This window comes from Barbatula barbatula (assembly GCF_947034865.1).
Source record: "Barbatula barbatula genome assembly, chromosome: 25".
Classification (NCBI taxonomy): Eukaryota; Metazoa; Chordata; class Actinopteri; order Cypriniformes; family Nemacheilidae; genus Barbatula; species Barbatula barbatula.
The window spans coordinates 7,319,662-7,391,750 of record NC_136788.1 but is presented as its reverse complement, the minus strand read 5'-3'; the positions used below and the strand labels follow the sequence as shown (position 1 = coordinate 7,391,750).

Below are 72,089 nucleotides of genomic sequence, written 5' to 3'. Positions count from 1 at the left end.
TAAAGTTGGATACAATTTATTTAGCAATAAATACAGTGTTGTGTGAGTTTGCTTCGTGAATGTTTTGTTTATCATAAAGAAACTCACAATCCAAACAGTAATTCCTTCTCAAAGATTCATCTAGAATCAGAGATTCGTAATAATTCTCTAACATTTGATCACTTTTATATGTTTTTCAACAACTAACAGTTTTTCCCCCAAATTTTCATATTATAAGTACAAATCAGGTTCCTTAATGTTCCTTGATTTGTTTATTGATATTGTCATTGATATAGTTGATTTTTTAAGTTGTTAAACTGACAGGACACAGATGGTCTCTATAGTGATAGGTGGCTGAACAGGTGTTTTACATCATAGCTTTTTTACATCATCTATACCCATTGATCATTTTGAATGCTGCATAGAACAATCAGCATTCAGAACTGGCACGATTCATCCATAACACTGCTAACAACATTATGAGCATTTCCACATCATTATTGGTAATTAATTTTAATATACATTTTTATCAAATATCAATTATTTAATGCAGTCCAATTTTTCAATTCTAGAGCTCGCTGGTACATAATGACACCAAAATTGGCATCGGAACTGAAGACATTTCAAAAGGTAACATCTTCATGCCAAAATTATGCAATATGCTCAGAGCTTAATAAAATGTTTTTATTTCAAACTTAAGTCAGCTGTGAAAAATTGAGTCTCTTCATTGGCTTGCACATAAACCCCTTATCGTTTTGTTTAGAACTGAATTGCTTTCAAATCCCCACCTGAGCATCAAATGTTCCCTCCAGCCGTAAACAGTTTGATGTTTAAGAGAATTAAAGTCAAACGCAAGATGTCTGAGGGGTCATGGATGTTAAAAAAAGATTACCAGCAATCTTAGCATGTACAACTGGTCGGGGACAGAGGGGTTGCATCTCAAGTTGGCTTGGTGGAAATGCTAAGGGGTGATTGCGTACCCTCAGGGCTGTGCGGTGAAATAGTGTCTGTCACAGGGAGGGGCAGACGACAGCAAAAGATAAAACAATCTGACATAAAGCATAGTATTTGTCATTTACGATGCAGATGAAATCTGACTGAACCTGTGGTTTCTCTGGAACTGGATTATTGTATGCATTAGAGGGATAATTCACCCAGAAAGGAACATTCTTTCATTATTTAGTCACCCTCATGTCAAAACCTGTATTACTTTTTTACTTCTGCAAGAAACTAAAGATATTCTAAAGAATGTTGGTTACCAAACAACATTGACCCCCCCCCCCCAATTGACAGTGTATGAACTCCACCGACACTTTTCTCAAAATGGGTTTTAAAACAATTGTATGCTTTTCTTCTCAAGTTAAATTGATTCGATGATTCATGTATATTTTAAATGCCAAGGTGGATGTACAATAAAAGCAAAATGCACCTCAAAGAAAACAATTGGACATGAATGATAATTATTTCCATGTATCAAGCAAAAATGTCAGAATCAATGGTTGCTCGTGAACCACCTGATGCTCTGACTCATCATGCACCGCCTGTTTCTCCACACCACGAACTGAGCGTTTTTGTTCTAAATGTCGTCGCCGAACTAGATGGCATCGTTGGGTTACTCATCGCACTCTGTTTGTACGTTTCTCTCCCTTTTCTGTAAGTTACCGAGAAACCCACACCGGCACGAGGACAACAATTATCACAATTACGTATTGATTGGGCGGTAGCCTCCTCCCGTAGGGACCCGAGGCATAATTGTTAGACTTCAGACAGAGTAATTGCGGCACGATCACAGCTGGCCGATTATTCTTCGTCCCCCACAATTCTTTATTCTTTCCTGCTTTCACCCATTTTCTTCATTGAATGTTACCTTTCATCTCGACACGGGTCATTAGATGCACAAATTGAGAGCAACAGCAAATAAATATTGCATTAAATGGAATCAACTATATTGCTTAATGACCATGACAATGAATGTTTTTAATGTAATGCTGAAACAATAGCGTACGAATGTGACACGTTTGGGGTTGTATATCAGCTCGGTGAGACCCAGATGCGACATACTGTAGTGTGGTGGATTTGTCTTGTTCCATGAGGAAGCAGAAATGTACAAATGTGAAAAATATCAATTTGATGGTTGCTGTTGGTATTCATTCGTTCTTCTATACACTACGGAGATGTCTATTGCAAACTGATCAGTCATATAGCATCATTCATTTTGCCTTTATTGATTTATGGCAATGTTTAACCTAAAACCGGTGTTTTTAGAGATGACAAAATATAGGAATATTTTGGAATGAAGAGAAATTCATATCTAGTTTTTGTACCGATAGGTCCGATATCAATATTAGGGGGTTTAAAAACCCATGTCAAGTTTTTGTTTGTTTGGTTTTGGTTTTAAAGCATGTGTTTCCATAGTCAGGTAAGTGAATTGTCACATCCATAACAGAATTGTCACATCTATAAAAATCCACAGTGCTCTTAAATGAGCACATTAAATTAAAATATATCATTTGTTGTCTGTGAAAAGCAATCTCTTCTCCATTTGTTGGATATTTTTGATTCTGGATTGCACATTTTAATTCACAGAAATCCTAAAAAAAAACGTGCATCCATGGTCACATCCATAATGCATTTTTCTCTATTACTACGTTTGGATGAACCCAAAAGGTGTTTTATGTTTAATAGGATTTTTATTGTTAATCTGTTCATCTGAGGATGTTTAAATGAAAGCACACACAAAATAACATGTTAAAGAATGTTATTGTGCATGCAAAATTTGGCTATTGTATTTAAAAAATATTAAGAGATGAATATAGAGAGGCTTTTACACTTTACCCGAAAGTCTCACAATGAGAAAAAAGTGAAGATGTAAATTCCAAGCTCCCAGTAACTCACTATACAACATGCATGGGCAATATAACAGGTGTGTGACATTGTTGCATATTTCAACATGTTTGGTGAGTGCATATTTATATAAATATTAATTTGTAAAATACTTTCCATTTTATCCCACATCTGATGAAATAAGCCGTACCTGTACCTTGTGTTCCGCTTATCGCTTTTGCCTGTTGTAGTGTGCATGTTATTACGCTCTGGCGTAATTGCGCTTTAGTGTGTACAGCTGGCGAGCAAAATGGCAAATCATTTAAAGTGCACCTCCGTCACTTATTGCACGTGTCATTTCTCAAAGATGGTTTGAGCCGTGAATGTGCTTGTGTCGTGACCGTCTCGTGACCTTGAATGATCTGTTGAGTTCATTGTGTAATGAATCACTCCACATGTTGTTGCAAACATGTAAGACATTCTAATCATTTGTGGAACACTTAAGGAAAAGGTTTTCTGATTCCAGTTTTTTACAAGGAACTAGTCTGAATGTTTAGGTCACAAAATGGGGCTGATCTGGTTTTGAGATTCTTGTTTCGCAAATCAATAAAGGTCAGTAAAGTCTCAAAAGTTGCCAGCTCACTAAAGCTGCAGATTGTCAATAAATGACAACTTTAATTTAAGGAAAAAAGCAAGTGTCATGCAGGGAAGACATTAGTTTGTGTCTTTGGAAAATAAAAAAGACACATGCTAATACTTTTTTAAGTGGCATATAAAGCTGTTAACCACATCGAAGTAGAAACTCAATCCTTCTAAAAACGTGGTATATAGTAATCTGTAGTGTGTAATTCTCCGAAACCTTTCCATTTAAACCTCAATTACAGTTGTACATGTTTCTATTTTTGTTAGTCAATTGCTGCCCGTCTGTTCACAGACAGTTTTGAAGATTATATTTGAGAAGACTTGAGAGGGGGGTATAAAAACGTTTTAAAATAAATGTACCATCCCTCATTAAAGTGATACTTCACCCAAAAATTTAATCTGTGTCATTCCGTGTGCATTTCTTTGTTCGGTTAAACACAAAGAAATATATTTGCATGAATGTTAGAAACTGAGGCACTATTGACCATTATAGGAAATATTTAAATGGTAGTCAGAGGTGTCTCGCAACTGTTCACTTTGAGGTGTCTCGTAAATGCACGAAGACACCAGACGGATAAGCAGTGACAAATACAGAAAACACTGCAGGCAAAAAGAAAATCCCTTTGAATTAAACTTTAAAAGATAAACTGAACAACATACTGCCCTTCTGTCTATAAGGAAAACAGGTAATTTATTAAGCAAAATGCATCTGCTATTTTTAATACTTTGTACTATGACAATGACGGTGGGTTGTTCTTGAAAACAGAAAATTGTGTCTAAATGTTTTCTAATGGTTTGACATCACTCCATGAAATCATTGAACCTTTTTGGAGAATAAAAAAAACGTTGTTGTCATCGCTCAATCAAAGCTGTGACTTGTCTTAACCCATTCAGTGTGTAAACCTTGTTTTGCTTTTGGTAGTAGTCATGTTGTAACCGAAGCTCTCACCTTAGGGCATATTTTGGGACAGCAGCTCTATCCCCCCTATTAGTCCAAAACCTTCTCCGAGTTTGAGCGAATTATTGAATTTACCTTTCGTAATGGCACCATGTGTAGCCCCAGCCGCAGGCTATGACAAAGCTGGATGTGATAATTACGAAAGCTCTTACCCCACAGACGCACCTCCTAATTAAACTCTGACATTTTCCTGCCAGCGTTTTCCTTTCCCTTATCTCCTTCCTTTTGCTCCTGGTACTCAAAATCGTCCTTTATGACTACCAAAAGCGTTTCGTAATACCCTTTCTACATTTCCGCGAGCCGTATTAATGTTTGATCGTTCACAGACACAAGACAGAATCAATTTTACGGTTGAGTTTCACCCCCGAGTCATGAATTGACAGGCATTAGCTGAAACTACACATTTTTACCCTTCAAACAATGTTTGTTTTTCCAGCTGAAGATTAAGGCACTGTGAAAACCTAATTTTGTAGTATATGCACAAAATAGATCGTCAGTCGCATCCCTTCACAACAAACAACCGAGCAAAAACAAACGATAATGCACATGTGTGCTAGAATATGGACGTGAGTTATAGTTCAATTTAATTCTGCATGATTCAATCGAGTCTCACACCAGAATGAATGATCTAATAGTTGAACTGAGCTTTCCAGGTTGATAGGTCACTGCATATATGCTCACACTGAAAAAAATCTGTATTTTCAAATATTTTTTAAATCTGACGAAAAAGTCACATTACAGAATTACTATAATGAGAAATACTACAGAATTTGATGAAAACTATGTTGAAAAAATATAAAAAAAAAAAAAAGTTTTTACCGTAGGTCAGTTTAGCCCACCATCTTATACAGTATAGTCACGATATCAAGTTAAGCATCAAAGCTGCAATGCAAACTTTTTGCCTCTATATCACCATCTCTGTTTAAAGGAATTGTTCACTTTAAACATACATTTTCATGATAGTTTACACACCCCTGTTGTCATCCAAGATGTTTATGTGTTTTTTTCTTTAGTCGAAAAAGAAATTAAGGTTTTTGATGAAAACATTCCAGGATTATTCTCCATTTATTGTACTTCAATGGAAGGTCAAAATTAAAGTTTCAGTGCAGCTTCAAAGGGCTTTAAACAATATCAGACGATGAATATGGGTCATATCTAGCGAAAAAAAATATATATACATGCTTAATAAACACAAATCCTCGCCTTGCTCTGTTCTGCAAAGCGCGATCACGACTTTGCATACGTAATTACTTTGAAACGGTCACGCTTTTCTGGTTCCTTTTTAACCCCAAAATGTATGAACTGCAGCTTTTAGCATCAAAACAGTCTCTTCAGCATGTATCAATAACAAGTAACACATCAGAAATGTTGATCAGACTTCAGCTCATACATATACTTAAAGGACACTAGGTCTTCAAGGTAACATGGGCTCTGCCCTATTTTGCATTAGAACATTTTTGAGTGACTGAGAAATTGTGAGAAATGACAAGGCAAGAAAGATCAATTCTTTGGCAGAGTGGTGTTTACATGTGCTGATAAAAGGCTTTTCTGTCATGGAATGTGTGAAACAAAGCAACACAAATAAGACGTTATGTCTGAAATTGCTTAGCGGAGCAGATGCGAGTAAATTGCCTTTGAAACTCTGCGTGACCAGGGAGCTGACGGCATCATAAGGCCGGATCGATGCCATTTCGGTAAATATAGGAGGCCGCGGCTGTGACGCGGGAGCGATGTGCGCTGTCGTGCTCATTGGCGACGTCCACTTCCTCTTGATAATGAGCACAGCTGTGGCACAAGTCAAGGACAGCCCCTTAAACTCACACAAGTGTCTCGGCCGCTCATCAAGTCTACCGGACAAGCCATTATGGCAGAGTTAGGGTAAAGAGGACCTAATGGAGACCAGGGGATGCGCGGACAGACGGTCTGTGTGTGTCAATAAAATGGCCGCTCATGTTGGACCACTTCAGTCTGACTCAATTCCACCATTAGATGTAAAAAAAGTGAATATACAGGGCGGGGGATGATTGTCAGACTGCTTTTATTTTCACATCCGTCAATTTCAGTTGAGAAAACATCAATTGAGCAGGCAGTCACTGCCCCCCTTCCATTTGTTTATGCACAGAGAATTGGAGGATAGTGGGTGTGTTTGGACACACGTGTGCCCGGCGCTATCTAAGTCTCATCTCTGACCAATAAAGATGAGGGTCACGCAGACATCAGTGCTGCAGGGCGTTTGCAGCCTTTATCGTATCAAGGAGTCAATGGAGCCAAATGTATTTATGTGATCTGAGAGCCGCACTGCGAACCTCCTGACCTGACACTAGTAACCTGCCATTTTATAGAACATCCTGCATGTTACACAATGTAAATCGTACACATATGCGAATTAACATACAGACTAGTTTTGTTTCACGTGTACAGTTTAATAAATGGAACTCTGGGTCAAATTTGGGGGATTTCAGCCTGAATTTGGCATACCCAATTTTAAATGCACACCATATCCAGATACAGTGGTGTAAATACAAAATTTTGGTGTCATATTCCAGTGAACCCCTCTGAATTTCATTAAACACTGCTGCAAGGGATAAACATTATTATATGTGTTGTCAGTCCTATGAAAAAGACACTAAAATAAAGATGCTTTTTTTTCTAAACGTGTTTTTTCTAAATGTTTTTGAAAGTGTATTCCTCGGAACCTGAAGGGCCCAGGAACCTGCAGACACCGTAATTCCGCCCTATCCTAAACAGACACCATAACCATATACAGTGGTATAAAAAAATATATATTTTTGTGTAATTTCACAGTAAACCTCTCAAAATCGCATGTAACACAGCTAAAAAGAAGTGCATGTAACACAGCTAAAAAGAAGTGCATGTAACACAGCTGAAAGTGCATGTAACAGAGGAAACTTGATGTTGCGTTCCATGAGTTGCTCATGGTGTTTTGGTGCGCATTGCCATATCTCAGCTTCTGATTCGCATTTTTGGACAAATGAGGGTTCTACATAGAGGTCAAAGTCTGAGCTCCCGTTTTATATATATCTTTTTGGATAGGATTTTTTTTCTTTTACTTTCCAAGCTTTTATGTCACGTTGCTGACGCAGCACGTTGATAGGAGACATTGGAAGCGGATATTTAACTTTAAAAAAAATGAAAAGGAGGAATGGACTTATTTTGTAGAAAACAACTACTCAAAAAAGATTATGCAGCATTTGTGTAATGGTGGGATGCAGTTATTAGCTTAGATATTCGATGTATGTGTTGTTTGTTTACAAATATACATTTTAATCATCATAATTCATTCGACTTGCTCTATATTCTGTAGAGTAAGAGCTTTCATTTGATATATAACTTGAACATGCTGGATATATTTGAAAAATGAAAAATGTTCATTATAATAAACATTCATTATTTTAAAGGGGCTATGTCTTGGGGACATGAGGAATTTCAGCCTTAATAAGTTATTTTATGTACGATAAATGCCAAAATGGTGCACTTCTCCAGAACTTAGAGAACTAAGCTTTCAAATAATACCACATATTACAGTTATAGAAATACATAAAAAAAAAACATTAAAGAAATATCTTTGTAATGTCCCCTGTTCTATTGTACTATTGTACTATTGCTCATTGAATGTCATATCGCTTATTGCTCCACGAACTCTTTGTAAGTCGCTTTGGATAAAAGCGTCTGCTAAATGACTAAATTTAAATGTAAGTGTCATTTTAGTCAGTTTAAAAGCAAGGTTAATGAATTCGTTAGATGGAGATAGACAATTTGTTAGTGTTAAGCTGAATAATAGTTGCTTCTTTGGTTTAGGAAGACTATATCATCAGATATTATGCTGATGCCGTAGATGTCTGTTCAATTTTAAATGCAGAAATTGATAACAAGAGTGTTTTTCAACCTCAGTCCTGGCCACCCCTCCTAGAATGTTTTCATTTTTCAACCAGAACCAGATTCTACTCATACTCCGAAGCGGTGCCCGAATACGATTTGAGAACCAGAAAGAACTGTTGTATTATTGATTATGGTTTGGTTTCTGTTTAATATGCTCAAAATATTGTTGCATATGCAAAAAAATGGTATTTGCTTTCAGCTGATATAGCATGAGGCTCAGTAAAAAAATAATTCAGTGAATTTTTTTTTTAAAGTATGTGAATGTTTACCATCAAATTACAACCGATAACAATAGCTCTGTCGTAATGTTTACGTACCGCACTGCAATTGTTTTTCTCTCTTGCATTTATTTGATTTGCACCAGTCAAAGGCTAAATAGTAAAAGCTGATACCGGCTGCTCAACCTCCTGCTGGGGGACAAATTAAGATGCTAAGGGCTGTTATTAAGCATCGGCACACGTTTCGGGCAAAAAACTAAAATGTGTCTTTTCACACAAATTATGCGTTTTGCTAATGTCTGATCAAGCAGATGTTTGCCACATGGCGTGCTCGGCCACGTGTGGTGCAGGGGGCACAGGAAAGACACACAGAGTGATGTGGGCTCCGCCACCGTCTGCCTTACTAAAGGGCCCATTGCCTGTTGCAGGTGTCTTCTATTGTATGACTGCCAAACACCACGCAAATCATGCCATCTTGCTTGGAAATTACAGCCTTCCGAGCTTGTTTCTGTGGGAATGGATCCTCTGTCAGTGATGAGCTGCAAGGAGGACATGTACCACTGAAGGTTTTATGGATGGTCATGTCAAAAAGAGATAGAAATGTGGCATTATCATTTGAATCATCTGCGTTTTAATGCAATAGTGCTTGATCTACTATGCTCTTTTATTGTGACGTTGAGGAGGTAATAATGACAACGGTGATGGCTCATGTGTGCCATTCTGTGTATCATTGTAGGAAATGCAGTTTATCACTTCAGACACACAACATGTAAATGAAATGATGAGTAAGTACTGCTATAGTAAACTGGTAAAAAACAATGTAATAGTACTGAACTACAAATATTACTATTATACGTTACTATTTCTATAAAATTTAATTTCAATTTTTATCAATCACATTTTAAGTTTGCTTTGTATTCTATCACAGTTCCTTTGAAAATAGAAAGAAAATGGGGGGAAATGAAATCAGTATCTAGAAAATGTTTTGTTTGTTGTAAACTAAAACAACCAAATTACCAAAAATTTAGTTTTAACATAAAAATAATGTGTAATGAAGCACCAGGAGGCTGTGGATCCATTTGCAGTGTTTATTAGGAGAATGGTCAAACAGGCAGCGATCAAAAACAGCCTAAGGTATGTTAGGGAATATCCAACATCACCGACCGACCCACCGACCCACCGACCCACCGACCCACCGACCCACCGACCGACCGACCCACCGACCGACCCACCGACCGACCCACCGACCGACCGACCGACCCACCCACCGACCCACCCACCGACCGACCGACCCACCCACCCACCCACCCACCGACCGACCCACCCACCCACCGACCGACCCACCCACCCACCGACCGACCCACCGACCGACCGACCGACCGACCGACCGACCCACCGACCGACCGACCGACCGACCGACCGACCGACCGACCGACCGACCGACCGACCGACCGACCGACCGACCGACCGACCGACCGACCGACCGACCGACCGACCGACCGACCGACCGACCGACCGACCGACCGACCGACCGACCGACCGACCGGGTATATGGTATATATAGGGTGTGAATAATAGGGTGAGACACAGATGAATGTAATCAGTGATGATGAGTCCGGGCAGTGAGTTATGGGAAATGTAGTTTGTGAGTGAGTGATGATAGTCTGATGTGGAGTGCCCTCTGGTGGTCCTCAATGGCACTCCAGCTGGTGACTGTTACAAAATGTCACTGTGTGTCTGATACCAGCAGGCAGAGATGCTACATTCTACCCCAAGGATACAGAGCGTGTCACTTCCTGTCCACGGCTGGGCGGGGCCTCTGTCTGACAAGCAAAAGAGAGAAAGAACACAGCAGCTTAGTCTAACTGCAACTCATAATCATCATCATTCTGAAGTGTAATACTGAGTTGCTTTGGAATACGGAAGATCTTATAACTTGTCTAATTTCGCTTTTTTATTTTTTGTTATTATGAGATTTTCTCAAAGCAAAATAAACTACAAGTGTGTGTTTTAGCTATTTTTTTATGTAAGCTACAACCTTTTTGAACAGTATAACTGTGTTTATTCCAAGTAGATGAATGCAGGACTGTTTTGAAATAAACATCCACATTTGTCAGAAATAGAAAGCCATACTGTCAGATAAAAAATCTCCTGAAAAATTATTAAAATTGACATTTCAGGCAGTGGTTTAGTCAACAATAATCGACAACAGTTATATCTCAGCTGGAAACATTTACCAGATATATAGATTATCATTGCCATTTATAGACCCCTCTGTCAACTGATCCACAAGCACTTCAAGTTTCATTTTTATTTACTTTATTTTGAAATCTTACATATATAATTAAAAGATATTTCTTTAACATAATGATTCGGTTATGTTCTGCAAATATGCAAACGTTTGGTGTTAAAAACAACTGAACCAGGAGTTTTTTAACCCGGCGATGGATAAGCATTGTTTTTGTCTTCTGAGGTCGTCTTTAAAAGAAAACAATCTTCAATCAATCGAAAGACTTAATTCAATAATTATCCAGAAACAAGGGATTAGTAAAATAATCACACAGCTGTGTTTAGATAGCCAGATGTTTATTATTTTCGATTATTGCTTAATTTATTTATTGTTTGATGTACACATTTGTGCCATTGTTTCAGGGTGAAAAACCCCAGCATCAACTTACTCAGACCTACGTTGAGGAAAGTCACAATGTATTCTATAACCTGCTGTTGTCTGCATGTGTATGTATATCAGACTTTCACCTACCAAGTCAGGCGACACAGAATGGTGTCCTGCACCATCATGCCACACTTGGCCCCTATAACACTGATCGCATCATACATTCTCTGAATGCTATTCATGATATGCTTGTTCAGGGTCTGCAGAATGAATACCAGGCAAGATATGTCATCATCTGGGATAATGTCAGCTTTCATCGTGCCATATTTCTGTTGTCTACCTGCCTCCATATTCACCATTTCTGAACCCTATTGATTCATTTTTCTCTACATGTCGCCGGATAGTGTTTGATCGTCGTCCCAGTGTCAACATGACACTTCTCCAGACAATGGAGGAGGCATGTGGAAACATTGACGCTGCCTCTATCCAACGTTGGATACACCATACAAGGAGGTTCTTTCCACGGTGTCTGGCAAGAGAGAACATAGCATGTGACGTGGATGAAGTATTGTGGCCGGACCCAGCTCGGAGGAGAGATGGAGCCTAGATACACCCAACCATCGCAACACACACACCATTCCTTTGGAACAATCACTTTTTTCAAACATGCAGTGTATTTTTGTATCATTTTTTTACTTCCGTACTGTGAACAGTTACACTGTATTCACAACCACAAATGCTTTACAGAAAAAAACATGAAAAAATGCAGTAAATCAAAAGTTTGGTTTTAATCTTGCTTTTGCCGTAAATTTTCAACATCTTTCTGCCGCTTACTTTCAGAGGAGCTCATGAAAGATGAGATTTAGGTTTCGAATAACTGTGTGTATATGATATATCAAAAAATATAACATTATGGTAAAGGCCTTTGCGACAGAAGACAAATGTTTGCTTTTGAAATGTGTTTTTGATATTTTTAACGTAGTGCTTCGTGTGTGCAAATCTTGGATTTGTGAGTAAAGTTTTCAAAACAAAGAGTGTTACTGTACACGGAAAGAGGCGCGGGCATGACCGCTAGAGTGCGCAACACGACCATTCACAACCGTGACGTTTACATCGGAAGTTATAACACAAAATAAATGGTTAGATGTGAAACCAAGTGGCTGGAAAAAAAGTTGTTTTGTTTTGTTGTGACAACAACGTTATTATGATTTCCAAGAGAGAGGCGTCAGAAATTTGCTTTAAGATTTTTTGTAAAATCTTCTGAATCTGTTGCTGATATAAGTCTCGCGATGCATACATAAAACGTAGTCGTAAATGACGGACATTTACATTAAAACGAAATGCGTATTTTGCTTTAAGAAATATATTCATGCATATCTCTTTTTACATCATAAAACACATGCATTTATACAATCGTTTTGTGAGAAACACTGCGCATGTTACAGCACACATTAGAATCTAAAGTTTAGACAGCCCTTCACCGAGTAGCTTCTCTCTGCAAACCCAGAGGCTGCACTTTCAGGACCGCATTTCTGGGGACGCATTTAGGACCATTGGCTTTATCACAACGGAAGCGACGAGTGAATCGAGTGCATCTGCTTCTTCACGACAAAGAGTATCAAGTGTGAATCATATTTTCTGTCGTTTAGTTGATAAGATCTCACTCGAATGTTCATTATTTCTTTCACTTCTCTTTCTCTCAATGCTTTTATCTCTCTTAAGTGTCAATGAAAACGTCCTCAATGAAGTTGTTGGTGCATGTGGTCCATTTTAACATTTCTGTTGCGTGTGTTCAACTTTTAATTTGTTATTTTATAAAGTATACACGTTCAATCTTAAATCTACCCCGAGGCATTGTTGTGTCACTCTGTACTTGAGATGTGATTATTGTGACTGAAAAGGCTATACCACGATTCCTTGTTTCACTTAATGTGTTATTATATTTAGCTAGTTAGTCACAATAATTACTCAACAATAAGCCATCAAAGTAGTTAGTGTTGGGTAGAAATACTCTCTTGTGCGCTTTGTTCGGTCCATATGGATCCTTGGTACTGCGGTTCTCCGAACTCCGATTCGGTAGGTGGCGCTGTCACGTAAAACTGGGGTCCCAGAAGTGCATGTCCTGGAATTGCGGTATTGCAGTCGCTCGGTCTGAACCGCACCGCGGCTGCACGTCAATCATCAAACGTACCCGAGCGTGCTCGTCAGTCAGCGCGAGGTTGAGCTGAAGTCCTGTTTGTCAATAAGCATGAACACAGACATTGTTTACTAACAGCCCGTGCCGTTTGGACAGGTGAGCTCTATTTATCTTGTTTTATCTTGTTTATTGTTGTTTTGTTTATTAGTGTCGTGTTTGGCCGCTCGTTGATGTTACAGTGGCGCGCGTGCTTTAAAGCGTCTCGGAAGATAACGTGATCTTTCTCAAAACACAAAGTCGCAGTTTAAGTGAAATAGCTCGCTTTAAAAGATCAGGATTTGATTTCACATTCAACCGGATAGAAGTTTAGACTTAAAGGTTGATATCAAACACACGTGATTTGACTTTGTGAAGTTGTTAAACGCGATGGCACTAAAACAGACGGTTTCTTTAAATAGGCTACTTGTACTTGAACATCAGATTTTGTGTAAGATTGATATTTATGTTAATTTCATTGTTAAGATTTATATTGGAAGAATATATATAACGATAGTATGTTCCAAAGTGTTTGCTATTGTAAACCGCGCGTGTGTGTGTGTGTGTGTGTGTGTGTGTGTGTGTGTGTGTGTGTGTGTGTGTGTGTGTGTGTGTGTGTGTGTGTGTGTCTAAACTTTAGTATAGTAGAATACTACAGTATGCTAGACCCTGACACATTGATGGAGACCATTACACTGTTACGTTAGTTTCCATATAAACCAATACAACATTAGCATATCTGCTGGTTTCTGATCACATAAATGCTCGTGTCACTTCTGCTAGACTGAAGCTTTAAATGTGATATCTGACTGTTCGTTCTCATGAGACGGCATTTTGCGTTGAAACCTTGAACTTGAGAAGGAGCTGTACAGGATGCAGTGTGGTGACCCATCTACTTCCTCACCTTGTTTCAGAGACCGGGGTGTGGCCCACAATGCTTTCCACTTCAGCTGCTTGTGTTTTTGTGTTATATCAAACACCACCGCGCCTCTCAAAGGCTCATATCTGATGTGTCGGTGGATCAGATTGAAGTTTTGAGAATCGAGGAAAATGCATTTAACTGGGGAAGTGGACCAGTGGAATGCATGTGCTTTGTGAAACCCTTCAGATGAACCACCAGCTGCTACACACGTGTGCTCTCAGTCGAAGCAGACACATTGATAGGCTTATTGTTGGACTGGTCTGTACGACCAAAAGCCATGTCCTGGAGGTTATTTGTACATTATTTGTTTTGAATGCCCTTTTTGGTTTGATTATGAGCTGTGTGATACAAAATAGATCTTTGAAGGAACTTAAAAGCATAGAAAGATTGTAAGCATACAGAAAAATGAGTATCTTTTGCAATATTCGGTAGCCATTCAACCGGGCCTTCACTCAATGAGTTTTGCTCTTGTGTTGTATGTGCATTTTTTCCAAGCCTCCTTAAATTCTTTCTTAAGCTGAGCTTCATTTTACATTTCAACTACAGTTACACAGCTGTGCAGCACGATTGCAAAGTTTTAAATAAATCTTGAATAATATATTTAAACTAAATATAAATATGATATGGATAGAGGATTGGATGTGTCTGATATTTGCACTCAGTATGTGTAATACTCTGTTTAATCGTCCACGAAGACACTGTCATGTTGTTGCTTGTCATCTAATAATATGTTTATGTAGTAGTTGTTTCTAGAGCAGTGTGGTTGTGGTGTTCGTCTCTTTTTTACGTTTTGCCTTATCTATTTTGAATGATTCAAGTTAACACCTATATAATCCGATATTTGCAACCGTTTAATGTTGAGGCAATGTTTTACCCCAAAAATGTATGTCGATGTATATTAATGAACCACCAAAAGTGACTTGAAGCATTATTTTATCGCTCTTTTCTATTCAGCATGTGTTATGGACAAAAACACAGCATTAATTGTGTTACAATAAAACCTATATTGACATCAGAAGCATAAACTTTATTTCTTTCCATCCAAGATCATTCTCATCTCAAAAACGTAACGGGTCTGTTCAGTCCGGTTTTTAAACTCACTAGAACCAACATTATTTATTTTCGATGGCGCTCTAGTAAACAGCTCATCAGCAAATAATAACAATGACGACTGTTGATTCTAAATTTCTGTTTTTAAAAGTCAAAGTAGTATCATAGGATTTCAATAACGCAAGTACAACAAGATCCTCTTTTTTTGGGTCAGTTGTTCCTTCCATATTCCTAAAACATCCTTGCAAGTTTGATGGAAAACATTCTGGAAAGCTGCCAGCGTTCATTTAAGTGCAGATGATGATAACGTTGTTAAAAGGTTGTGACATTAAAAGCCTTTAAAACCTGTAAAAACACCTCCGTCCTCTCCGTTAGTATCTCAAAAGTGCATTTGAGATTTCCCCTGGGAAATGTCCAGAAGAACATTGGGTTCATAGGAAATGGGCTGTGCCAAATTAAGACACTATTACTATTCTTGTTGATTTGCTCGAATTAGGCAAGAAACAATGACCAGGTTACCCGCTGTTTTTACCGCCTAGTTGACATATAGTTGAATCACAATAATTTACATCTTTTTTTGTGTAGATTCTTTTGGAAAGGCTTTTCGTAGGGCTCCGATGATGTATCCTGCATTTCTTATGCGTAGCTTATCAATGAAGTACGTTTAAATCCCGCCACAACGGAATTATGATTGTATCATAATTGTATTGCCCAGATGGCGTTAAAGACGTCAATGATGCCTTGTAGTAGTAGTTAATTCATCCCTTGGGAAATTTGGTTTACACAGATGCCGCACATCACATTAACAAACTCACACACATATACATTCAATAACCATACATTAAGTGATCAGCAAATATCCCATGCCTACCACTGATTTAACATAGAAATTGTTGGTTTGAATGAATTTGTAAACCATCTGGTTCTTCCTCCAATTGCTCTGTATCTCCGACCCGATGAGAGAACAACAAACTTCCCCTGATGAGATGCACAATTGATAATAGCATAGGCTTTTTATAATTACCCTTTCTTTAAAAATGTCTTGAAGCGATATCAATTGAACTCCAATCACCTTGGATGCAGTCTTAATCAGCTTAGTCGTTGTGTTTCTAACCGACAAGCTAATGGAACCAAACCATACAATGACACAATAAGAAATAACAGATTCCATAACACTTCAATAAAACTCCAATAAAACAGTGTTATTAACACTGGGCATTCCTTAAAATAATACATTTTCCCCAGGAAAAACAAACATTGTTGGACCATTTTTCAAATGGCATCGGTATTAGCATCAAAATTTTATTTCTTATGAATCACGGTTCCCATGTATTTTTACTCATCCACCAGCTCAATATCTCTTCCATGGATATCAGTAGGAGAGATTGCATTGAATTGAAAGATTTTACAAAGTCTATAATCGTGTCTGTGGTAGGGATGCACAATGAATGATCGGCCATGGTCATTTTTAATGTTATCGGCCGATAATACAAAATATGCCGATATGTTATAGATAAATAAATAATTTCCTCTGGTTAAACTTCTTCAGCTGCATGCTGCACACAGTTAACATACTTTAAGGTACTGTCTTTCTGTCATGATCATTCACTTGGTGCTATTAGCAAAACGTTGTTGTTGTAGGTACAGTATGTAGATACAGTATTTATGAATGTGTAAATTATAGGAACAAAAGCATATTGTTTGAATGTAAAGTACATTCTTGGTTCATGCTTGTTACATGATTTTCAGGGGGGGGAAAAGAACTAGCGGTTACCTTTTTTTCTGCAGTGAATGTTTTCATATATAAGCAGTTGTCCACTTTTTGCCTTTTGTTTCAGTTATAGGAATTGTTATATTCAAATCTAGATACTGTATTTCTGCCAATATATCGCTATCGGCCAAAATGTAGTCTTTGGTTTTAGCTATGTCTAAGTTTAGATTACACTTTGCACACCAGGAGACAAAATCTCCCAAAAAAGGTCCATGAGATGTCTCTTCATTGATTAGTAGGCCCACAATATCCGTAAAGTTGGAAAACTTCAGTAAATACCTATCATCGAATGTACTCTTACAATCATTGGTATTTAAAATAAAAAGCAGGGTGGAATAACACACCCCTGAGGAGAACCCATAGAAGAACATAACTTGGAGGATAACAAGCTGTTAACTCTTACACACTAGGTCCTATTCCATAGAAAATCAACTATCCATCTAGCCAAATAAAAATCCAAGTTCAACAATTGAATTAGTTCTGCCAGCACATGTGGCCTAATTGTATTAAAAGCAGATGAGAAATCAATAAAAGCCAGTCGTGCCCTTGCTTTAGGAGTCTCCACATGTTGCGCTACTAGATGCACAAGAGTAGTTATGCCTCTACCCCTCCCTGCTCTATACGCTAACTTGAAGAGATCTAGTTTGTTTTCTACTACCTGCTTAAGATACAATTTTCTCATGTTTCCAAGTGGGACTGTCTTCAATTTAAGAGACATATTAAAAATATGTGTAAATGTACCACTTAATTGTAGACTATAGGCTTCCAACACCTTGCCACTGGTGTTATCTGGTCCCGGGCTTTTCTTTTCTTTTGACCTTTTAAAAACCTAGCCACTGTTGGAGCATCAATATTAAGTACATGTGAAGAATCATATTCGCCATTATCAGCATCCACATTAAATCTCAGCTAAAATTAGCTAGGCACATGCTAGAAGCCTGTTAAAGTTACAATAGTATTGTTACTTTCCTGTAGACCTGTCATTAGTCTCATGCCATCCCACACCGCCATTTGATCAGAACTTAAAAATTTAGATTCAATTTTGTCCTTGTAATTATACTTTGCCTTTGCAATGCCTGCTCTTACTTCCTTCTTAATAATAGAGTAAGCAACTTTATCAAAACTTCCCTTTTTTCCTTTTCAGTTCCACATTAAACCAAGGCTTATTGTTGGAATGGCAAATAATCACTTTGGTATCAATCACATTGTCAACACAGAATGTAATATAACTGCACACCACACCAGTCAAGTCATTAATACTGATACTTAAAGAACAGACCAGTCTGTACACTCAAAGCATCCTTGAAGAGACAAAATACCATCCTCATTCCACACTTGTACCTTCCGTGTCTCTGTGCTGTGCAGCACAGTCTTATATGTTGGGACCAGGTGAACCACACAGAAGAACCTAGTGGAGGCTCAGGAATGGATGGATCTTTTTTCCCAAATTCATTTTTTTCCGTTTTAATTCTCCTACACAGGATTGTAAATTCACAAGTTGCTGTTTATATGGGTCTATACTACATCTAATGGTTATACCTAGTATTACATTTTCTACTTATTTCTCCCAGCAGCAACAATCTGCCTCTATGTATTCAATTTTAAATACCAGAAGTGAAATTAGTACTAAAAATGTATTGTATATAGTTTTAGATGATTACTTTTGTTATTATACTTCTTATAATCCCCAATTATTACTGACTTGCCTATAACATGTTTAAAACGCTGCGATCTCGAATGTTAGTCGTTTCATCAACCATAACACACATCGATTCCGTCCGTGTTTTCTGCATCGCGGAAATCATAGGGCCCTACATAAGACAAGGGTCTTTTTTCCATGAGTGTGGCAAGCGATGTACTGATGTAAATGGTTAAGTGTTTTACTACAGTTACTGTGATTAAAATCACCCATAACAAAGCACGAAGCATCAGGTGAGATGGACTGAAGTCTTGGTACCACAGAGAACAACACCTTGTTTGCATTGTTAGTATTAGCTTTGGGGTGGATGAACACAACAGTCATGAACACTTGGGGAAATTCGCCGGGGAAGTAGTATGGTTTCGGAATTGTAAGACACACAATGATGCAAGTGTAATGATATAACTTCAAGCCAACTTGTGCAGCTTGTTGAGCAAATATGTGCTTTTCTAAACAATTGGAATAGTGAACTTGCACTCGAGAAACCCTAAACCGTATGAGTACAGAACGTCAAAGAGAATTTAGGGCTTTTTACTTGACCGTTAGCAATTTGGCAATGACCTTATAGCAACATAGCAGGCACTCAGAATCAGCCTTAGCAACTGTCCTAGTAACCATATGAACATCGCTCATATTTTCTTTCATATATGTGTTTCTAATATTATGTTTGTTTACTTGTATCAGATTCTTCTTTTATCTATCAGTTGTGTAACAACTTGAAGGTGAGCTTTCAGAGATTTCACAAACACGGTCAGAGTTCTCTTCGTGCAAAAGGAAGTACAAGCCCGGTGTGAAACTTAGAGACTTCTGTCATTTATTTTCTTCATATCAGCTTTTAATCAGTAGCAAAAAGGCTATTGAATTAATGTATATAAGACACATGACGACTGATCATTTCAGTGCGCTGTACTCAAAACTGGATTTAAATGAAAGGAAACCTTTAGGTGATTTTATTGAACCCAAAGCTGAAGCGAATATTTGCTTTTCAATTTATACTCGAATACTCCTTCGCTGTGTGTATTGCCCGCTGTTCTGGTTATCAGCCATTGCCAGAGATAACAGTTGAACTGACCACAGATCAGTTTTTAAAGGTCTCTCTCCATCAGCACCTTTTCATATCCAAGCACCCTGCAAACAACAGCCTGTGGTGTATGGCACACCTGTATTCCTCTGACTCAACGTAACAGGGTATTTTCTGCCGGATTCATCGCTGTAGCATTGGCAGTACTTTTATTATGGTTTTGACGTTGTTGATGTATTTGTGCACAATATATCAGTATTGTCAAAATATTGCAGCTGTGCATTTCACAATGGTTTGCGATAATTGAATGATTTTAATGCTTTAACCTTAAACTGTATATAGTTATATTTTTTTCGATTCAGATAGCAGAGAGAAAAGGCACTTGAATGTGGTAGATCAACAATTGAATGCATGTAAACCATTATGTTGGTTGTATATTTTTTCATGTTTTTTATAGTTTCATTTGAATTCACAAAATAAAAGCATACTTTGAAGCTTTGTATCTACTTATGTAATGTGAAATAAATAGCTTCTCTGGTTGGTTTGCTGAAAATTGTACCACAGGTCTTGGGTAAAAGACGAATGGCTGTATTGCTCTTTAGTTTAGAACTGCGGTTGACCTATATGTTTAGTGTATCGTGAGAAAATTTGAAGCCAACCTTTATTTGTACAGTGATGAGGCATGTATATCACACTACATTGTCCTTGACAAAGCTGTTTGTCTTGGTAAGGATGAAGAACAGTGTAGTTGTTTTTTTTTAGCCGTCACCTTTTATTTTGTAAGCAAACAACGTGTCTTCTACTGTGTGAGCAAAAGTAATGATGTTGCAATACAAATAAAAAAACCAAATTGTGGATCCAGATATTTTTGCCACCTTTGGTTTAAGGCAAAGTTTTGTTTCTGGTTATAAAGTTCGCTTGCATAATAAGTATGCACCGAAATGAAAATTCTTGGCCGAAGCCGAATAAAAATGAAACACTTGGCCGAACACAACGTAGCTTTGCGCATTTCTTCAATTTAGCCAATTTTTTTTACTATTGCATAAACTGAAAAATTATATTTTGTCTTGCTTTTTAATATAATACAATATAACCTGAAATAAAATTGAACAAAACAAAAAACCGAGCCCCCTCCTCTCCAGACCACACGAGTTACGGACTGGTAAAGGCACTTCCATCTAGCATGTCTCTCTCTCTCTCTTTCTCTCTCTGTGCATATTTTTGTGGTTTGAAACTACACACCTTAAAGAAAACCTGTTTCTGTTGGTCACTCTAAATTTGGAGTAACACCCGGAATTGACTACAGTTTAGAGACTTAAACTTCAGACATCCCTTCACATTTCAAAGGATGTTATCTTCAGTTACTTTTCCCATTTTGAAACCACTTCAAGCCTTTTTATTTCAATAATATTCCAAACGTTTTTGCAATGTCAACTTTTACCTCAACCAGTTTGAAAGGGAAACTTGGGCTCAAGTGTTTTCAGTTGGACAGATGGGTAAACAGTGGACATGCTTCTCAGCTGAGCAGTTGTCTGCTGAACTGTCGACTCTTGTGTTCTGCACCTGTCGACAGTCAATGTAAACTACAGACGTCTTCAGTTTTTAACACATGCCAACAGCATTAACTGCAGCAGTCCTGCAAAGACTATTTCTGGTGTTACCCCAAATGTTGTTGTTTAAATGATGTTATTCACATGGCTGTGTGATATTGTTCCCGTTTAAAATGCCTTTATTCCCAAAACTACTGGGAGGACCTTGATCTTTTCTTGGTTTTACTTAAGTATTAGCCGACGTAACCGCACATGGTTGTGACTACTATGATGAATTTGCAACCTCATGGCTGGAAGTCTGTAGTAACGCTCAGACAGAATGGATGAATTTTATAAAAATATTTGAATGTCGAAAAGTAAATGCCACAAACATTGTGTTTTTTCACCAGGCAGACCAGCAGCTCATTCTTTTTTGTTTCTTTTGCAGATTTTGAAATGAAGAAGGACGTTAACACCCTTATATCTGAAGAACGGACTGAGATCCTCTCTAAATATGAGAAGGCAAGTCGCATCCTTTCAAATTCACTTTGGTACCATCTACTTTTTTTTTAAAGCTATTGCTATCTAAATTGTGATCTTTGGTTTAATGGTCAATGCTCAGACAAGAGGAAACTAGATAAGATTGATAACCCATGACACGCCGTTAAAGTGTCCTAATTAGACCTCTACAGCAGTAATTCCTGACCCTGTTCCTATGGGACCCCAATAGTTTGGTTATCCCTCAAACCAAGCACACTTGACTTGGATTATAAGAAGACACAAAGATGAAAAATAGTAGTGTTAGGTAAGGTCAAATGTGTACTGTTTGGGATCTTCCAGTAACACTGATGGAAACCAAAGTGACGTATTGTTGTGTATGGATGAACAATATTGATTGCTTGTGGTTTGACCTTTTTAGGGTTGAAACCAACAACCTTTTGAACATAGTCCCGGATATTTAACCTCAAGGCCACACTACCCCAAAACGGGGTGTACATTTTTGGCATGAAACGGCTTTCCGGATAGATCTAGAAAAGAGCTGTGTGTTATGGAAGTAATGCTGTCTCAGCATGATTCCAAAAAATACGCCTGTCAGGGTTCAGTGAAGTGTTTAGACAGACCACAGCTGGACGTCTCGCACATATTGCTGCTAAACGGACATTGACTGCATGATGGGAATTCTCAGCGCTCTTCAAATATCTTGAGATTAGTTTGTTGAGCGTCTAGAGATAAGGTGTTTAGAATAGACAATGACATAAATATATATTTATATGTAAAGACACTCCCCGTGTGTATATATAACGTTTGTTTTGGAGATCAGGATTGTTTTCTTTGATAATTTCTCATTGAAATTTGTATGAACTCTTCCTTTAAAATCAAAGTACACATCATTTCTTGGGTTGACTGTGGTCCATTGCCTTTGCTCCAGTTGCTCATGTTGTTTGTTGGGCTGCTTACAGGGCAGGCAGGAGGGAGTTAAAATCAAGTCCTGGGAGGATGGCGACTACAGCATCTGCAAGGTCATGGACCGCTTCGGTTTCCTGCAGTAAGTCATGCTGTGTTTTTCTTCTGTTCCATAACCTCTACAGGGCTATTTTACAACATAGTATTTAGTGTTTACCATAGCAGAATAATGACCTCTGACCCATGTCGAGGGAGTTGCTTGGACTTACTTTGTCGTCAGCCATGAAGAACGGACATACACACAGCAGTAACTGTGACCTCCAAAACAGTGTTATCAGGGCTGTATTTCACAAGAACACAATAATATTTCAGAAAATATTTATTTATGCTTTTAATTTGTGTACTGTGTACAAATCAGACTTATTTGGTTACTGTCTTTGCAGTGAAGAGGAGCTGCCAACACCAACTGCAGTGGAAGAGAAGGTGATATTACAATAACCCTGTCAAATCTATAATGGTTTTTAAAACAATATATAAATGAATACATCTATAATGTGTTGAAAAACATTTTAATCTTGAATAAATATAAATGCCTGCTGTAAAAAAACAGTTACACTTTAATTGATAATTATTTATTATTTATAAACAGACATGAACTAACAATGAACAATACTTTAACAGCATTTATTAATCTTTAGTTCAGTTTATTTTTGTGTACTTTAATTTCAGAATTACTTATACAATACATTATTAAAGTGGCCATAACTCAGACAGTTTCTGCATATTTCATGTTAATCTTGAGTCCTTACAGAATAGTATCGCACCCATTTATCATCATTTATAAAAGACTGGTACAGCTGTATGATTATTTCCGACAACATACGAGGCTTGCGGGGGAGATTGGAACTAGAGCACATTGCCAACAAAACACAGACATAAGACTCATTCTCACTTCGCGTCAGCTATCAACTTCAAACGATCGCCAAATCCAGCATTATAATCCCCATTTATATAACTTCCATCACTGAAATAAAGTGAACAAACAAGGAGAATTGCCCAATAAGGGACTGAGAAAACTAGGTACAAATTTTTTTATGTTCGAAAAAAACTTTATGAAACCTACACTTTTTCTATACTCAGAAAAACTACGTAATATCACCAAGTTGACCATGTCAAGCATGAGAAGATGGCACGTTTTACATTGTAAATAAGTCAGAATGCAAGTAGCACCGTTGCATGTCCTCTTTAAAATTAAACGTTGTATCTGTTAACTTAACATTAGCTAATTACAATAAGATTAACAAAGATTAATAAATGCTAAAAAAACGATATTGGATAGTTAATGTTAGTTAATGCATATACTAATACAACCATACTGATTGTTACCAAAATAAATCACATTCAATTGTGTTTGTGTCTATGACACTCATTTAATAAAAAATTTACAACATTTTATATTTTTATTACTAACCAAAGCATGAAAAAGTTATTACAGACCAAAATCTCAATATGCTCTTTCTTTAGTTTAAACTCCAGGAGCTTGAAAGAGTGGAGAAATGGTTGAAGATGGTGAAAAAGTGGGATAAGTACCACAGCAGCGAAAAGGTAGTAACCTCAAATATTAGTATGACTCATGTTTGCACATCATTTAAATTCTGTATTAAATGTGCCGTAAGCTGATTTTGAAATCTGCTGTACAACCAAACAAACACAGTACTACGCCAAGGAAACACAAGTCTCTCTGCTGAAAGTCTTGCAGATCCTAGCAAATATCACAAAATTGTTCCTTTAGATGTTTACATTTTGACACTTACTGCGCCTTTAAAGCTGCAATCCTAATTCTTCAAATAATCTAAAGTCTAATCTAAAGTCAGTAATTGACCAAGTTCAGTAAAAGGATGTAACGCAACAGTATCAAAAACAAATAATTCCCATCCTCTGTTTGTTTCCTCTTCCCGTGCGTGTTTTGCAGATGATGAAGCGCGTGTACAAGGGGATTCCCTTGCAGCTGCGTGGTCAAGCCTGGGCTCTTCTGCTGGAGGTGGACATGGTGAAACAGGCCAACTACAAGAAGTATGAGGTAGGGATAGTCTTTGTGAGCTGTGTTTGGGTTTCAGTAGGTCCTTGTGATTAAGTCACTGATTGATGTGGAGCCATTCAAAGGCTTTTTTGTTTGGGTTTTGGTTTGTCCTGTGTGATTAGCCAGACGTGTTTTGTCTCCAATCTGCCCTTTTGCTTGTAAACATGTTTTATTGCATAAAAAAGTTTTTTAAGCTGGTATTAGCATATATTATGTTGGTGTACAAACAGATGCTATCAAATAAATGCCGTATGGTAATAGTGTTTTTTTTACTCTCAACGCCTTTCTTTTTTGTTTGCTTGTTGTGTTTGTACAGACAATGAAGGAACAAGCCAAAAACTACTCAACAGAAATCAAGCAGATAGATCTTGATGTCAACCGGACATTTAGGAACCATATCATGTTCATGGAGCGTTTTGGCGTCAAGTAAGCATCATATCTCAGTTTTACTCATTTGGGGTTTTTTCAACATTAAGTAAACGCTTGTTGCAATAGATCTGGACTGAGATGCACAGACCTTGCAAGGCCAAAACAAGAGTTACTTCCCCTTTGTCATTTTTGTTTGACTTCCTGTTGCTGTGCTTGGTCTCACAGGAAGTGACAGAGCCGGTTACTCTTTACAATTATGCCCAGAATAAGTATATACTTTGATGTTATGCACGACAGCTGAAGCTCAGCAACAGTGAACGTTTCCTTTAAGCCGGACAATTGTTAAGTCCCACTTGGGATCTTATATCCTCTCAAGAATGGACAACTGTCAAAAACAAAATTTTCTTGCCTTTTTTGGTCAGCTAGGAAACTGTCATGGCACTTTGCAGAAGCCTAGTGCAGGTTCACTTCTAGTTTTTAGAAATACCCATCGTTCCACTACAGCAGAGGATTCAAACTGAAATAGTCTTCAGACTTCACCATCGTTCACGAAAGTGGACCAGAGTGCACAGAGAGGCATCATGCTAATGTGGTTTGCATTGGCGGCACACCCACAATCGATGATGTAGATCAGGCACCTACGCCAGTTCTTTCTTCAGGCTTACCCAGTGGATGGAATATCCGGGTTGTGACATTTTTATTAGGGCTGATCGACCAATAAGAGGATGTGGGGTGGAGGTGTGCTTTGACACATCTGCTGTTTGTTTGTGTTACTTGTTAGCGTTTCTACAACACGCGCTATTCACAACTGCTGGTACACAGCATACTCGCAGTACTGCGTGATGCTAAATCCTTCCAAATTTGCAGACACTTTGAATTATTAATGCACATCTCCTCTGGATGTGGTTGCTAATGCATAAGTAGCCAGTATTTTTTAAGTCTTTCTTCTGTATTTCTTTTTATAAGCTTAAAATATAGTTGGGCCAATCGAATAAGGTTATAAGGACGATGCTTATGAAATGTTGTGCTTTTGTATATGCGTTGGTTTCATACATTCATGTATCATTATTTAAATTTTGGAATCATCTTTTTCAGCTGAACTAACATGCTTGTGTATCTATAAAATGATTTTTTTTGAAGAGATACTCACATTGACACACAGTCTGGAAGGTCATCTGATGTTATCTTTGTGGTTTTTCTTCCCGTTATGTATTTCTAATGTGACATGACGACAAAATGGTTGCCTTCGTGTTGGTTATACCACAATGACTATGATCTAGAAGACAGCTTACGAAATTCAGCCTTTCAATTCAACTTTTTTGTAACTTATTATGGTTTTGATTTTGCATCACAAAAACTTGAACATATCAAGAGTCAGAATGTTAAAGCTCACTATAACAGTGGAAATGAAAAGAAAATCACATTTGTAATTGACGTCCTGTGTTGGACAGCTGTTTTTGACCTCTGTTTATTTCTCTTTACAGACAGCAGGCCCTGTTCCATGTGCTTGCCGCTTATTCCGTCTACAACACGGTGAGTAAGCAACACACTCTCAATGTTGTGTCAACGTGTTATAACTCGGTACAACATGTGCTGGATGAATCAGGATGGGGGGGGGGAGACGTCAGATGGTGTCCCACCCTGTGAACACTACAGACACAAACAAGCATGAATGTAGCGCTATCCAAACTGAGATTTCCTTTTGACTTCTATTGTTGTTTAGTGAAGCTAAATATAATGCCTACTGTATAGATTAAGTCAGATGCAAAACTGGCATTTGTTCAAATGAATAAGGACATGGCTGCTTGCCAATTCTTATACGGCCTGCATTAGCGGTGTCACAATATTATTTAGCAGTATTGAAAATAACCGTGATGATAATCACCAGGATTGTTATTATAGTGTTAATACTTCATTTTTAAGGGATGTTTTTTCCTCAAAGTGTATAGTTCGGTCAGATACACATAAGGTATAACCCTATTGTTCACAAGGACTAGATTGAAATGAGACCAGAATGTGCTTTGGAGACGCACAGGTCCAGATACAGTGATTCTGTGGTTCTGCCCATCGGCTATGAGTGGCCCGGGGTCTTATGACCATAACAGGCTGTTTGATGGATGAAAAGGAGATGACATGCTCTTAAATGAGTCTTTAGATGCTTTGCCAGATATCCAGATATATTTAAATCAAACACATGTAGAGAATGGTCAGCGAATGTTTTTATGCGTACGTTTTTGACGGGTTTGAACATAAATGCACAAGTCTCATTGGTTGCTCTAAAGAGAAGCATGTCAGTCCCACCGAGATCGGAAATAGTGCCATAGTTTCCTTCCTGTCGTGTCCAGCAGAAAGTGGGTCAAATGGACAAGAAGAGAGGAAAAAAAATAGAGATGCAAACCGACCTTAGTTTTGCCATATGCACTATATTTAAAGGTCCAGTCAGAGGTCGCGTTATCTCCGTCATTGGCGGATTTTCTTTCCCAGTGACGAAAAAATCTGAAGGCCGTCTGTCATTTTGACGTATTTCTATACGGGCAATTTGTAACTCCCTGTTTTGTCATTTCATTAGAGCGTGATCGTAGGCTACTAACGTTACCCCTGCCCCGAAGGGACATGTGTTTCCCAACGGCTTTATTGGGCATTCAGTTGTATTAATGCTGACGCATGTATGCTGATTACTGTGACGGTGCAGGGAAGTATAACAGCTTTTGTTGGTCATTTTCGCGTTACAACAGGGAGATAGAAAACTTGACCTGAGCTATGAGGACGATTGCAGAAACGCAAGAAAAAGAAACTGTGGGCAGAGACGGTTATGTTCATATATACAGATACATGAGAAAGTGTTTAGCACTGTTTTGAACAACTTCAGTGCAGAAATGTGAAGATACACAGCGAGCGAGGGAGTGAGTGAGTGAGTGAGTGAATAAAAAACACCATTTACAAGCACCTTTCATTGTTACTGACTGGTCATATGAAAATAAACATTTGTCTGTAATTATTTTATTTCCGACACCAGAAACATTAAATATATCGATGAGTACATACAACAACGGCTTTATTGGTCATTCAGTTGTATTAAAATACAGAAAGTTCCGAGAGTAAACGCTACAACGCGATGACGTCATGAACATGCTTATTACCAAGACGGGTTATATAAGATCATGACCGATGTTTTACGAGCCTGTCTGTCAAAATGACGGACAATTAAAAAGTCTAGCGCATCCTCTGGGACCAGTGTGTAGATTTTTGTAAGATCTAATGACAGAAATCCAATATAATGTCTTCAGAGGTGTATAAAGACATAATGAAGCGTTATGCATTACCTTAGAATGAGCTATTTCTATCTACATACACCACGGGTCCACTTACATGGAGTTTACCATGTTGTTTCTACAGTAGCCCTAAACGGACAAACTGCTCTACAGAGCGCGTTTCGTAAATATGCAAAGAAGCAAAAGCGTGATGACATCTTAGTCCGGTGTCAACCGCTGTAATGATTCGTAAGGAAGGGGGGTGGAGCGAGCTGTTGGTTAGATGCCCCTTAAATCGTCACTGTGCTCCTTTAACCAGAAACTGTCTTTGTTGTATGACTAACAGTTATTTTTACAGAGAAGTTATAAGGACGGGTGACAATTCAGCCTGTTTTAGTTTTTGAGTCGATTACCGCATTGTCTACATTGTCTGAATTGCATGGTGACTAGTGTGTTAATCAACCACTCATTTTGAGCTTTTGGTTTATGTGGTTTGTGTAGGAAGTGAGCTACTGTCAGGGCATGAGCCAGATCGCGGCCATTCTGCTCATGTACATGAATGAGGAAGATGCATTCTGGGCATTATCACAGCTGTTAACCAATCGGAAACACGCCATGCACGGTATGCCTCATAACGTGCGTGATCTTTGACATGCTTGTAAGTTTATGAAACATCTATGATATTTCCCCATTTTGTCTGGAACAGGGTTCTTCATCCCTGGGCTGCCCAAACTGCACCGTTTTCAGAATCATCACGACCAAATACTTTCCAAGCTCCTCCCAAAACTAAAGAAACACTTTGTGAGTTTGTGTTTTTAACCTCAGCTGGTTTTCTAGTAATGTAAAGTAAGCACATATTTTCTCAGTCTGGAAATGTCATCCTCACCACAGGATAAAGAGCAGATGTCCACTAGTTTCTACTCAACGAAATGGTTCCTCCAGTGTTTTATCGACAGGGTGAGTTCTCAAGACTCATCTTTTCTACGAACAATAAATCATGTTATGACTGACTTTTTTCTGTGGAACACAAAATGTATTTTGAGAGATTAGTGGTTTTGTGTTCATACAATAGAAGTCAATGGGGACAATGTTGTTTGGTCACCAATGTTCTTAAAAATATCTTCTTTTGTGTCCTGGAGAAGAAAGTCCTACAGGTTTGGAACTACATGAAGGGAAAATAATGATGTCAGAATTTTTATTTTAGGCTGAACTATCCCTTTCTTTCTTGCTAAATGTAAATGTAAAATTCCAGTTTTCAGGGCAGAGGATTACATCATTCCCCTCTAGCACATTTTCGTCCATTTGAAAATGTAATGTCTGGGCGGAACTCCAAGGAGAATGTCATAGCGATGTTTTATTGATGTCAGTGCCCTCCTTGAGCTGCTTGCATTTGATGTCTGCAATATTTATTAAGTCTTTTGTATATCTACTACATAGACACCCTTCACACTTACCCTGCGTCTATGGGACATCTACATATTAGAGGGAGAGAAAGTTCTCACTGCCATGGCCTACACTCTCCTCAAACTGCACAAAAGTAAGTGATATTGTGATGTGATGTAGTTGGTAGCTGAGCATTTGAGGGTTCAGATCCTACAAGGGTCGATCCAAGGGCTTGATTAAGGTATTCATACGAGTCATTTTCCATTGTACCCCTATCAGAGAATCTTCTCAAGATGTCTTTGGAGGACCTGAGGGAGCTTCTTCAGGAGAAGATTTCTTCATCCTTCGACATGAGCGATGATGTAGTCATAGAGCACCTACAGTCATCCATGTCAGAACTCCGCAGAATGAAGCTCGACCTTCCTCCTCCAGGTACATTAGATATCATATGTGATGTAATATACTGTTGTTATTCACATTCACACTTGGGTTGCTTTTGTTGTTGATGAGTGTACTTTGTGCAAATTTAGACATTCAGAAACTCGAGTACACTCTTAAAATTCAAATTACAAGCTTTTACAGCTTTATGCCATAAGAAAGATGCATCTTAAAGCTGCGATCCATAACTTTTTTGTTAAAAATAAAAATCAGTGATTAAAGAAGCAATTTGGAGATTTTAGCGGCATCTAGGGGTGATGTTGTGAAATTGCAACCAATATCCCACCACTCACCCCTCCCTTTCGAAGCACTACGGTGGCTGACACAGGACAAAGATGTCATCATGTTTTACCGAAGGAGATAACGTGTTTAGAAAACTGCAGTTTGGGCTACTGTAGAAACAACATGGCAAATTTCATGCAAAGGGGCTTGTGGTACATGCATTTCTTTCAATAGATCCTCCAAAAATGATAGGACTTTGCCTTTTATGCAAGTACAGAGGTATACGTTATGTATTGCAGCTTTAACCTTCTTGTTTTGTTTGGGGTGTCAAATTGACTTTAAACAAACTTTGATATTTACTGAAAAGTATACTGATTGTATTTTTAAACGTTAAGTCTTAAAAATTAAATCACTAACAATGTTAACTATTATTGTATCATATATATATATGTTCCCATGTCTTCTGGAACTGGAGCTTGAAAGATGCAAAGTTTTCTTTAAGAATGTAAAGACCTGTATATATATACACACAAATCAAAACGTTTGTTCTTATATTTTTTATTTCATACATTTGGTAGGTAAAGTGTGAGTAAACTAGAATATAACATCAATGTCTATGTATCCTAGCTAAAGGAGATGAGTTCCCAAAGATCACGCTGGGTGAGGAGCGTCCCATAATCCTGTGTCCAGTAAACCAAACTATACCAGCAGCCACACACAACAACCAAATCTCAACCAAACCACACACAGATGACACCTCCTCCCACAACCAAAGCAATGATGAACCCATTCCCTCCATAACCTCACCATCTCCTGAACCGGGACACACGCAATCCTCTTTCAACCCTTTACCCTCTCAAGCTACACCTGAGGACTCAGTGGACAACATGAAGAACAAAGACAACGTCCTGGAACGAAGAGCAATTCTTCAGCTCCCAAAAGCAGCACCTTCAAGGGACATTGAAGCATGTGGGAAGAATGTATGTATCAGAAGGCCTCTGTCGGCGGTGTCTGATGAGTGGCCCCCTCCGTACCAACCACCCATGACAGACTCTTCCAGTGTCCACTCCCTGAACCTTCCGGACTTGCCTCCACCACCTCCACCCTGCACTGAAGAAGCGCTCCGGTTTTTACCTCTAGATGAAGAAATCCAATTCTGCCTTCCCCAACCGCTGCCGCAAATCGGCCAACCTCTTAATCTCATTTTAGAAGATCCATCAGCGTCACCCTCATCATACAGATCTCACCGGCAGCTTAGTAAGTTTCCAGTAAACCTCTACGTTCCTCCACCCTCGGGTGACCGGCGACCCTCCAACACCTCGCATTACGAAAACATCTGGGATGAAGAGGATCATACTGTGGAGAGGATGTTGGAGACGGTCACTCCATTGCCACAAGACTTGGGTCTTAAGAACCCTACCCTTCAACGTCTTCCAGAAGACGCTTTGTCTCTTCCTCTACTGCCTCCGTCAATGTTCTTCTACACACCGGACTCTTCTCCCATTCAACCTCCTCCTCCGTGCATTGAAGACTCAGACAGTTGGGTCACTCCAGACCATGTTGTCCCGCAGCCCCCGGCCAGCTTTGCAGAGAGACCCTTTCTCATACCTTCAATTCACTCCAATCAGGTGGAAAGCGGACATTCACGCCCCATGAGACTACCTCCTAAAAAAATACCCACCATGCTTTCTCAAGGACACTCTGAATCAGATTTTTACAGAATACACGTCCCAAGTCACTAGCTGATGGATTGACTCTTTTGTAATGTTGCATTGAACCAAAGGACACGTTTCTTTTATGGATATTTGTCAAGTTAGTCATTCTGTACAGTTTGCACATAAGAATAGTCGAGCTTGTGGGATGTTTTTGTAAACTTTAGGTCATGTATTGAAGTGGAGCTTGAATGTGTTTGAGTGCATCTCAGGCAAATTTGTTGCATTTACGTTTTTTCAACACAAGTCTTCACATGCTGTGATCATCGCTATTTTAAATGTTACTAAAGGGACTGAATGTTGGTTAATGGTTATGGTTCCTCACTGTGTCACACATGTCAGAAGACCAACATGAACCTATGATTTGTTTCAAATGTTGAGCAACTGGAAATGACTTCAAAATAGATTCAAGTTTGCTTGTAGATGCTGTCAATGTTATTTTTAAACTTGTTTGAAGTGAACGAACATCCTTTGTAAAATGTGTGAAAGAGATGCTTTGTTGTACCACATTTGGGAACTTGTGCATAGACAAGCTGTCCCAAGACCTATTTTCAGGGGTCCAAGAGTTGCTCCAGAAGAAACACCCTCATCTTGTGGTACATTTTGTGATCTATTGCCACCTTGTGGAAAATGTAAAGCACAGCATGGTCAACAATTTTCCTGGAAAGGTGACTTGCCACATAGCAGTGAATTTAAAAAAAGTGAAGAAAATGTATATTGAAGTTGTTTTTAGAGCTTTATAGTGTGATTGTAAATAGGTCTGTTTTGCACTGCTGTTTGTATTAAGAGACAATATTATTTAATTGCTTTTATATTGTCCTCAGGTTTGTTATTAAGAAGGGTGTTGTTTATACCAAGTTTTTAACTTTGATGCTTATTTGAGAAATTATTTTATTTCAATAACACCTGCTTAAAGAAAACATGTTTCCTCATCATTGCAGAGTCACAAGAAGCAACACGCAAAGTGGCATGTTCACTTTAATATTTACATTATTGCAATTTCCTGCACATAAAATAAGTCACGGTGATGTATTGATTTGAGGTATTGCTTTAGAAATCACAATGTACATTCAATTGTCAAAACAGCACACGTGTCCTTTAGGTGCTCATTCAATATTACTATTTATCAGGCAAACAGGTCATGTGGATTAAATCATGAAGCAGTAAAGAAAATCGTCAATAAACTATATTAGAGACATGACTGAATTTGCATAGTTTATAAACAATATCTTTAAACCGTTGCATAACAATTAATTGCATATTGCTTGACGATACATAGAACAGCATATAATATACAAACATATGTGCCAGGACAGGTCACATTATATCAGTGTACACATATACAGAAAGTGCTATTGCTGTCGAGTGGAGGAATTTCACTTCACAGTAGTCGCTGAAGATGAAGGGTCAGTGCAAGAATGATGATATTTACCTTCAATACGCCACCCCTCTAAATGTAACAAAAAAAGGGTATATCCTCGAGCGGCAAGCCTGCAAAGAACATGGCAAGCACTTGTGGAGGTGAATTTCCAGTCTTATCTGGTCCTGAACCTACAATGTGAGCTGCATAAAGAGGTTGATCTGAGACGCCACGCTCTCCCTCAGCGTGGATTCGTCCTCTGAACTCAAAGCCACGCCTGCTAATCTGGTTGAGCCATTTTCTCCGAGGAGGCATGGCAAGCTGAGGAACACCTTGGACCCGATTCCACCCCATCCCTGAATGAATGCAGATTGATTTGATAAGGAAACATGCTACTGTGAAGGTGTTTGTGTTAACATTTCGGTCAACATGTTTGCATTTCAGAAATGCTCAAATATTTAAAGCCCTTGTCAAATTGCAATTGTTTTAAAATTGACTAAGTAGACAATCTAAGCAGCAAACCTCGGCCAGTGTCGTGACGGAGTGTATTTTCTTCTGGTCTGTCGTGATGCTGTGAGTGATGTCAGCAATGGACAACCCGACTGACCATGACCTCTGACCTCGGCCCTTCAACATCTCTAACGCCCTGTGAACATAATATAAACACTTCATAATTGTGAGCTAAATGTAACAGTATTGGATAAACGGTACAGCATCATAAATATGTATGCATATGAATACCTGTCCATCAAGGGTTTGGTGGAGTTGGACACTGGGGTTAGTGTTTGCAGCTGGTCAGTCCCTGGACCCACATTACCCCACATGGCCACTGATACACAACAGACAATAATAGAGGTATTATTGAAAACCAAATGGTAAGTAAGGATTGCAGAATTCATAAAATGTGTATTTGACAAAACACCAAAAAGTGCATGTAAACAGAATTCAATGAATGTATATATGTAAATTATTAACTAGTTATTTACGATTACTACCCATTTAATCCACAGACTTATAAATTGTAAATGACGTCAGGCATGTGTTGATAGACTCACCTTTGTTCTCTGAAAGCTCTCCGATGACCCAGGCCTGCCGCTCTGTGTTGTTGGCCAACAGCGAAATGTTGATGATTTGAGACAGACGTTTTGAGTCGAGATTACAGCCCACCCCGATGACTTGACTTGGCAGCAGATGACTCTGTCTCCATGCCACGTGTGTCATAATGTCCACTGTTAACAGCCATCGGGCAGCAAAATAAGACGATTATTATCATCATATGGTCAAAATATATGGATCATTTTGACCCCCATTTATTTCCATTGTACGATCACAAATTCATTTACAGGTTTTGAACCATGATGGAGAATAAATGACGACATTTTTATTTGTGGTTGAACTCTCCCTTTGCTTTTATTAGAGCAGAGCAGAACTTCAACAAAAACTGTGGTACAGAAATCACACTTCCCTTAAAGCCCTAGTGACCGCTCAATGCTACTTTTTATTTGCTGACCTGGTTGAGAGGCAACGAGCAGCACACCATTTGGACTCAGCTGGGCGAGCCGAGAGATCATCCCCCGATACATGTCCACATTAGTCTGAACCACACTCACATACGACTGATCATCACTCCAGGCGTTTGCTGTGACGATAACCACCTTTGAACCCGCCGAGGCCGACAGGTCTACGAAAGAGGAACCGCACGCACACACAGTCAGCATCTGGGGTATCATTTATTGAGGTGTTAATGAATGTAATAATGAAAGGCACCTTTTGAAACCTCAACCTTTGGTAAACTGAAAATCTCTAAATCGGTCGTGCCACCCTTGGTAGAACCCTCAGAGACGTCAATCAAGACCAGTTTGTCCACACTGCACTATGATGGAAAATATGACATAACAGCTTAGTTTAAAAATGTGGTCACTTAAAAGCTTTTTTTGCTATTCGAACAAACAAATACTTACTTTTGCCATAATACTCAACACGGCGGCTACTCCTAAATCTCCCCCACCGATCACAGAGACTTTAACCGCTTGATCAGATTGCTGCCCACCTGTAAGAATAGGTCATACGTTACAATAAAATAATACAAATGTACTTGTTTTGCTTTTAAACAACTGAGCATCCCAGCCGAACCTTCATTAACTGTGAGATTCGACACATAGGCCAGTAGATCATTGGGATTTTCACCGTGTCCAGAGGATTTGGAGGCCAATGGAGGTTCCTCTTCGAATTTAGCGATCATCTCCGCTAGAAGCCCATTGACGGATGACTTGGGCTACGGTGACATTCATTTTGATCATTAAAGATCGCCCCTTTATCTCCAAACTTTGCAGCCTAACATATCTTCCTTGAAACGAAGCCATTGACTGAATTTGAAGTTCTCTTACGTGATCCCAGCTGTGCAGACCCGGCAGGTGTATTCTTCCCTTCGAATCGACATGTTTACCCTCACGTATGACCATGCTGGAGGTCGGTCGCAGGAAGCAGATGGGCGGCGTGAAGGGAAAAGAATCCACCAGCCAAAGCAGGATGGGCAGGTTGTATAAGCGCCCTGTAAATACAATATCATCAACATTGTTTAAATCGACATGCAGTATGGACTGGCGAGTGAAACCGAGCTGTATTCTCACCTTGGTATCTGACTGGGATGTTTCCAATAAGCTTGAGCAGATCCTTCTGTGAACTGTCACTAAAGGCTGAAACAGATGCAGTAATGAATCAGCAGATGCACGTGTATGTGATTTTATTTGATCAAATGAATGAAGTTAAATACATTCAAATGAATGATACAGAATTTGTATGAGAATGACTCACTGTATGTCCCGTGTTTAACTTTAACATCAGGGTGAAGGCGAGACACTTTCTGAAGCTCTTCAATGGCGACATCACGAAATTTATACTAGACAAGCAACGTGGTAAAGCAAAGAAAGACGTTTTAAGTTAAAGTTGATCAGTGTCATCGTTTCTCATGCAACGACTGAAGCGTTCAAACGGGTTTAACCAGTGTCGACGCCTGACCATCATAACGATATAAGACTGAATCATTGTTAAAACGTGATCAAAATTCAGAAACCAACCTTGGTGAGTATCTTCTTAACGGATTCGGTGTTTAAGTCCATGATCTGGGTTTAAAAACAGCGTGACAGCGGTGAGATGTGGAAGGTCCTCAATCTCAACTAAGCATTAACGACACCAAACTTCCGCAGATACGGTGAAAGTCCCTTTAAGGGAAGTCATTCCACTCGGTGGACAAAATTGTGACGTTTCTCGGCACCTATTTCCGTTACACGGGAGCTAAAGTCCTATTCACTTGAATGGGGAAGAACGATATGGCTAAACATTTTGCTAAATTGACGGAAACAACATATTTTTTAATTGAACTTAAAACGTGACAGGAAGTGTTACACAGTTTTGTTTCTTAAATTCAGCTGCAAAAAGTCATTTTTAGCGTCGCTGCTACTACTGCGCATGTGCAACTGTTCGCGTGTTAGTCTTTGGCGATTTTTGATTGGCTCTTTAAACTTGAAGGCGGGATTTCTCTCGCGTCATTCCCAATTCGTAGCAGCGGAAGTGCGGCGTCTTGTTAGTCTATAATCTTTGATATATTTCAGGTGATTCAGCAACGTCAAGCCTGTAGGAAGCGTTTATCAAAGGTGTATGTCTGCAAATATATTCTCTTTTCTTTAATAAATGCAAAGAAAATGGTCTAAATAATTTTTTAAGTTATTACTTTGTAAAGCTTTCGAATATTCAAAAGGACTTTTTATGCAAAAGCTCTCAAAGGACAGCTTGCTGGGGCTTTTATTAAAGGTATAATAAATCAAATAATATTAATTAAATGAAATTTTTCTCATCTGGATGAATTTATCAACAAAAAATAGCATTTTCTATGTCAAAAGTTTATAGAATTCCAATATAATATAAAACTAAACATTGTTCCCGATAGGACAAGGATCACATATTTTTTAAAGAATCTCTCTCTCTCTCTCGCTATGTATAACTATTTTAACTTGTTAAATTTGTATTTCCAGTACTGTCAAATAGCTTGACATTTCAAATATCGAGGAACATTCTCGAATAAGCTCATTATTACGGAATGTCTTTCTTCTTTTCTACACACGAGGGCGCAGTTGATCCACATTTATGGCCACGCAATATCAGCGCAAGCGTGTAACCGAGTTTGCGTTTCCTGCTTCATAAAATCAAGTTAATTTAAATAAAAAGCCTTCAGTCAAATAATGAGAGCGATCGAAATATAGTTTCATTTGAAACTAGATTTAACGTGTGGTTTGGTTTGGTTTGGTTTGTTTACCTACACGCATACAGTCGAGTGCATGAGTTGAAATATTGTTCTCTATTAACTATAATGTTTTCAACTAAATATGCTTTTCATTGAGCTCTGATCCACACGCATGCGAGATTACTGTAAGCAGGCAGTGCTTGTTACTGTAACGAGTGTGGGTGTGTGTGTGCGTGTGCGCGTTTCGGTATAACCCGCCCTGTCCGAGTCTGGAAAGAAGTTTGATCACAACCTTCCCTTATTAAACCGCACTGGAAATATCAGCTGAATAATGACTTTAAACTTCAGAAAACATGAACTGGAAAAAAAGAACGAAGTGGTCCCGTATGCCTTGTGAATAAGTGAACATCAGGGACGATGAAGAGAACTGGTGAGTGATTTTATAACCACCTACAACCTCTCAGTCTAATCTGTAACTTATATAACATGGTTTTTATTTCAAATGTGATTTTAGTGAAATTTGTGTCAATATCTTCAGATAAAAAAAGCACTTTATTTTGTTATCAGTTGTCATTTTTGAAGCTCAGTGTCGTGCATGTCTGATATGCAAATACGTATTTGAATCAGAACGGACATATTGGATTGGTTTTGGTTTAGTGATGTGTTGTTTTGTTTTCTTAAATGCTGGACTTTACGTGCATTTGTGTATTTACAATTCGATATTGAAAGTGAAATGTGCTCTCTTGGAAGTCTTTGATGAAGAGAAAACCCCTTTTTTTTGAAAATGTGTTTCTGTGGGGTTCATATTCATCCCAAACAGCGACAACATGGCTTTCAGAAAAGATAAAATACAGCAAATACACATGAAAAGTACTTTTATGAAATGCATTTAACAACTTTAATAATAGCATCGGATTCCCACAGTAAAGGGAAGTTGGCGTATAGTTTTAATTGTTACATTATTTTAAATACAAATGTTCCTGTGTCCAGCTTCCTATTTTTCTTCTTATCTCTCGACGTGCTTTTTGTCTCCTAGCGAGCGTTCAGAAACCACCTCTGGCCACAAAGCCAAGCATAAAGCCGGCATCGGTGCAAACAGGTCTTGCTTCAAGATTGTTCCTTTATCAGCATTCCTCAACGGCTGTCGAGAATAAATTGAAGCCTACTGTGGCACCCAAGCCGTGCCTCTCCAAAATTCCCCCTCGTGCTTTTAACACCACATCCAAGCTTGAGCACCAAGCTCCCTTTCAACAAAAGCCCAACCGGAACGTTGGACTTCAGAATTTCAGGAATGGAGCGCACGCGGGCAACAACAAGCCGGAGTGGGATCACAGCATTCCTAGCTCTGAGACGCAAACCCCCTCCATACATCAGAAAAACTTTGTTTCCAGTATTATTTCATCTGTTGATAGTATGCCGACACCAGAACACACAGAATGTCAGCAAATCCCAAGTAATGTTGTACACAGTAGTCCATTTCCAGACAAAATCCATGCCGTCAGCAAGCCTCAAAGGAAAAACGCACCTGAAGCCATGCAGCATAAAGTTAAGACCGAAAAACCCAACGTTGTCCTTCAGGAGTCAACGGGACTTACCAGAACTGAGCTTACTGTCCTATCTGTGGATGTTAACAATTCAGATATGTTTATAAGAGAAAATACCAACAAGTTAAACATTAACACTGCTGCTGATTCTAGGGCCATCAACGGTACGCAAAACGACATCCGGGTGACCCCTGTACCCACCCTACGAAAGAAGATCCCTCGGATACAACAAAATAAAAACCAGGACACGTGCCAAAGCATAGAAGCACGGGAGACTGAAATAAAATCACAAAATCTCGATTCATGTGACGATGATTCTGCGAACTCAACATACTCTCAATATCCAGTATGGAGGAGGATAGCCCTAAAACCCGCACCTGAAATCTCAAGACAAGGTGGAACTACGGAAGTTTCAGTAGATGTACGTCTTAAAAAGACAAAGATGTTTAGATCTCCTTTGTGTGAAATCAAAAATGAAGATTGCGTTGACATAACAGATCCAGAGGAAAAACTCCAACTTGCCAAACAGAGTCAACCGAACAGGAAGGCCGTCTCGAATCTCAAACCCAAATCCAGGTCTTTATCCTCGGTTGACATGCGTGGACCAGACGGTCTGAAGAAACCCTACTTGCTACGGATCATGGACCTTGACGTTAGTGTTAAACAATTGCCCCAGCTAGTCCAAAATGGGCACCTTGATTTGACCGGAGCTAAGAACGAACAGTCGGTGGACAATGAGTGTTATTTGGAAGAAACTCAAAATCAGCTCTGCTCTGAAGGACTAACATCGCTGCACAACGGTCACATTGACCGAGTAATGATTAAAAACATTGGAATTGAGCAAAGTGTTGACGGAGACGACCTTGAGATTGATACTGGACATGTTTATGATCATGTATATGAAAATATTGTAGAATATGAAAACCTGCCTCCTCTCAGCACTTCAAACGTAGAGGTTGCCAAACATTTTCAAAACCAGCCGTTCATCTATGAGGACGACGGTCTGTATGAATATCCAGAAGCGTACATCGAAAACCCCACAAACGCTAAAGAGCATCGGGAGATTCTTCAAAGGTACTTTATAGTTTATATCAAGGAAGTAAACAAGTGTTTGAGGTAGATTTGGATTTCACCCTTATGCTCCAAACCTTATTTATTCACCCTCATGTCATTCAAAACTTGTATATGACTCTTCAGTGAAACACATACATAAGATATTTTGAGAAATGTCTCTGTGGTATTGTGTTCCTACAATGGAAGTCAATGGGGGTCAAAGGTGTTTGGTTACCAACGTTCTTCAAAGTGTATTTCTTGTGTTCTGCAGAAGAAAGTCATACAGGTTTTGAACGACATGAGGGTGAATCAAAATAAAATAAATTTCATTTTTAAGTGAACCATTGAAACATTTTGGACACTTTCTACTTTCTATCACTAAATATTACCTAAACATTATATTTTGTTCTCGAACGCAGTGAAATGATTAGTAAATGTGACTTAAATATGCAAATAGTGTTTTAAGCTGAGACTGTAGTGATTTCTGTGAAATATGTTGTATGGCTGTTGTTTTGTTCACATTGTTGGTTTAACCCCACTTGTTATAAACATCCATCCAGGCTTATTATTAGAAGCCCAGAGAAAACACTGGATCAGAGCCTGAGTAAAAACATTATTCTACTTTGCGACACACCCATTTGACAAAGAATTGAAAGCATTCTGAAAAAAGGATGTAGGGACACCGAACATGGCTTTTCGTATTTCTTCTATTTAATTTAGCCAATGTTTTCTATGTTGCATAAACTGAATGGTCAAAAGGTGTTCATAATACAATATGATTTTAAATAAAATTGAGCAATACAAGTAGGCTAAATTAAAACCAAAAATTGAGTGAATAGCCTAAATTAGGCCTATAACTTTTGTTTGTGGATGTCGAATGCGGCGAGGACACTGTCAGACGTCCACTCCAGTCTGAAGTACACAAGTTCCACCAGTAAAGACGCTTTCATTCAGAAATTTTTCGGTCTCTCTCTCTGTCGGTCTCTCTCTCTCTCTCTCTCTGTCAGTCTCTCTCTCTCTCTCTCTGTCGGTCTCTCTCTCTATCTCTGTCAGTCTCTCTCTCTCTCTCTCTCTCTCTCTCTCTCTCTCTCTCTCTCTCTCTCTCTCTCTCTCTCTCTCTCTCTCTCTCTCTCTCTCTCTCTCTCTCTCTCTCTCTCTCTCTCTCTGTCGGTCTCTCTCTCTCTGTCTCTCTCTCTCTCTCTCTCTCTCTCTCTCTCTCTCTCTCTCTAATTAGATTAAATTACCATCTGAATCATTGATTATTGAGTTTGCAATTTCAGAAATTTGCTTGAAGATATGCACAGCGACACACATTCAGATGAAGATGAAAGCAGCTGGGAGGAAGATGAAGATAACACCAACAATACAGAGAGACGGGTGTTGTGTTTATATTTAATATTGTTCAGTAGTGGGCAAAAAAGTGATGGCCAGAGGAAATATTTGGACAATATTAGCTTATAATATCCACGTTTTAGAGACGTGTGCCTATGTTGCCTTAATTGGGAGAATTTTATGCGTGATGATGTTTAAAGTTAGCTAAAATGCTAACTCGCTTACGTTTTTTGCGTACAAAAATGTTATCCATGCAACACAAATATACAAAAAAGATGGCAGGTTTCACATTACGGTTTGGCCTGTGGTGTGATTTAGTGCAAAATAAATCAAATTTGACACCGCAAAACTTGAAAAAAAAGTTTGTACGTATCATCATCATCTTGTTTGCCCCATAGACATTTTATTACAGCGTTAAGCAATTTCTTGTGCACTAACTGTCTTTCCTGTGTTCTTAAACTTGGTTTTTAAAATGTGATAATCTGACAAACTATTGTATTATTGCTCCTGTATGACATATCGCTTATTGCTCCCTGAACTCTCTGTAAATCGCTTTGGAGAAAAGCGTCTGCTAAATGACTAGATGTAAATGTAAACATATGAGTAGCCTATAACATACGAAGAAATCGACAATGTTATTCGATTCACATTAGTATATTTGTTGGCTCAAGCTGAGATCATTGATATGAAAGTTGTATTTTCCACCATACTTCCAGTCTGCCATATTTAAGTATATAAGAAACATACTTCTTCAAACTTCTACAAAAGCTGTCTGGTTTGGACTGAATTTTGCATGTAGCTTCTAAAGACACCCATAAATAGTTATTTTATAAAAGCTTATTGATAGATCAAAGGGTGCTCATTATTATTATTATTATTATAGTTATTATTATAAATAATAAATATGGTTTGTTACTCATTGCTTAAAAACATGTTTTTTCAGTTTAGTTTTTACAGTCAATTTAACCAAAGATAATATTAACAAGACACGCCACTATAATGAATGGAGAGGAATGCAACTCTCAATATGGCCGCTCTAGCAAGAAAGTCCTGCCTTTCAATGAAAGATCCAATTGTCAGTCGATAAAAACAGACAATTCTTTGGGCCGGGGTTCCTGTGAGGCGCTTGGCAGCCTGTACACATGCGCAGAAGCTGAAGCTACTTAACAAAAGGTGGTCTTTAGTGCAATTTAAGCTTCGCAAACCAACGTTTTTCTACAATCCATATCAGGTTTAATCGCTGATTGGAAATATGCTATTTAATTGTAATTTTTCACACAGTTCAGAGAAGTGCACACAAGTAAACATTTCTGTCTTGATTTTCATAAAAAAATATTTTGGCATATAAAATAATTTTTGCCAGTTTAACCTTTTAAAGACTCACATTAGAAAAATGCAAAATGACCTTATAGAATGTTGCGGGTCAGTGAAAACATTTGACTTTGTCTGTTCAAGTATAAATTGTACGTATATTATCATACATGTGCATGTTACAGCAATGTGGGTGGGTAGTTGACAGAAGTGGGTTTAACATATAAGAATGTTGTCTTTCCACTAAAAACATTCCCCATTCTCCCTGCAATAATGCAGCATCAATACAAAGTTATTAAAACAACTTTCTATTTGAATAAAATACAAAGGCTTTCCAAAGTTGGACATCACTTTTGACCATGTCTGTGCATCCCATGAACTATTTTTCAAAATTGTTATACTTTCAATGTGTAAAAACAAAGAAATATATGTTAATGTTTGAATCTCTTCAGATTTTGTCTGAGAAGACCAAGGCTGCGCACATTGTCAATGAAATACTGTCTTCAGAGAAAATGTAAGTAACACTTCACACAAAATATTCTCATCAGTCATTCCAAACTTGTATGCTTTCTTCCTGTGAAACACAAAAGGAGAGTTTTGATGAATCTTTGATCACATTTGATAAAATAAGTCTTTATGACTTGTGCATTATAAAATCAATTATTATGATATGTCAAATGATGCCATATACTCAATGGGGTTGTAAAGGTAGCAGCATATGGGTTTGGTGATATGGATGAATTACAACCGCTGTAAATTATAACAGAATTCGTTGGTTTTGACTATTTCTGTAATCTGTAACCTCTTTAAATGTTTGATCTGTATATTTGTTTGCAGATTTGTGAACGTCCTGAAGCTGCTGCATATTGTAAGTGTCCCTCACATCTTGTTTAACTGATTTACCTTCAGTCACATTACCAAATGTTACATAATGTCCTACGTAAAGACCGGTTTATGCGCCTGTTTACTGAAATATGAGTAAATCACAGTCACATGAGCTTTCTAAATCTGCTACTTATGCTTCACTTGCTTCACATGCAGCACAAAAAAGTTCTGCCATTCATAATTTCTTCGGACGCTCTTCATTAAGCGTTAAAATGGAATCACCACAAGTGACAAAGCGGTTACTTTTAGCTACATTTTCCTGTTCTTAAAAGCTACAATGCGTAGCTCTGTTTTTTTATTAAAATCTGTAGATTCATAACTGGAAGCTTATAGCAGTCGGATACAATTTCACAAGAAATGTCAGTTTGACGCCACTTGTAAGGATAAGTACGTAAAGTAATGTTATGTTTCAAACGCAGATGGTGATGGCGAAGCAGAAGTTAAGAATGACAGCTATAAATAATGTAGCTTAGTAGCAATGTAGTAGAATATCACAAGCTACGAGGAAAGAGTAGTTTAAGAGTTCATATAGCTGAATGGAGTCTGATTCAAGATGACAACGACAAGAAAGCAGAATAAAACGTCTTTTTAGAAAATATAATACAGCTTTGTGTGTGGGCACGACTGAAATTTGCATTATTGTGCGTCAACGATGCTGATATACTTTCCTCTATTCCTCTTGACCGCTCCCCTGTGATGCATAAGGCGTGGGAAATGTTCTATAGGGCAATTTAACTGTGCTGAAATAGTGGGATTATAACACCTAGTGCTATTGAGCGAATCATGTCTCACACGTTTAAGGGAAGAGTGTTTCTTGCACAGCACTACTGTATAGCTTTAGAAGACTTACAGACCCACTTTTATGATGGGTTGTCATCATTTTAGCATCGGCTTGACAGGCATAGCTTGCATTCGCTTTTCATTATATTAGAAAAGTGACATTGGTATTCATCAAAATGCAAAAAGTCAAGCATGGTGAGAAAAAGATGACAGCATTTCCTCTTTCATATCTTGTAAATATCTGCAACCATTATGGCTTCATGATTTTGTGTTGCTTGCTCATAGTTTTCTTAACCTGTACGCCGCAGGACTTTCGTGAAGCAGTACTGAAAACATCCTGTCAGGCGGGTAAAGCCGTGATTGACGAGCGAGTCGTGAACCAGATCTTGTGTTCCTTGCCGCAGCTTTACGAGCTAAATTGTGACCTGTTGAACGAGCTGGAAGAACGAGTCGCTCACTGGTAAAGCAATTGCATCCTTACCTTCCCTTTTAATGACAACAATGGAAAGTCAGTCTCGCAGAACTGTGTATATGTAGGTCAGTGATTTGATGAACAACAACGTGCTTAACACGTACAATGGCCCCAAATGTACAGTATGTAGACGATCAGGCCACACATAGCAATATTGATATGTCATTTTTAGTTTAGAAGCTTCTAGAAACATAGGGATGAAATCTGACCAATCACCTTTCATTTTTTATATTGTCCAAACAGGGACGAGCATCGTGCCGTAGCGGACATCTTTGTGAAAAAAGGACCGTATCTCAAAATGTACTCTACGTATATACGCGAGTTCGACAAGAATGTTGCCCTTCTGGAAGAGCACTGCCGGAAGAACCCAGCGTTTTCCAAAGTCGTGCGTGAATTCGAGGTAGCCTAATAAAACCACTCCGACCTGTTTTTTCAGTTTCGTTTGTGTGGATGATAAGCATTGTAAAGAGTTGCATAGTTTCTTTGTTTGTTTGCTTTTTGCATTCTTTAAGTGCTGACAAAAATTCCCTTCGGGCATCTTTTTGACTTTTTGATACAGAGCGACCCGCGCTGTGCGAATCTGGCAGTGAAGCATTACATGTTAAAGCCAATTCAGAGAATACCGCAGTATCAGCTCCTTTTGACTGGTGAGCGTTTTTACAATTGAAATACATTTTTTATGTTTCAAGAGAGTGTGAGTAGGGCTGTGGAGAGATGTCAGGGCATTGCAGTTAAATTGGTGATGGGATGTTCTGTGTCCCACCTTTAATTTAAATTGGTCAGATTTTGTCTTAGTCATTTTATTGTCCGGTTAGTTTTTTTTTGACATAATACAAATCTCCCCAATGGTCCAGATTATTTGATTTTTAAAATCATATGTGTCCACATAAGCAAGTGCCTAGAGATGTGTTTGCATTTGCACATTAGCACAGCTACCATATAATCAGATTTACGAAATGAAAGATGAAATCTGATTTGTGGTCGGCATGTTGAGTTAAGAATTTGTTTTCTGTTTTTGTGGTTATGTTAAAATGTTTATGAAACATGCAAGTTGTTGTCTTTTCAAATAATTGTTTTATCTCCAGCTTATCTAAACAATATTGATGAAAGTTCTCCGGACTACAAAGATGCTGAAGGTAAATGAATCATTCCCACATGAACTGTATTATAATCGTGTAAATGTATACAACAGCCTAAATGTTTTATTTGAAATATATTTCTTCGTCTTAACAGCTGCTTTGGTGATAGTAAAGGAGGTGGCTAACCATGCAAATGAAATCGTGAGACAAGAGGTAAAAAGGAATTAACAACAAAAGCGTTCATTCTGCACTATTCATGTCTTCTATTGGTTGAAATGTGACATGTTATTTTTAAACAGGATAACTTCCAGAAGCTCTATGAGGTTCAGTGCCGTCTCATTGGACACTATGTGATTGTCCAGCCTGGAAGAGTATGTTCATAATAATTCACCTTAAATGTCACATAATCTTAAAGATTTAAGATTCACATCATTTTACAATTCATGGATTTGTCATAAAGTGAGCGGAAACTCACAAATCAGACAATTCTACAAGCATCTTTGGCTTTATATGCAAGTTGAGTGATTTAATAAAGTAAGTAAGTAATCCTGACGTATTTGTGTTTAGATTTTGTTGAAAGAAGGAATCCTGATGAAGTCCTCAAGGAAAGTGATGCAGCATCGAATGTTTTTTTTAGTAAGTGACAGTCAATTCACTTCAACGTAAACCGACATGTTTAATACTTTGTCCTACGACTCATTCATCTTTTAGAGCTGCAATCTCTTATGTGATTTTCATTAAACTGTGTTTTATTAAAACTTTAAAATCATTAGTGCTCTAAAATGCTACATTTGTATTTATCAACAGTTTAATGACGGTCTTCTGTATAGCACACCATTACCATCAGGAAATTTCAGAGTGAACAACATGCTCTCGTTGGCTGGGATGAAGGTAAAAGTTACATCCCTTAAAGACTGAAAAGACGCTTTTTTTTAATAACCAACAGGCTTTAATTTCACCGCAGTCATGAATTTCTATTTGTCAGTTGGTTTCAAGTTTCAAAAGATCTGACAATTTTAATCTTGAGGACATCTACAATCTACTTTATAAGCGAATCGTAGCGATTGTGATCTCTTTTGAAGTACAAAACATAAGGATTGTGCTCCACGCAGACTGAAAGTTAAACTGAAGAAGTGAACAGCGCAGTTTATTGGAGACTAATACGCACTTTAGTTGTCATAATGTTTACATGTTTAGGAATGGTTACATGCCTGGATCAAATGTTTTATTTGAGATGGCATAGTAAAGTTATTTCAGCAATAAAAATGAAAATGACTGATATTTGGCATTACATTTTAATTCCACACTTATTTCTACTTCATCGATCATCAAATCATCATTGAGTAGCTCTGTTACAGCTATATTATATTTTCTGATACTTTCAAAATCTGTTAAAGTGTAAATAAAATAGTTGGCAAAATTTCCTATTAAACACATTTTTGTAGGCCTGTTTGAAAAAGTCAATGTTTATATAAGATTATATAATATTCTATAATTTCAGGATAAAGTATAAATAAAGTTTTACTTGACAACTGATTATTTAATGCAATATTTTGGCAAATAGAAAAGTTGATAGACCGTTTCATCGGACGCATGCGCCCCTGACCCCCAGTTAACTTCCGGTCTGTGATTGGGTAGTGTCACATAATATAACTATTTACTGTATAATAATTGTATTAAATAAACGATTTGTTGAATTTTGTTGTATTTGTTAATTTTATTAAATAAACAATTTCTTGAATGGGTCCTGTAGGTCGGTCGCATATAAACAAACCGTATGGTTCATTGACATCTAGCGGTTTAGCCAAGTAACGGTACTTTTTCGGTTTCTTTAGATTGTTATCAGAAATAATATACAGGTAAAAATGGGGTCACAAAAGTGCGCATGCGCAGTAACGTTTGTTTATGTTCTTAAGATGAAACCGTCTATAGGCAGGATTGTTATGAAATATATAGTATAACGCAATGTTAGTCGCCAAATTCATCAATGTAAATGAAGATCATGAAAAGGGGAAGAGGGCCCACCCCTAAGTGCAAGATGACTCATCTTTCCAAAGTTTAGATTTTTATGGGGTCTTTAACAAGCTGAACAGTTTTTTCAAGATGTATTGTTTTCTTAAATAAATTCGATTTTTCTTATGTTTGCTATCATCAGAATTACATGTAGTGTTTGGTGAAACATTTGGTGTAATTTTAAACTAGTGTAATATTTTTTACGTTATTATCTGTGTTTTCTTCAGGCCAGTAAACGTTATCAGGAGGGCTATCACGAGCTGAACATTGAGAGTACTGAACGATCTTTCATTCTGTCTGCTAGGTAAGAATTCATTCTTTATTTAACATTATTAAGCATTTTCCAAATATGTATTTAGCAGATGCTGCTAATGTATAAAATACTTGTCCTGATAAACTCACATATTAGTCAACGAGGATTTATTTTATAATTCTGTTCATTTTTAAGTGCCTTGGAACTGTATCGAAACATCTCGTAGTAAAACATATAATACCCAAACTCTTTTTTTTCCTCAAAGTTCTGCCACATGTCGAGATGAGTGGCTGCAGGCGATTTCCACAGCGATTGAAGATTACAACAAGACTTCAATTAGAAACTCTGAGACGGTAAAACAACCGATTCAAATGACCATTAATGTAGTTTAAATCACAAAGGAAAAATTACGCTTCGGGAACCTGCTGTTTATATAGAGAATCATTTTCAGTATGTTAAACAATATTTTAATGATCATTCTTAAACATTTAGTTGCATTTAGCATGAATCTGATAGAATTGCTTTATGTGCCTATAGACATCATATGATCATAATTTTAAATGTATGAGTTTGTAATGCATCTTTTTACTTCGCAAAGCATTTTATTTAGGATGCAAACTTTATTTTGTTGGTAAAATATTGCATTAATTCCCCTAAAACATAGCCCTACCTCAAAAGAACTATTAAAACAAGATTTTCTGTGATGATAAACGGCATGCCACAGATGCGCTTAAAGGCTGTACTTAACAAATGATAATGTTTAAACTTTCATAAAAACAAAAAAAATGACTCTCATGCTATCCCAAATGTATTAAGCTGAACATGTTTTTAATGATATACATACAGTAGGTCCCAAAATGACATTTCAAAATGAGACACTTTGAGGTCACCTTATTTAAATTCAGCACTTGCATTTGCAAGAAAGTCTTATATTTCTGGGATGACATGAGGGTGAAATAAAATATTTAAGAGCTTTTTTGGGGGTGAACGCTTTTTTAATGACTCATTTTCAGGTAACTCAAGATGAAACAGATAATGACGCTCAACTGGGAACCAAAGCCCCAATATGGATCCCAGACCACAGGGCCACTATGTGTATGGTCTGCACCTGTGAGTTCACCCTCACCTGGAGACGTCATCACTGCAGAGCATGTGGAAAGGTGAGAACATCTTTTGGTATTTAGTCATTTACACTTACTAAATTGACAGGAATTTTCGGCAATCCATTTGTTCAGTTATACAGTAGGGGGCGCTGCTAAGCATCTACTGAAAGCGTACAGCATCTACAGCATGTTTTGATTATCATAAAAATGTCAACTGAAGATAGAATAAAATTGTATGTTCATATATTCACAGAACCAAAATATTCTGGGGTTATTAAAGTTTTGTAAAAAAAATTTACATTTAAATTACTTCAACCTTGTTAAAGGAATTGTTCACTTTAAACATACATGTTCATGATAATTTACTCACCCAGTTGCCAGCCAAGATGTTTATGTATTTTTTTACTTAGTCGAATAGAAATGAAAAGATGAAAACATTCCAGGATTATTCTCCATATATTGTACTTCAATGGACTCCAAACGGTTGAAGGTCAAAATTACAGTTTCAGTGCAGCTTTAAACGATACCAGACAATGAATAAGAGTCTTTTCTAGCGATACGATCAGCCATTATTTAAAAAATAATAATAATATGCTTTACAAACAGAAATTTCTCGCCTTGCTCTGTTCTGCAAAGCGCGCTCACAACTTTACGTAATTAAGTTGAAAAGGTCACGTTGGTAGGGCAGGACGAAAAAATACATCTCCATCTTGCCTTTTAACTCCCTTTTTTTTGTAAACGGCGTTTGACTTAGTATTTGCACGTTCAACTTGTAAACACTGACTCGCCGTCATACTTCCCACTACATCAAGCATGACCTTTTCAACATTATTACGTGAAGTCGTGAGTGTGCTTTGCAGAACAGAGCATGGCAAGCATTTGTGATTATAAAGCATATAATATTTTTTTAAATGACCGATTGTTTTGCATTCATCGTCTGGCATCGTTTAAAACCATTTGAAGCTGCACTGAAACTGTAATTTTGACCTTCAACCGTTTGGAGTCCATTGAAGTCCACTATATGGAGAATAGTCCTTGAAATGTTCTCATCAAAAACCTTAATTTCTTTTCGATTAAAGAAATTCTTGGATGACAACAGGGGTTAGTAAATTATCATGAAAATGTATGTTAAAAGTGAAAAATTCCTTTAATGTGATCACAAATGCACAGTGCTAAAAACAGGTGTAAAGAATTCAAGAGTGTCTTGCGCATTGGTTGTCGCAGAGAATTGCAAAACTTTGAATGAACACAGACTTTTGGTGCTTAACAGCCTACTGGTCACTATTAACTATCTTTATTACAAATTGGTCAGTTAATAAGGCAGGTTTTAATTTTGTAATGAAATATATTTTTAATAGGTTTAATAGGTTGTAATCTGTTTTGCATAATAATTGTTTACCACGTGGTTTGGGTGAGCTTTGTACACATATCCATGATTTTCTCTTGCCGTCCAGGTTGTGTGTCAGGCTTGCTCAAATAACAAATATCCACTAAAATATCTGAAGAATCAGCTGGCACGAGTGTGTGATCTGTGTTTCCATGTCCTGCAGAAGATCTGTTCAGGTTCATAACTCACTCACACACACATATATTCTCTCATCCTGTGCCTATTTAGTACAAAGCAACACAAACGTAGGCTTAAAGCTGACAGCTGGATCAGTGTGTATCTAAATACAGGTATTACATGTGATTGTTGTTGTTTCTCTGTCTGAAATCATATTGTGGGAAGAAGCCAGCGGTTCCCATGAGGCATTCTGATATACTAGATGATGCTTATTAAAAATAATAAATTGCACAAAGCTTTCTGTGAGTTTGGGGTTTGGGGAGTGGTTGGGTGGGAGGGGAACAAAAAGGTTAGTATAAAAACAATGTAAGTCTAAGGCAAGTCCTCACAAAGATACTAAACAAATATGCCTTTCTTTAATAATATTAGGTGAACATGGAAACAGTAATACATCTCTGTCACCTACTGGCAAATCTCCTGGTGCTTCACATAAAAGAGCCAAGAAAATACCATCAGCACTCAAAGAGGTGACAATACAACATATTTTATTCACGGAAAGAACTACCCATCTGGGCTTTAAGTCAAATGTGTTTTGCATATCTCACTCAAATTCATATGGGGTTTGAGATCGAAGGGTTGTTTGAGTTTTCTGTCCTTTCTTTCTATTTGCAGTTGTATTATGAGAAAGTCTACTGATGGTCTCTTGACACTTACACATCATTACTATTGCAACTATTACATATCTATTTTCATCACTTAAAGAAAAACAGAGTGGACAGTCAGGCCAATGAGTTTGGGTTAGATGTCAGGATCTGAATCCGGTCTGACCAAACGTATCGAGTAGTTCACAATCCAAAACCTAAAGCAGAATATACGATTCTGCTTATGAATACAGCATCTACTTAGCTTAAACTCTATGGTTTCAAGGAGTAGTTTACTGAAATATAAAAATGATCTTCGAATTTACACGCCTCATGCCGTATGTGACTTTGTTTCTTCACTTGAACACAAACAAATATTTTATATTAAAATGCCGTCATGTTATCTTACTATACAGAAGCACCAAATTCTACGAGAGAATAATGATAGCGGGCGGGGTTTTCTTTAAAGTTGTACCGGTAAATGTAGATGATAAACTGGCTTAATTGCGTTTACATTACACTGAGATCCTATCACTATACGTCCTCGACTACCTCTGGATCAGGACACGCTGATCGGCACTTGTCTTTTCAACTTGCATGTGGACAACATTCAGATTCAGGCGGAGCATCCGTTAACTCCTCCCCTTCAACTGTCAGTCTGCTGACAGTTCCATTTCAAAATGCAATGGTGTTTTTACACATCCAATCAAATCGCAGAGAAAGCCACGCCCACTACTTTTCTCATTCAAAATTTTATTTCAATCGCAACTGATTCGCAGGGACTTTAAATATAATTGATTTTCTCTCACAAACGCATCGTTTTGCAGCAGGAAAATGCGAAGATGTATACATTTCGGATAACATGAGGGTGACAGAATGTTCATATTTCTGAGAACTATTCCTTTAATACAACAAACCAGTGGTTTTTTTTTTTTCAAAACACGTTTATTTCTCATTTAGAAATAAAGATTGGAGTTTTTTATACCGTAAGCGGCTCACAGTTTTGTACACGGTATGAATAAGACGATCAAAACAGAGTGGGCGGGGCCATCCGAGGCGTGATCTGACTGCATTCCTCATTCCGTGTCAGTCATTGTAGTCTGCTTTTTGATTTTAGGTTTCGGCTAGCACAGACGCATCCTCAATGAGCGGCTACCTAGAGAGGACGAAAGGCAATAAGAAACAATGGAGAAGATTCTGGTTTGTCATCTTGAACAAGGTGTTGTACACATATGCTGCCAGTGAGGTAATAGTTTATAAATGCAGCAATTTAAAGAGGTCTTGACATTTTTTGTTTAACAGAGAGATTCACTTTTTGGGCCCAATACAGTCCTGATATATATTTTTGAATACATAAACCAAATTGAAATTGCTTCACACTGTTCAAAGTCACCTTCAAAGTGTTCTCAACCCACTTTACTTGATAATCTGGGTTATTCCTAAAATATATCTGTAAGGAGTTGGTCTGTATTTGACCGTTTTTTGTATGGGAGGGGTTTAAACGTTAGAACAACATGCACTGACCCGTGCACAGATTCGTGTTAGGAATAAATGAGATAAATGTATATGTTAAGTTTAACTTTAAGTCAAAACTTTGGCACTTAATGCTGGAGTAGTTCAGGTATTAAGAAACATTCAGTTTTGTAAGGGATCCCATTTTTCCACATTACTTTCCTGTGACTGGGCAGGCCGAGTTTCTGAACGTTGAAGGTGATTGACATGTAAATGCAACCAGTCATGTGTAAATGTTTTTCATGATGTCAGAATGACTTGTTTTCTGTAGGTTTCAGTAGTATTTTGTTACACAGGGAGATTTGAGTTTCAAAGTACAATAATATTTAGTTTTTTATAATCTTCTGAGTTTTTATGATACAACTCTTGAATTATTTAAGACACTGTCTGTGGCATACCAATTCAGAATGTTGTGTTATTTTGTCACTGAATCATTTTATGAGGTGATGACGTTTGCCTCTTATAATCATTTTATTTACATTCAGTCATTTAGCAGACGCTTTTATCCTAAGACTTCGGGGAGCAATAAAGTGATATGTCATACAGGAGAAATAATACAATACGTGCTAATTCAAAGTTACTAGTTTCAATAAAAGCCAGACCACTACCTGTTGAGAGAAAGAGAGAGGGTTCTTTTGTTTTCATTTGTCAAGTATTTACAGAAATGATGGATTTTAAGTATTTTTTTTTATTTTATGTTTGAGATTTGTTTGTTTTAAACAAATAGAAAATCTACACCGGAAAAAAAATACTGGAAATTGTACTGGTCATTTTCTGCCAGTACTTTATTAGTTTATTTAATGGACATTTCCGTTAATGTTAAAAAACAACACAATGCAGTGAATTTTTGTAAATACAGGTAAAACAACTGTAAAACTTAATACACACAAATCCTTGATATTAATACAGTATTTAGTTTTTACTGATTTTTTTACAGTGTAATAATTTACACTGGCTTTCCCCCCATTTTTCTCCAGGATGTAGCTGCTTTGGAAAGTCAACCGCTTCTGGGATTCTCTCTCAAGCCAGAGAATTCTGAGTCGTCGTTGCAATTTCAAGTTTACCACAAAAAAACTCTTTACTACATGTTCAGGGCGAACGACAGAAAGACCTTTCAAAGGTACATTTCTGCATATTCAAAATATATTGTAGAGAGATGACACACACTCAAGCTGTTGGTTAACCCAAAAATACCCATTCATCATCATCACACATTAATATGCAATAAACATTATTTCATATGCTTTTTGTCCTCATAGGTGGATTGAAGCTTTTCAGGAAGCTGCTGTGCTGTAAATTTCCCAGAAAAGTGACGCGTCCATAAGCATCAGACCGAAGCCCCCGAGCCCCTTATTAAAGTTATCTCATGATTGTCATGGGATGCTGTCATGTGTCTCGCAGCATCGGTTGTCCTTTTGCAATGATTGTTGTGGTTAAAATGATTTTACATGTTTAGTTATTTAATATTTCACTACTCTTAAACTTTTTATCATGCTGTTCTGTTTGTTTATAGCCACAGATTTAGTATTTAAAAACTAAATGATGCATTCGATCTCGATTCTTCATTATACTCAATAAATGTATTTTCATAAAACAATTTTCACCTTGCTCTTTTACAGCCGTATTCGCAAATATAAAAAAATTGAATTTAACCGAAATATATTAAAAATATCAATTCTTATTTACAAAAAAAAAAACATGCATGTGTGCAAACATTTGGAGGATTACGATGCCTCGTGTGTTTTTCTGAGAGGGTAAAGCCCTGGTAATACCTCGAGCAGGACAGGTAAGGGGGGTGAGACCGATCTCAACTGGGTCAGGGGTCATGCTGGCGACGTCACAGGCTCCTAAGATGGCGTTTTGATGACGACGGGAGAAGTGAGGACCCCTGCCCTTGTTTAAAAGGTATTTCTAACGTACACATTCACGTTTGTTTTCGCATATATACGATTTAAACATCGGAAGTGTGTTCGATGCACGAAATGCTCGTCGTTGGGACGTATTCGTGTAGCAGAACGGGCATTAAATGCGTCGGATCGTTTCTGCCCAGCTTGCCTAACCTTACCAGCCTGGCAAGGTAACGTATCGCTTCCTGTTGTTGCCTAATACGATCTTTAAATCGTTAAAATCTTCGAAATGATCGAAGACATCACGTTGAAATGCAAAAGACCGGATAAAACGGTTTATTTGACGTATAGCATGCACAGGTAAACGCGTTATCTGTGCGTCCGCTCTTAGTTCCGCGTTTATTGAGACGCGGATACGTGTGCTTTACCCCCGAGTGTTTTCACAAGCCCGGGCTTGCGGTGTCGTCCCGACGAGCATAGTTTGATGTTTATCGTAACAAAGCATATTAAACACCGCGGTTTATCGCGGTCATATCGCGGTTTATCGGCGATGCGTCGTAGTTAATTAGCACATGCGCAGTTTCTTGCTTTTTACCGTGTATGGTTTATGATCAATACGCCGTGATCAGTAACACTTCCCGCGAATGTTTCTGCTGTTAGCATTAGTTCAATATATTAGTTAGCACGACCTAACCATGAGCCATTTATTAATTTGAGGAAAGTTAGAGATGGTTTTATTATAGTGTAACCATGTTTTTGGTACATTAGACCGACCGGGGTTTTAAACGGTGGTTGCTGTAGTTAGACTATGGTTAGTTTGTGGTAAGTCTGATTTTTTTTTACTGCGAATGTGGTTGGATGGTTTTCAAAATGAAAATAGTAGTTGACATTGTTTCATGAACTTACTGCTATTGGTAACTAACACAAAGGCTAATACAATACATGCTGTAAATGATGAGTCTCATTGCAAGTTCGTGTTAGCTAATGCATTGACTAATGTTTGTAAATGAAAACTTACTGTAATGTGTTGCCGCATGATCTTCAGTTCTTTAAATGTATATTTAATGCATATTAAAGCGAAGCGCTAGAGGAAAACGTAAGATTCTAACATGGGTATTTGTTAACTTGCTGCCTAATTTTAGCCTAACATCATTTAAAACTATGATGGCGAAAAATATGAATGATATTTACTGTAATTATCGATACTATACAATCATATACAATATAAAAAGCATTCATGATCTGGGCCATTCCAGTATGCATGTGACATATTTATCTCAAGGAATGTATCTGTTACCAATGTACTGAACCATTTGGCTATATTTTACTAAACCATTTTCAATAGAGTTTAACCCTCAGAAAATGTTCAGTCTATGCGCAAGGTTTCGATTTAAAAAGGGAAATGAACACGGTTTTAGGAGACAAACCCGAAGCAATAATGCTCAACTATTAGAGAAGGGATGCCTCTTCAAAGTAGTGACTAGTGTAGTGTAGAATAGTGACTATTTTTATATGTCAATTAAGGAGGAATATGTACCGTTGTAAATGTAACAAAACTGAAAATTGCACTTATCTGACTATGAAAAATCATGCATTACAACTAAACTTGTACAAATAAAATGGTATTTCAACCACCAAATGCTAATATCTGTGCTGTTAGTGTAGTAAAAACCTTTGGTAAAAATGGTAAGGTTGACATTTTCACAGAATTGCTCATCTCTTAACTTATTTTTTGTATCGGTGCTAAAATATTCGTACCCCACTTTTTAATGTGGTAGCAATTACTTAAGTGACGAATGTTATTTTGCTGAAAACTGGTGAAATGATTTCAGAGTGGCTTTTTCTCAGCAGGGTAAACAATAAAACATTGACCTCCTTTGATCAAAATACATTTGAATTTAAAGAACTTACTGAACCAAATTAACTAACAATAAATTTCATTTTATCTTCTGTTGGTGTGAATACTTAGTTTTATTTAGTAATCGATTTTTCTTCAGATCTTAGACTGCAGTAACACTTATGTAACTTTTGTTGACATATTAAAAAATACGCTATACATGTTGACTCAAACCGTCTGTGATAAGCCAAAATATCCACGTCCTTCTGCTTTACAGTGACACCAATGCAAGACATCAAGGGTAGGCGATGGAGCTCCCCAACTACGCCAGTCAACTGCTTCTCCAGCTCAACCAACAGCGTTCCAAGGGCTTCCTGTGCGACGTCATCATCATGGTGGAAAACACGCTATTCCGCGCCCACAAAAGCGTCCTTGCCGCCACCAGCCACTACTTCAAATCTCTTGTTCTTCACGACAACCTCATCCACCTTGACCCCGATATGGTGGACCCTATTGTTTTTCAACAGATCCTGGACTTCATTTACACTGGCCGATTCCCAGACGAGACCCTTGAGGGTCTGGATTTGAGTTCTCTGCTCACCACGGCTAACTATCTCCAGCTCAATGACCTCGCCAACCTGTGCTCCGCTAAGATCAACCAAAGTGGATCCTTCTGTAACCTAGCTCGTGGGAGTTCCTTGCGTGTGCCGAGGTATTCTTCTCCTACCTCAAAGAAATTGCACGACAGGGGGATTGAGGAGCACTCGTCGGACACTGAAACGTACATGACCCCTCCCAAAAAGAGGCATCATGCCGAAAGCAGGTACATTTCAAGGAAAAAGCAAGACTTGGGCTTGGATTTGTCCAAGAAGACGTCTAATTTCGAGACCAACGTGAATGAGGTTTTTGTATCCAGAACGGTCTCCAACAACATCCAGTTAGGAATAAACGGAAAGTGTATTCCAAAAGAAGAAAAGTGGATAATTCCCTTAGACGGAGCTCAGGAAAGAAAACGGGAGGGTTCCCGCCGGAAATCCAAGGTCAATGGCTACATTCCTATTAGCAGAGGAAATCAGCTAAGTCAGAATCACACGTTCACTGTCCAGCTGTCTGTAAAGAAAGAAAAAGAAAAAACACAAGACGAAAGCCAAAAGCCAAACAACGGCAGCGCTCATTTCGTTTATCAAAAGGAGACGTTTATAAAAGAAGAGGGAGATAACCCTTACGTTTGCATACCGTGCGAAAAGGGCTTCCCATCTTCCGAAAGCCTCAAATCCCACGTCGAGACCCATATGGATGAAGACATGGATGTGAAGGTTGAGGACGAGGAGGACGAAGGTGACGGAGACCCCGGAGTCACCAGAGCCTCGCAAGAAGCTCCTGAGAACGTGGAGCGAAGTCCACCAAAGTCCCAAAAAGATGTCGACACCTTGCGCCCATTTCCCTGCAACATCTGCGGCAAGATGTTCACACAGCGCGGGACGATGACGCGCCACATGCGCAGCCACCTCGGCCTCAAGCCGTTCGCGTGCGAGGAGTGCGGCATGCGCTTCACCAGGCAGTACCGGCTCACCGAGCACATGCGGGTCCATTCGGGGGAGAAACCGTACAAGTGCCAGGTGTGCGGGGGCAAGTTTACGCAACAGAGAAACCTCATCAGTCACATGCGGATGCATACCTCGCCATCTTAGAAACTTCAACGATACCTCAAGTCATATCTTTATATTGCGTTGGTGTGGGTGGAGCGAATCTCCGTTTCACCCTCAAATGAATGCTGTGAAGATTCCTCCAGATCTTCGGAGAAGAGTGGTGATGCCATTCTCCAAAATACCAACTCCTGCTGTTATACCTCTTGTCTTTATTACGTTCTTTAATATTCTTGTGCATGAATTATCGTTGTTGTTAGTGTGTAGTTAAAACATAACGTTTATCCACTTAGAAATGTAGTACCTCAGATCCTCTAAGAATTCAACGAATGTTCCTGGCGATACAGGCTTTTTATTTGAGTTTTTTACAGCAGTGACTTGCTATACCTCTCGAATGTAATGAACAATTAATTTAGTTTATGCTTCAGAAACAGACCTCTGTAATAAGAGCTATTAGGATTGTTTACTTGAATACACAAACTTGCTACCTCAGATTAAACCAAACCCTCTGACTAGCCTGTATGAGATTATGTAAGACTACATGTTAGATAAGAACTGCTCGCTATCTTCCACGTTTCAGTCAGGATTTTGACATCGCAAGTTTAACCTGACATCCAGGACAGAGGAAACACACTGCCTGTTTTAATATACACTTGTCAGGGGGAAAGCTAATACTTCACTGTAGAGTTGCGATTCGAGCTAGTGATGCGTTATCGCTCAAGCATCAAGGTTGTTTTCATGTACAGTTCCAAAGAGATATTGAATGTTGAAATGCTTAAGAAATACTGTAAAACTATAACCAAATCTATATTCTTGCTAAATATTTAAGTTTAATTTATGCTTCTTTCGATTCAGGTTTATATTTGAGTCTTCTTTCTTTCGGGGTTTTTTAGTTTAATTTCATTTCAATGCTTCAACCAATGGCTTTATTTATATAGCATGTCGTGCGTATTTGCTTTACCGATGTGGCATGTGCATTGTCCTTATAAAATGAAAACGTTCGATTTAGCATTCATGCATTTAGTGTTGATATGAGACCAAAAGCGTTAAAGCGATACCTGCTGTAAATATTTTTAATGTAACTGATATCAATTGATATATTGCTGATACTTTCACTTGTTTAGATATGGAAATCCTTTTCTTAGCGTGTTTTAATTTCTCTACAAGATGTTTATTTTAAACTACCTCTGGTTGGGTCTTTTGTACGTTGTACCCACGTTTTGCATGCTGGAGGGGTCTCTAAACAATACTTGCATTTGAGGCTGTATTAATGGTTTTTTTAGCTTTTGCCTATTATGGTAAATATCAAAAGGGTACATCAACTATCTTAAGATTTTTTAATTTGTTAAAGGGTCATTTTAAATTTGTGTGGTTTCTTTTCATCTTTTGTTTTTATCATTTTTTTTACACTGTCTGTAAATCATTAAATTCTAGAATATTCAGGAACTTTTTAATACTTAATGGGACTTGAAACTGAACTTCAAAACTGTGACAACACAACCTTTACAAACCTCAGGGAACATTTTAGGGACCCACGTCCCACTCAATAAACGTTTTGAACAATAAAGCGCCATTAACCGATGTTTGTTGCACCTGTATTTGTCTGTGTTTGTTTAAATGTGCTTCAATATTCCCGACAACAAACCCAACGAGCCTTCAGAAGCTTTCGGCAGCTCCTTCTACCACTTGCAGTTTGTGTGTATGTATATGGTTTGATGTGGTTTTCAGATGCTTTCGAGAAACGTCAAGTACCTTGTTCTGAAAATACAGATACTTAAGTATTTGCAAGCTGTTTGTTAAAACCAAAGCACACTCTTTGAAGAATTTAAGGTCCTGTGTATTGTACACAATGTTGTTCTCGGTTATGACATGAAATAAAAATGATTGCTGATCAATAATTCTGATTTATTGTATTTATTTATACTATTTGAATTGCACAATGTTACTATAATAGTAACATTATACCGCCAAACAATATAGTTTTTCAGAAGTTTTTTGTATTTATAACTTATTACAAAAATAATATTACAAAAATATAAAATACAAAAATCGAATGATAGTTAAATAACCCAAGGTGGGGTCAGGTCTTGTGATCAGAAGGTTGCCGGTTGGAATCTCAGTGCCAGCAGGTCATGACTGAAGTGCCCTTGAACAAGGCACCTTACCCCTGATTGCTCTGCAGTAATGTGTCACTGTAAAAAAAATACTTTCAAGTCGTCTAACAATTGAATAAATAAACAAAAAATAACCAACCATCTTAATATGCAATGTAAAAAATGTAAACAGAGAATATACTTTTTTATTCAATTCTGTGTGGAAAGTATTGATATGCATTTGTATGTGCTCTGCGTGCAGACAGTCAGTCAGTCAGTCTGCATATAATGAGACTTTAAATGAGAAATAACACTGTAAAGAATAAGCAGTTGAACATGAATCCATCATAAATAGACTCTTGTCGGTCTATGGTGCGTGTTCACGAGAGCACTTCGGGGCAGACTCCGTTCTGACTGACAACCCTGAAGCGCAACTCTGTGTTTACAAGCAGTCGCAGGTTGGGTTTATTGTTTTTCAAGAGGAATTTTCTTTTTTCTTTATTAATTGTTTGAAAGAGGTGAATAGTACAAAATCTAAATATGTATATTCTTTGTTGATGGACTTCTTTTTTATTCTTTGATTTTATTTTTGTTTGTATGTTTATGTAATACATAATAAGGTGCATCTTAATGAATAAGAATATCGTGGATAAGGTCAATATTTTTTGTCACATTTCAGAAAGTAAAACCAATATATTATATAGATTCATTACACAGAGAGTGACATTTCTTGAAATTTAGATGATTATGGCTTACATATAATGAAAATTTGAATATTACATAAGATCAATAAAAAAGGATATTTTAAACAGAAATGTCAGGCTTCTGAAAAGTATGTTCATTTATATGCACTCAATACTCTGTTGGGCCTCCTTTTGTATGAATTACTGCATCAATGCGGCGTGGCATGGAAGCATTCGATCTGTGGCACTGCTCAGGTTGCTTTGATAGCGGTCTTCAGGACATCTGCATTGTTGGGTGCAGGTGTCTCTCATCTTCCTCTTAACAATACCTCATAGATTCTCTGTGGGGTTCAGGTCAGGTGGGTTTGCTGGCCAAACAAGCACAGTAACACCACGGGTGTTGAACCAGCTTTTGGTAACTTTGGCTGGAGTCCTGCTGGAAAATAAAATCAGCATCTCCGTAAATCTTGTCAGCAGAAGGAAGCATGAAGTGTGTAAAAAGTCATGGTAGATGGCTACGTTGACTGTGGACTTCAGAATACACAGGCTTGAAACATGTGTAATGAATCTATATAATATATTGGGTTTACTGAAATGAGTAACAAATATTGACCTTTTTCACGACATTCTTATTCATTGAGATGCACCTGTATATGTGGGAATTTATGGTGTACAATTCACTACAGATTGTGGAGGATGAATGTTCTTTTTGTACATTTTAACTTACATTTATACAATTTAAACTGTATATTTCATTGATTTAACCGCTTTAAAATGTATATACATTTTTGAGTGTAAATTGTTTCATGTAAAATCACCGTTCACACCGACAGTTCACCTCAACAGTGATCCACGCCTTCAGTAAAGCTCCTCCCACAGCAATCCACCAATAAATGCCAGAAACCAACGAGAAGAAAAAAACCCAATGCATTCAATGACTGTGTTCCCTGGAAATGATCTTGGCTTGTGCTGTTGTTTTGCACGATTGTAAAACTTTTTTAACAGTTGGTTTTGTTCATTTCAGATATAATGGAAGTGAATAAGGGGAGTCAAGGTAAGGTACAAAATGCTGATGCTAAGAAACGCAGCACGCACAAAAATCCCAGAATGTTTCACGAAAAGGAGCTCGGTGAACAGGAGACGTGGAAAGCATGGAAAAGAGAACATTTCGAAAGTGTGAAAAGAGCTTTATCGGTATATATGAGTGCCCTTAAAGAACACGTGGAGAGAAAGAATTTGCATGTCAACAGTGTGGTACGAGTTTCGGAGAATCAAAGTCACCTTAAGAGACACATGAGAATTCACACCAGAGAGAGACCTTTTACATGCCAACAGAGTGGACAGAGTTTTGTAAAGCCAAGTTACCTTAAGGTTCATGAGGACTCGCACCGGCGAGAAACCATTCGCTTGCCATCATTGTGAAAAGAGTTTTAAATGTGCATTAGAACTTATGAAACACATGAGAATTCACACCGGAGAGAAACCGATTGCATGCCTTCAGTGTGAAAAGAGTTTTTCGAGAACAAGTCACCTCCATAGACACATGTGAATTCACACCAGAGAGAAATCATTCAAATGCCAACAGTGTGGAAAGAGTTTTACATTGGAAAGGTTCGTATGTGCAACTCCAGGGTATTTTTAAATGTAAAACGAACCTTTCCAATGCCAAGAGTGTGGACAGGGTTTTGCATCCCAATGTAACCTTAAGAAACACATGAGAACTCACCCTGAAGAGAATTCCTAAACGTGCCACGGTTGTGGAAAGAGTTTTAGATGGGATGCTAATCTTAGATCTCACCAGTGTCCTATTTTGAATTAGCCTATTTAAATTCCTATTTTTTCAGGAAATATTGCAGTTTTTGTTGTAAATAGCTTATCCGTGTGGGTCCGTCTCTTTTGAAAATGTGTGCCCTCATCATTTTCTTTCATCTTCGTATTATATTATTAGGATTAAGAGGTGAAGTGCTTCAACTCCATTTGAACAAAAGAAGCAGTATATAAGTATAAATCAAATATGTCCACCTTCTCAGTTGAGAACTGCCAGCTACTCAATCGGTTGGATGGCCTCATACACGGATTCCTAGCATGCAGACATCAAATCTACAAGGAAGGAATCTATAAGGACTAAATGCGTTTTTCCATGCCAGTCAAAAAGGTCAGCATCGGTGAAGGACTAGGGAAGGTCCGGGAGGTCATGCAGTCGCAGTGGTTCTTTCACCTGATGAGGTTTGAATGCATTCCAGGGTTCACAATGAGATAGTTCAGTTTAAATATCAATGCGTTGTTTTGACAGCTCGCCATGTGTGTCACGATATATGGACAGAGCCCAGGTGAGGACAGTGAAAGGATTAACAAAAGACAAAACCCACGAGGGGGAAAACCACAATACAAAAATTAAGCTTGTCAGAGAACAAAAACAATGACTAGACTGACAAAGACAACAATTAGACAAGGCTACAATACTACACTACTACACTAGACTCACTGCAAAACAAGAACAAGGTAATAGGCGATACAAACCGCACACGAGAGAAAACACCAGGGCATTAAATAAGGGACCTAACAAGGAAGATAACAATGGGCAGGTCTGGGTAATGACACAGGCGGGAAGCTAAATAAGGAAACTAGGGGGCGAGGCCAAAGTTGAGACCGACAATAACGTGTTTCTCTCCACACAAAACACGTGGTGATGTCATGATCCTGCCCCAAGACTAGAAAAACCTGACAAGACGTGGCAGAAGCATGACAATGTGCTCAGTGTCTGCGTCATTCACCCCGTCCTCGTGTTTCCCAGTCAAGCTTTCCCTCTCCCTGGTTTTTCATCACTCTTTCACCTCTAGATTATTTCCCCAGTCACTATCGCCCTTATTTTCCATTATACTCGCACCCGCAGGCCCTTCCCTATCGTTAGGTTTCTCTATGTTTCTTGTGTCTGACCGTTGCACTATTTTGCCAGTTCAGACTGCCAAGTGGACTTTTCTGTACCACGGCTTGAGTATGTCTCCTCGTCTGCCATGACACACACCTGTGTCTTTTCTCAGCTCTCTCATGCTCTTCTCCGACTGTTCATGCAGGAAACACATGTTTATTTCCAGGTCCAGGGTGACTTTTTTTGTGTCGTTTTCTATACCGCAAACTATGCGGCCTCTAATGGGTTCATCTTGTAGAGATCTGAATTTTCAGCATGGAGACTTAGGCTTGTTCAGATTCTACAGGTTTTTGAACAGCGGTATTAAACTTGAATTTTGTTTTCACAATTCAGAGAACTTATGTAAAGGTACCTCAGGATCTTCGTGATCTTCCCCGTCCGCATACACAAATGTGTCAGCTTTATCAACTGCTTTGGGACTGGCTAGATTTAACAACGTATAAGCTTATTTAACTGATGCGCCATTCCTTCTCAAACGTTCTCCGGTTATCGGCAACGTTGTCATCAAAAACCATTGGATCTATACGGCAAAGTCCCTGGACCATTTTGTCTTCCCTAAGAGTTCTGACACCATGTGGATTTGATAAACAGACACATACAACAGCCAGCTCGCACCCTCACCTCCGACAACTGACCTCACATCATACGTGTAACCGTCACTTAAAGGGAAACACCTGTTGGTGACCTTTGCAACTGTTCATAAAAAACTTACTGTAGCTCAATGCTAAAAAACTTGTTGCAATTGTATTGATCAAATGTACAAGATGTGCTGTAAAACTAATCGTGCTTTCATATTGCGTCCAGTGGGGGGCAGCACGAATCCACATTATAAACCCTGAAGCATCCCCACACTTATTTTTCCCATATATATATATATATATATATATATATATATATTTATATATTTATTTGTACTATTTATGTGATTTTTATCTTTGAGCTTTCTAAGTAAAAAACTAACAGCCCTGCTGTAAAAAACAATAGACACCATCACAGAAATTCTATTGGATTTAACGGTTAAAATGGAAATGTGCTTATAAAGTATAGTGTCTTTGGGTCCATGTGGTCTTTTTGGGTCTATATTGAAAATGTGTCAGAATATATTGTCGAGATATTATCAGACGGATGGGAAAAAACCCAAAACACTACATCAGTAATGGAATTTTGTAATGGTTTAAATGATAAACATGGTTCGTAATGGTAAAATAATGGAAACCATTAGAATTTCTATTGTTTTTTTTCCGCAGGGGAAAACAAGTTGATTCTTTTAAATGTTCCTAAAAGTTTCTTAGCAATATTTTTTATTCATTTTAATACTACGTGAGTACTGAAAGCTCCAATGGTGACAAATTCTGGGACCTCTAAGCTTAACTTTGTCGTATACATTCTAACAAAAGAAATCAATTTACAAAATGACATATACATAATTTTATATACATAATGTTTTGTTTTATTAGCTAAATGTCTGTCATTGCAGGTCTACCTGTTAAGCAGCACACATAGCCACACACAAGAAAATGGAGCTTCACTATACTTAGGATAAGACGCTGTGTTGTTTTCAAATGTAAATGATGCCCAGGCAGTGGTGAGTGTGGTGTATTGTTTTCACAGAGTGGCTCAGAGGGGTTCTGCGGACCATTCTTACGGTCTCCAGGATCTTATCTGATTCTGCGCAGGCCCTGTGTCAGACACAAGTCCAACAGAATAGAACAGCTTGCAGCATCCCACGTGCGAACCCTAAACACAGAGAGCAGACACTCTGAGCAGGGTGGGAACTTGCGGACTAAGACATCTACAAACATAGAAATCCTCTTTTGTGGTATTATCAGAAAGCAGCCAGCTTGTGGAATGCACACACAGACAGCGAATGCGCACAGAAAGAAATACTCAGACGAGGAGACTTTGAATAAGAAAACGTTGCTCTCTGCAGTCTTGCGTTATCTCACTTGTGCATAGTGTTTGCATTGGTAATTCTTTTGGTCGACCCACATCGTTTGGCGTCTTATTTTAAATAATGTTGTTGGGAAACTTATGAGGTTGAATGTATACACTTCTGCTCAATAGTTGGGGTTAATAATTTTTTCACATTTTAGAACAATAGCAATTTATCAAAACTATAAAATAACACATGTTATATTGTTATATTTGACCATCTTCAGTGGAGTCACCCTTTGCCCTGAATTATCAAAAATGAAAGTATTTTAAATACTTCAATCATTTAAATATTCACAATTAAATGAATTTTGCCTAGAATAAACTATATGTTTATATATTATATGTTATTATTTTTTGATAAAAAGATTTGGAAGACCATGAGAATCATTTCAGTCAAGAAACTCTACTTTTGCATTTATTCACCTATATTCATATTTTTGGGTCATTCAGTGGTGTTTAAAAATTATACATAGAAAATTTATATCCTTATAAGATCCTTTATCAAATCCATGGAGAACCTTTCCATTCTTTACTTACATATAAAACATCTATGTGCTGCTGTTTTAATGATCCAGAAATCAACTAATTTCTAGAAAAGGTTCTTCGGACATCATAAATCTATATTCACGTCATTCTCGCCTACTTGAAGGTCCTGAAAGAATTATTGTATTATTTTTACATAAAAAAATCCTTCCCTGTGTTTATCACACACAATGTCTAATTCCTTCTATAAATAAATCATTTCTTTGTGCACTGACGTAATACAACCAAATCACACGTACCAACAAAAACCAAAAATGTATACATTTCATTTTGCTGTCACGATGCATCAAACCTCACCAGCTGATTTCGTGTGGCAGATGCTGCTCGGTTCAACTAATCCAAGATATCACAGACCTATGAGAAAGCAACCCAAGAGGAATGTGACTTTTGTCTTGTACATTCCAGCTCGCAAGGTGGAAACCAAGCGAAACAGATGAAAACGATGCTGTTGTCTGTGCTGGTACAATAGAGGGCAGTGAGGATATTGGTTTAAGGTCAACGTGGCTTATTGTACAGCACAAAACCAAAGCACATTACACTAGTAAAAATAATGCAGTGTATAGCTGTTGGCTGTAAAATCAGTATGTGTGTGGTCTCAAATGACCAGCGTTACTTTATAAAGATACTGTTGTTGTCGGTTTATGATGTATGAGTTTCCCTACGAGTAATAAATGTGGCGTGCTGCGTGCGCACTCGCAAGGAACGCTCACACGCATTTATCAAAAACACTTCGCCTTATCAGCATATTACAAGGTGTTAGTCTCTTATAAATATTCCTAAGGTCTCAGATGGACCAGCACATTATAAAGTCTAAAACAGGAGTGCAAGCAAGTTGATACTAATGTTTTTATACACTGCTTGTTATAAACACTTCTTAACCCACACTTGACCCGTGACCCTAAAAGACAAAACAAATTTGTCCCCAAAATATAATTATAAATCCATTGTATGTATATATATATATAATAAAACATACTGTGGGTACACACACAATTTTCATTTTGTATGTCTATTTAGCTTTTTAAATGATGATGGCAATTATTATTATCATTATTAGTTAACGATTAACCATTGGCCTCAAAATGTCAGCAAATTCACCAAAAAAACTAAAATGAAAAGACAAAATTTAGCAAAATTATGAACTCCACTCTCTACTAGACATCCTTCAGTTTTTGTGTACATTATTCTGTAAGTATGCCTAGTAAAAGTATATCTAGGTCAGAAAAACACACACAAAGGAATATTGAGAATAAAGGGCCGAAAGTAGCTGTTAAGAGTCGTGATGTGGTTTTGAGTTTGGCTTTTGTTCCCCGTTCAAGCCCGGCCTCTGCCCAGGACAGCCTCCCCTTCAGCAGGACAACAGCTCCGAATGGAGAGCTATTGAGCGGTAGGCGTGGCTCTCCTTTACCTCTGTGAACACCCCCCGCATCTCCACACCCCCAGAGCGCTCTGGTCACCAGCAACTGTCTGTGTTCGTGCCTGTCAAAGGGGCCGGAGGGACCCACCCCTGAACTCAGCCATCACTCCACCACTGTGTCTACACCGCGACTGACACCGCGTGACAAAACTAGAACGCTCACATTATCATCGACAAAGCTGAAGAAATTCACCAAAATACAGCACGGAATATAATTAAAACAAATGCTTAAACTTTTTTCAACTTTGTTTAAAATGTGTTTATAAATATAACAGCAATTTCATTTTCAAGCCAGGAATGACTAAAATGAAGAAATAATGCGTAATAGAATTAAAGTAAATAACGTGCCACTGACATTTCATTTAAAGCACTTATATGTCTCATTCTTTACACAAATGTGTGTCATATTATCAGCAAAATGGGTGAAATGTTCTTTAAATTATGTGACTGCTGTCGAAGCCCGACAAACCTCTGATACTACACATCTCAAGGGATTTGTATTTGTTTATATGGCTTTGTATGACTGTGATAAGAGTTGAAATATTGGCACAAACAACATCAAAAATGAAATCATGCCGGTCTCACGTTAGCTCATGTGAAATAGCGTGTATTGTTTATACTGGTGCAGCGCTTTGCCCCGTAGACTTCCACTGTAAGTGCATTACTGTAAACACAAATGATGTCTGAGTGTGTTCCCATTCGGCTTTTGTTTGCTAAATGTATCCTGATCTTTGATGTTATCAAATAGAAATCACAGGAAAAGGGGCAAAACGTATAACAGGATGTGATGTCGACCCTTTGGTTTGTTTCTAAAGTGTGAGCAAACCAACGTGGTTCATTCTGTATTTCACAGGTAACATCCATCACCTCATAACATTGCCACTATGAGAGGCCCTTCTGTGTTTGTGTGTTTTCTACATCTTTGATGAAATGAATGAGCTGATGGGGTGGAAGATGGGAACCATAGGGGCCAACGGGTCCAGGGGGGCCGCACCCAAAAAGGTCAAGGGTCAAGAATGACTATTTACAGATCGGAATATTTGTAATTACCAACAAATACTTTTGGTATAGTTATGAAAGTGAGCTATTAAAACCCATACAAAGGTATTTATAGTTAAATAAAATTATAACTTTGAAAACGTTTCTGTTTTTGTAAATAAAAAACGATTGATCTTAAAATGATTGGAAAAACATAAGCTAAATGAAAAATTTTAATAACTTTAAAGCACTAAAATTTATAATAATAAACAAAAACTAATCTTAATCAAAATTAATCTTATTTAGCAACATAAAAAATAAACAAATAAATTTTAAAATGACAAAAGCACTAAAACTTAAACTAAGATTGAAATGAAAACTAAACTAGACTGAAATCTAAAAATTTAATAAAAAAAGCAATTTAAGATATTAATAAAACTAAAATCAAATCTATAATAACTCTGAACAACGTCAACTAATATGCAGCACGTCTGATGACATTAAGACATTTACATTTCTTATATACAGGATATTTATAATAAGCGAAAATGTATACATTTACTTATATAATATTATATCATATTTATTAAGCATTGTTCATATTTAATACATTCGTAATTCGAAATATATAAAAATCACCCTAGAATTTGTGTCCTCCGATGACATTGAAGAGATTAACTTGCCGGTTTGCACTAGAGTCTTATAACTTGAATGCTGACTGCCTAATTTCACATTTGTTGCTGAATCATGATATATGACCCAAACTTTGTTCCGTTCCCCCCAAATGAAGTATATACTCTTCCATGGTTAATAAATCATCTATTCTGCCTCCTCTTTCCCACAGGTATGAGGATGAATATGCACTCAGAGGAGAAAGGGTTGAGAAAGGAGAACCACGCAGGTTGGATATTTTTAGCCTATAGGCCTTATCTCTGGTTCATAGCCACGGGAAGTCATCTTTTAATATCTCAGCAGCGGCGGTGATGTAAACGTATCATCACTACTTAGCTAAAAATAGGTTTAACAATCAAACTTTTAATGGTGTTTATTAACATTAATAAGGTGCCAGTCCAAATAAGAAAATATTGCTCGATACTTTTTCATTTATAATAGTAAAATTCCGAGATGCTACAGTGTTTTTGAACCGTACCATAGTAAGGTATAATACAGAATTTTCTATCAATTCACTTTTGAGTAGCCTTTCAGATAACTGTAGTTCAGTAAAGAATAATAATAGTTCATCAGTTGTATCTGCATTTATTTGTGTTAAGCTATACAAGTACAACATCTATAGTTAGTACTACTGAAAACTTTTATAAAATCTATACATAGCTATAAAATATAACAGCACCTATCAACTTACTACAGTTTACTAGTGTAAAAACCAAGAAGTGTACTAAAGTATTACACAGAGCAAACATAAAAAACAATAACAAGGATACACAGCTTACACAGCACACAGCATCCAGTGCAAATAGCATCACTGGTTATAGTGGGTTCTCTGCTTTTGTCGCATATATCGCGTGCAGTGTAAACACTTTATACTTAGGGCGAATAAAGCTCTTCCTTGTATCACTGTTGCGGTAAATTTGTAAATCACATTCATGCAGTCTATACTTATAAACTTGCCAAACTGCCTGCCAAAAGTTTGTGTTCCTACATAAACCCTCCTTTGTTCGGCGCCCCGAACGTAGAAAATATACAGTATGTATTGTCAAAGAAATGAACCAAATACTTTTAATGAATGCTAACATAACTTCCAGGTGAATATAGTTTGAAAAAATCTGTTTTCAAAATTGTTTTGCAATTTATAATATATGTTGAGCTTATGTTTAACAGCGAGTCTTCTTCTCTGGATAATTTGGTGGGGGGGCACCCCTGCGCCCTCTATTGACCAGCCGCCACTGTCTCTCAGTAAAAGGGATATTCATTCATTCATTCATTTATTAATTCATTAATTCATTCTGGAGCTGTGGTGTAGTGGTCAACAAAGAGTCAAACCCTGAAATACCTTCTTTTTTAAAGTTAGTCGAGTTAGCCGTCATCTTTTGTGATATATAAAGTTCAACCAACCTTTGTTGCCTTGCCCGACGGTTCTTTGTCACTCTGAATTCGGTTGCCTTCCTGTAACTGTACTTCAAGCACAGGTTGCTATAGAGATTCGTGCAGCTATTTCCTACTGACAAAGGCAGAACAATGCATCACTTAACCAAGATGTCTTGCTCAAGCTTTGACCTGCCTTCTACCCCAAAGAGGAAGAGACACTACTTACAGACACAAGGAAGAACACAATGGAGTCGTAAAATATCACAGGGTTATACACATGCACCCACACACACTCATATACAGACCAAAACAAAGCAGCAAGCCCAGACACAAAAGCATCTGTAAATATTGCCAGTCAGAGCGGCAGTACGTTGAACTTTTCACCTCATTGATAACCCAGATGTCGCAATTGCAGAACAATTTGGAGATTATCTGTGCGTTACTGACGAGTAACGAAGACACACAGATTGTCCTGTGTAGCAAATCGCATACTTTCTGTATGAAACAGCAAGTGTTAGTGGTAGTCATAATTCTTTTAAAATAAGTTGCCTAGGTGAAATAATCTTTTGAGGGCATTTTAAAAATGTGAATTGATGTTGAAAATTATGGTTACCACTTTTCTCGTCAGTATTTAAATAGTTGCCAATTTTGATCCTTTCCAAAATGCTAAACAATAAATCAATTATTTTTGCTAGAGGCTTTCCACCAGGTTAGGACCGAATAATATATATATAGTATATATGCACATACAACATTTCAGATTAAAGATTGAAAGTCTGCGATTTGCAGAGTTTAGCTTCAACCCTAATCAAAACACAAATGAACAACTTCCAGACAGGTGTGTTGAGCCAAGCCGAAGCTAATCTCTAGCCCTCCAGGACCGACCTTGGACACT

General features: G+C 37.9%; 4 protein-coding genes across 10 annotated transcripts; 3 read left to right on the top strand and 1 right to left on the bottom strand.

Moving 5' to 3' along the window:
- The first annotated feature begins 13,269 nt into the window (after positions 1-13,269).
- On the top strand, positions 13,270-33,147 carry LOC306890232 (USP6 N-terminal-like protein). 3 transcript variants are annotated; one of them, XM_079449800.1, is made up of 14 exons: positions 13,270-13,427; positions 21,748-21,821; positions 22,760-22,845; positions 23,147-23,186; positions 24,228-24,308; positions 24,676-24,783; positions 25,100-25,209; positions 26,637-26,685; positions 28,905-29,025; positions 29,110-29,204; positions 29,295-29,360; positions 29,841-29,940; positions 30,066-30,218; positions 31,074-33,147. In XM_079449800.1, exons 2-14 carry the CDS (start codon positions 21,756-21,758, stop codon positions 32,186-32,188), a joined length of 2,190 nt encoding a protein of 729 aa, XP_079305926.1. In that variant the 5' UTR covers positions 13,270-13,427; positions 21,748-21,755; the 3' UTR covers positions 32,189-33,147. The 3 variants fall into 3 exon arrangements, with proteins under 3 accessions (XP_079305926.1, XP_079305924.1, XP_079305925.1); XM_079449798.1 differs by having other exon boundaries at positions 13,297-13,427; positions 22,955-23,186; positions 31,074-33,070; XM_079449799.1 differs by lacking the exons at positions 13,270-13,427; positions 21,748-21,821 and having other exon boundaries at positions 22,811-23,186; positions 31,074-33,070.
- Positions 33,039-37,008, bottom strand: uevld (UEV and lactate/malate dehyrogenase domains). Its single transcript, XM_079449801.1, has 12 exons — positions 36,596-37,008; positions 36,333-36,417; positions 36,149-36,214; positions 35,906-36,069; positions 35,652-35,793; positions 35,480-35,568; positions 35,286-35,391; positions 35,029-35,199; positions 34,574-34,747; positions 34,260-34,347; positions 34,041-34,164; positions 33,039-33,874 (listed from the first exon to the last, which is right to left on the bottom strand). The coding sequence occupies exons 1-12, from the start codon at positions 36,635-36,637 to the stop codon at positions 33,710-33,712; spliced, it is 1,416 nt and encodes a 471-aa protein (XP_079305927.1). The 5' UTR covers positions 36,638-37,008; the 3' UTR covers positions 33,039-33,709.
- A 615-nt stretch (positions 37,009-37,623) lies between these two features.
- LOC306890231 (FYVE, RhoGEF and PH domain-containing protein 6-like) lies at positions 37,624-54,831 on the top strand. 2 transcript variants are annotated; one of them, XM_079449796.1, is made up of 21 exons: positions 37,624-38,188; positions 38,795-40,376; positions 41,636-41,732; positions 43,451-43,512; positions 43,836-43,866; positions 44,972-45,123; positions 45,379-45,535; positions 45,695-45,782; positions 46,221-46,271; positions 46,369-46,427; positions 46,514-46,585; positions 46,782-46,850; positions 47,022-47,105; positions 48,455-48,531; positions 48,746-48,833; positions 49,494-49,640; positions 51,038-51,146; positions 51,517-51,614; positions 52,846-52,974; positions 54,218-54,360; positions 54,500-54,831. In XM_079449796.1, exons 1-21 carry the CDS (start codon positions 38,176-38,178, stop codon positions 54,534-54,536), a joined length of 3,345 nt encoding a protein of 1,114 aa, XP_079305922.1. In that variant the 5' UTR covers positions 37,624-38,175; the 3' UTR covers positions 54,537-54,831. The 2 variants fall into 2 exon arrangements, with proteins under 2 accessions (XP_079305922.1, XP_079305923.1); XM_079449797.1 differs by lacking the exons at positions 51,038-51,146; positions 51,517-51,614 and having other exon boundaries at positions 54,500-54,830.
- Positions 54,832-55,010: 179 nt separating this feature from the next.
- hic1l (hypermethylated in cancer 1 like) lies at positions 55,011-60,463 on the top strand. Of its 4 annotated transcripts, none has more exons than XM_079450382.1 (2): positions 55,011-55,145; positions 57,202-60,463. In XM_079450382.1, the coding sequence occupies exon 2, from the start codon at positions 57,233-57,235 to the stop codon at positions 58,613-58,615; it is 1,383 nt and encodes a 460-aa protein (XP_079306508.1). In that variant the 5' UTR covers positions 55,011-55,145; positions 57,202-57,232; the 3' UTR covers positions 58,616-60,463. The 4 variants fall into 4 exon arrangements, with proteins under 4 accessions (XP_079306508.1, XP_079306509.1, XP_079306510.1 ...); XM_079450383.1 differs by having other exon boundaries at positions 55,054-55,317; XM_079450384.1 differs by having other exon boundaries at positions 55,074-56,498; positions 56,565-60,463.
- Positions 60,464-72,089: the final 11,626 nt, after the last annotated feature.

Excerpts from the sequence above, each read along its gene's own strand:
- LOC306890231 (XM_079449796.1), top strand. Across the intron at positions 45,536-45,694 it reads AAGTCGTGCGTGAATTCGAG|AGCGACCCGCGCTGTGCGAA; the intron begins GTAGCCTAATAA and ends TTTTTGATACAG. Across the intron at positions 46,272-46,368 it reads GGACTACAAAGATGCTGAAG|CTGCTTTGGTGATAGTAAAG; the intron begins GTAAATGAATCA and ends TCGTCTTAACAG.
- uevld (XM_079449801.1), bottom strand. The coding sequence starts at position 36,637 with ATGGACTTAAACACCGAATCCGTTAAGAAGATACTCACCAAG. Across the intron at positions 36,215-36,332 it reads AGTTAAACACGGGACATACA|CCTTTAGTGACAGTTCACAG; the intron begins GTGAGTCATTCT and ends CATCTGTTTCAG. Across the intron at positions 36,070-36,148 it reads CATCCCAGTCAGATACCAAG|GGCGCTTATACAACCTGCCC; the intron begins GTGAGAATACAG and ends TTGTATTTACAG.
- hic1l (XM_079450382.1), top strand. The coding sequence starts at position 57,233 with ATGGAGCTCCCCAACTACGCCAGTCAACTGCTTCTCCAGCTCAACCAA.
- LOC306890232 (XM_079449798.1), top strand. The coding sequence starts at position 21,756 with ATGAAGAAGGACGTTAACACCCTTATATCTGAAGAACGGACTGAGATC. Across the intron at positions 22,846-22,954 it reads GACCGCTTCGGTTTCCTGCA|GGAGTTGCTTGGACTTACTT; the intron begins GTAAGTCATGCT and ends ACCCATGTCGAG. Across the intron at positions 29,205-29,294 it reads CAAAACTAAAGAAACACTTT|GATAAAGAGCAGATGTCCAC; the intron begins GTGAGTTTGTGT and ends TCCTCACCACAG.